This window comes from Sarcophilus harrisii, chromosome 5 (assembly GCF_902635505.1).
Source record: "Sarcophilus harrisii chromosome 5, mSarHar1.11, whole genome shotgun sequence".
Taxonomy (NCBI): Eukaryota; Metazoa; Chordata; class Mammalia; order Dasyuromorphia; family Dasyuridae; genus Sarcophilus; species Sarcophilus harrisii.
In genome coordinates this window covers 10,832,304-10,896,253 of record NC_045430.1, presented here as the reverse complement: position 1 = coordinate 10,896,253, position 63,950 = coordinate 10,832,304, and the positions used below count along the sequence as shown (strand labels likewise).

At 46.2% G+C, this 63,950-nt stretch overlaps 2 protein-coding genes across 6 annotated transcripts; one reads left to right on the top strand and one right to left on the bottom strand.

Moving 5' to 3' along the window:
* Window positions 1–5,381: 5,381 nt before the first annotated feature.
* ST13 (ST13 Hsp70 interacting protein) lies at window positions 5,382–30,895 on the bottom strand. The gene is made up of 12 exons (XM_031938855.1): window positions 30,332–30,895; window positions 21,347–21,404; window positions 18,600–18,675; window positions 18,428–18,498; window positions 16,728–16,794; window positions 15,984–16,068; window positions 15,645–15,755; window positions 12,975–13,077; window positions 12,003–12,119; window positions 10,852–10,900; window positions 8,739–8,875; window positions 5,382–7,694 (listed from the first exon to the last, which is right to left on the bottom strand). Exons 1-12 carry the CDS (start codon window positions 30,811–30,813, stop codon window positions 7,566–7,568), a joined length of 1,485 nt encoding a protein of 494 aa, XP_031794715.1. The 5' UTR covers window positions 30,814–30,895; the 3' UTR covers window positions 5,382–7,565.
* On the top strand, window positions 29,629–61,834 carry XPNPEP3 (X-prolyl aminopeptidase 3). Of its 5 annotated transcripts, XM_031938854.1 has the most exons (11): window positions 31,193–31,457; window positions 32,341–32,457; window positions 40,237–40,469; window positions 42,574–42,981; window positions 44,301–44,503; window positions 46,440–46,502; window positions 47,537–47,650; window positions 48,977–49,062; window positions 49,837–50,017; window positions 54,380–54,500; window positions 58,627–61,834. In XM_031938854.1, exons 4-11 carry the CDS (start codon window positions 42,630–42,632, stop codon window positions 58,791–58,793), a joined length of 1,287 nt encoding a protein of 428 aa, XP_031794714.1. In that variant the 5' UTR covers window positions 31,193–31,457; window positions 32,341–32,457; window positions 40,237–40,469; window positions 42,574–42,629; the 3' UTR covers window positions 58,794–61,834. The 5 variants fall into 5 exon arrangements, with proteins under 5 accessions (XP_031794710.1, XP_031794711.1, XP_031794712.1 ...); XM_031938850.1 differs by lacking the exons at window positions 31,193–31,457; window positions 40,237–40,469 and adding an exon at window positions 29,629–29,959; XM_031938852.1 differs by lacking the exons at window positions 31,193–31,457; window positions 40,237–40,469 and adding an exon at window positions 30,975–31,164.
* The last annotated feature ends 2,116 nt before the right edge of the window (window positions 61,835–63,950 follow it).

The window sequence follows — 63,950 nt, the reverse complement described above, 5'->3', positions numbered from 1 at the left end:
AGAAACCTCCACTTAACTAGTGCTTTGTTATCTGTGGACCTCCGGTAGAGGAACTAATCAGAATCCTCTGAGGGAGAATCCTCTTAGGAGACTCCTGAGTTTGGGATAAGCAGGAACCATCCCCATATGTGGATTCCCTCCTCCTGAAGGCCCAACAAGAGCATCATGAGGACAGCTACATCAATGGATAAAGCAATGGGTCCTGGAGCCAGGAGGACCCAAGTTCAAATCCAACCTCAGACACTTGACATTTATTAGCTGTGTGACTTTCCCACAAGTCATCTAATCCTGACTACCTTGACAAAAACAAAAAACTCCAAAACCCTCAGGATCCTAATATCCTTTTCTATCCCTTATAACAGGAAGGGAAGGAGATTGTAGTCTTTGAAAACTCTCTTTGCTTCTCTCCTTCCCGCCCCAACAGCTTATTCTCTTGGATGACCTTAAGGAAACCATATGTCCTTTCCTTAAAAGAATTAAAAAAGAAGCTATTTGCTCTCAGCATTGACCTGACCTGCTTCTCTGATTTTTATGCAAAACCTCTACAAAAAGTCAGAAATAAAGCTTACATCAGTGTTTTACACCATACTCAATACATTTAAAATGGATACATGACCCGCATATTACAGGTCATAGTATAGGAAGATTAAAAAAGAGAAGTCATAATAATCTACTTATCTTTCACAGTTATGGAAAGGATAACCAAAGGATAGAGGCAATTACAAAAGATTAAATTTGAAATTTTGATTATATGAAAGAAATAGTTATTTAGTGAAAATAATACAGCTAGGATAAGAGGTAGCAGACAAGCAAAAAAAAAAAAAAGTTATCAAATATCTGACATTATTTAGACAGGAGAAATTAAAAAAAGAAAAAAGACCGAAGGTTATTCCTCAGTAAGTTTGGATAAGGGACAGGAAATTTTCAAAAGAATTGCAAATTGTTAGCAATTGCTCCAAACCATGGAAAAATGTAAATCAAGGCAACCTTGAGGTTGCACCCCAGATGGGCTCATGAACCAGGATGCTGGAAAATGGGAGTCAGTCAATGATAAGGAATTTGAAAAGACAGGCTTGAAGCCATTCTGAGTAGCCTATCATACCATCCCTTTTAAGTTCCTACCCTCTCAACTCTTTATTAGCTCAAAAGTCTCCTGCCTCAGTCTCCCATCCATATTTTTGTAACCTAGGTTCAAACTTCATGGCTCAACTGAAACCACTCTCCCGATATCAGTAATCTATGAGCAAATCCATTATCTAAATGGCACAATGGGTAGTTGAGACTTCCCCAGATTGCAAGGATAAAATCAAGGTATTTATAAAGCACTGTGCAGACTTTAACTTGGGTTCTCTATAAATTCAGTCTCACGCCACGAAATGGCCATTGGACATTTCAAACAAGATGTCCCAGAGACATCTCAAATTGATCTCATCTTTTCCCCTGCATCCCCCAAACTTTTCTGGCCTGCCACCAATGCTCACGCCAACTTAATTTGGGATTTAACTTTGTCTCCGATTAGTACTTGTCTCCTAGACTGAGTATCTAGTCCTTGAGAGGAGGAATTGCTTTATTCTTTGAAGCTAAATTCCCGTTGCCTATAGGAAGCCTGGCCCACAGCACACATTTAATAGCTAATTACCCATTCTGAAGCTAGGTAGATTATAACTCAAGGGGGATCTTTGATAAAAATGAAAATCCCAGGTACATATAAATATTTATAAACTGCAATTCTGGTGGAAGCAAAGAACTGGATTAAAAAATTATGTCCATCCATTGGGAAATGGATGGATATCAGGGTGCATAAGTGTCATGTTATACTATTAATGATGCACAATCTGATATAAAGCAAACAGAATCAGGAAACATCCACAACAATGACAATATAAAAGAACAGAAAATAGTATAAACTCTTCATATTCTGAGTATACCAAAGGGTGGAGGAAAAGTCTCTCCTAACCTCAGAGTAATGTTACATGGTTACCTGCCAAAAAGAATTTATAGAACTCAAAAAAGATTTTAGAAATCAAATGACATGGAGGAAAAGCTTTAAAAAAAGAAAAAACAAGACCATGAAAACAAAATCAACCAATAGGAAAAAGAACTACAGAAATGAATCTTTGAAATATTAGAATTGAGCAAGGGGAAGTCAATGAAGTTATAAAAGATCAAGAAAGAATGAAACAATATAAAGAATAAAAAAATTAAAAGAGAATGTGAGACCATCTCATAAGAAAAACAAAATATCTGGAAAACAGATCAAGAAGAGGAAACATAAGAAAAATTAGACTATCTGAAAGTTGTGACCAAAAAAGAATTGTGACAAAAAAAGAAATACTCAAAGTTGTCCTGAAGTGATAGAACAAGAAGGGAAACTCTTATACAACAAAAAGACAAAACAATTCAAATATGATGGAATTACAATTCACACAGACCACTACAAGTCACACAGGACGACAATCCTGTCTAGGTCTCTAGACTGTTATATGTTTTATTACAATCAAAAAGAACCAGTTGTGGCTAAAAACATTATGTCTAGCAAAATTAAATATAACATTGAATGAAGTCAGGTTTCACAATTTTGTTGCAAACAAACCTGAATTCGATAGAAAATGACATATAAGAGGCATCAAAAAATTAATTTCAAGGGACTCACTAGAGACAAAATGTGTTTTCTATGTGTTGATGTAAGCCATATCTCTAAGATAAGTCATTAGTAATTAGATAGGCCAAAAGACTGGGTATGATGTGATTATAAAAATCAAAACTGTAGGAAAAGGTAAATGGTAATTATGCTATAGAAATGAGATGTGAGAACAAGACCCGACAAGAGAAAATAGATGAGGGAAAGAAGGACCAGTAGTTCTGAAATCCTACTCACTTCAGGAGCAGGTTAAAGAGGGAACAATATATACATTAAGCATTCTTGGGAGGGGAGGTTAAGTAACAGCAAGGCAAATTAGCAGTTAAAAGTCAAATAGAAGAGTTAGTAGGGATAAACAAGAGGTAATGAGCATATGCATGCATTTATGGGTCTATATGTAAGGTGAATATATATATAAATGTATGCAAACATAAATATATCTGAACTTAACCATATCCTGCATGGGGAGGAAAAGAAAGGGGATGAAGTAAAAAGTGCACAGCAGAGAACAAAAGAAAACCTACAAGGAAGCAAAGATGGGCAGTTCTGAAAACAATATTTTATTATATATACTTTTTTGAAATAGAAATTTGTCACATATTTTGAATCCTCTAGTATGATCTGTTGTGCACATGACAGTGTTGTTTTTGTTTCTATTTTCAGTTTTAAATAATAAAAAAAACACCACGATGGCAATAGAAGGAATTCCTCCCCCCTGTCCCTTTGCAAGGTGGAGGGTGGAGCAGGTCACATTTGTTTGGTGCTTTGGGTCACTTGGCAGAACTGCTGGCTCTGGAAAGGGCAAGGGACAAAAGGGGATGTAAGAAGCATCCAAGGGCTGCCAGCGGCCCTTCCTGACTGTGCGTCCTCTGGTTTCCTTCCGTGCTGCCCACTGTGATCCTAGCCGTTCAGTCACCCACATCTCTGCCACAGGCTCCCAACCTTGCCTCCAGGCACCCGAGTCTCCTGGGGTGGGCAAAGGTAGGTGGCCCAGAGGCAAGTAAAAGAGCTTAGGAAAAATGCCACAGGAGCCGGGCTCTCTTTGACTGTTTATTTCCTGGTCTTAAACTGCGCTCACAGGTCCTTGTCTTATTTCCTGGTCTTAAACTGTGCTCTCACAGGTCCTTGCCACTGAGCCTTTTGGTGATTTCATCTTCATCTTCACTGCTTGCCCCGTCCAGTTCCTCAATCCTCACTTTCTTACGGCCCCAGCGCTTCACCTCTCCAGCTTTGTACTGCCTCAAGACGATGCTCATGTCCTTAGGGACAAAAGTGCCAGGAATAGGCTTCGGAGTCGTGATCCACTGCTCGTCCTCAGTCGAGGCGTCCATCAACTCTAAGCTATCTTCACTGTACATTTCGTCACTCGTCCTCTCCAGACTGAGCTGATCTAGCTCCTCACTAGGCTCCCGCTCCTCCTTGGACACCTCACCGACTCCTGGTAGGGTAAAATGCTCACCACATTAATGACTACATTGATCATCGCTTATGCTACTTAGATAAGCTCCTGGGTTGCCCCTCCTTGGGGCCCATAATTCAGTCCTCTGCCCCTACAGATTTTGTTAGTGGGGGGCAGTTTTAAAATTTTTCAAGGGAAAAACTATTAACCCTTTGGGCACCAGGAGATAAAAATTTAAATAAACTAAGTGATCATAAATTGCAGGTACTTAACACTTTAAACTTATCTCCAATTTCCCCCAGCCCCATGTCATTCATCCTCTTCCCAAGAGGGAGAGGAGCAGCATTTACTTCAATTTTGAAAATCTGGGGAAAGGCTATTCCCTCCAGGAGATGGAGGTTGGGCCATCACCGCACAATGTATTGAACCCAAATTGTAGTCTATTGGATAATGAAAATATGCCCAATCTGTATTACTGACAAAGAAATCTACTGGTACTTGTTTTTCCTTAGAAAAAAGGAAGATATTTTAATCATGTTCTAAAATTTAAAAATACATTTTTTATAATTTGGCCCATCTGTTACTTAAAATCTTTTTATAGCAATGTTGCCTTTTCAATGTTTAAATATTTTGCAAGCATAGACCAACAAACTAGAAACTGTTTCTAACCTTGTACAAGGTTTATCAGTTACCCAGTCACTAAATTCCTAAGTCTATAAGCAATTTTAAGACTCAAAACTTTGGAGACATGGGTAACGCCACACCCAGCTGTCTGTACTGTTTTCCCAAATAAAATCGTCCAATACTCTGCAGACAGCTTTTTTCTTACTTTGAGATTTCCTTCCTCCCTAAGAGGTAATTATTACAGGGCTCCCTGGACTTTCCCCCAAAGAGAATATTCACAACCTATGGTTTCATCCTTTCATTTCCTCTAGTCCCTGACTAGCCCAATTCACCCAGCAGGCAACTTTGAGACTGACCCCAGTAACATTTATTTCACACCTTTCATCACCTTCTTGTCCTCAAGCACTTGTTCTCAAATCCAAATTCTCAAATTGTACCTGTACTCGTCACACTCGTATGGCTGAGAAAGCTGCCTCAAACCCGAGGGAGTCTGAATGCAATGGTAGGTGAGCTACTGGCAATGCCCACAGAGACCTCCTCTGAGACTGACAAGCTTTAAAAAAGCTGTCTATCTCTAACTCGGTAGGGTTTTCTTCTTCACATTCCCAGAGACACAGCCCCTTGCCATCAGTGGTCCCCCTGAGCTAGGTAAAAAGATGTGGAGCATCCCTTATCTTTTCCCCCAGTTTGGCTGGTCAATTGAGACAACACAAAAGCTTCTGGTTTGAAAACCACACTTTATTTGTGAAGGCGACTAGAAATATCCAATAACTTCTATTTTAAGCAAAAACAAAAAACAAACAAAAAACCTCCTTTCACATTTTTCTTTCTTGTAGAGTTGTTAGTACAAGAAAAAAAATCACAGACTTGGCTATTTATGTTGCATTCCTAGACAAATGGAGAATAAGCTTTATATCTGCAAACCAATCAGGCCCAACACACTCTGAACACAAACTTTTCCTAAGATTGAGATGACTTATCCAGACTCAACTGGGACAAACTTTTTGCACTGCTTAAATGTAGGAAGGTTTAATAAACAAAATGGAAAGGCTAGGATTTCTGGGAAGGTTGGTGATGTCACACTGAGGGCTACGAGAAGGCAGAGCACACCATCAGGAAAAGCCCAGGTCTCTGCCTGAGCAAGGGTATTCATCACCGCACCAGCTGTGCTGCCTCAGCACCATGAGCTCCATCCTGCCTGCTGGAGGGGGAAGGGGGCGGGAAAGTGTCATCGGGTTTACCGATAACGTATTTTAGGGATGTTGCATTCATTCACTCTACTGCCTCAGCTACTCCTGTCCTTAAATCACAGGCTGTGTCTGAGTAACATGCTGCCCTTCAGAATGTCTTTAGATGGAGGGCCTTGTCCATGCAGGCAAAGCCAGAGCCGTTTTCTGGATGGTGTCTAGCTTACTGTTATTTAAAAGTCACTTGAGGAAAAGGAGAGCAGAGGTAGCAGCTGTAGCAACAGCTAGCATCTACCGAGAGGGACAGTTCCCTATTGGAAAGCAGCGATGAGATGTGTTATAAAATAAACAGTCCTACAATGCAGAAAGAATCACAAATCTAATCTATTTATAAATCACATATTTAATATTGGATCATATAGCCATGTTCACCTACACGTTTATGTACCCACTAATCCAATGCTCACACCCTCCTTCCCCAAAATGGAAAGATTAATGCAAACGTAATTTCCAAGGGACATTTCCCAAGTAACAGAAAGAAAACCAAGAACTTCTTCTGTGTTTAATATAGATATATGTGGGGTCCTCAGGGTTCCACTGAGTAATAATGAAATTTCTTGTCCAAATGAGAAATTAAGGGTATTAGCCTATATATATATATATATATATATATATATATATATATATATATATATAAACAGTGTTGCATTTTACATTAAATCAAACATTCGGCAATGCTTGCATAATTACGTATATTTTGAATGATATTCTTTATAAATATGGACTATATGAGAACTATTTTTAGCCTAATAAAATGGGGGGAAATAAGACTGTGGGAACAACTGAAAACACACACCCAAAAGAGGGCCAAGTGTCTTGTTGAGAAAAAGAAATCAATTCACATCCAAGAAAGTAAAGGACCTCCTCCTTCCTTTCCCTACACAAAGATACAAACGATGACAGTGACAGAGGAGCCGAGATTACAAGGTGGTGAACCAGTTTCACCGAAACATGCCTTCATCACAATGCAGGATCTAATTATTTAATTCCTCCCCACAATGCTATGGGAGAGATTATCTGGTAACACTGCTAGAGGCAGCTCCCATCCATCTCTGCTCACATACTTACTACATCATTGGTGGTCCCACAGTTGGTTTTGCCATCAAAATTAGCATTTTTTAAAAAGCACAGAATTTAAAAAAACAAAAAGATCAAAAAACCCGAATAGGCATGAACTTTTTCAAATTTTACATAATTATATGAGGAATATTCACCTCCGATTAAACCAATTTCCCACCATGATTGGATAAGAAATCTTTAAAGTAAGTCTCTTTTTCCTCACCCTGAAGTCTAGTCAAATCCACGGGAAAGTCAAAATGATTCGTAAAGAAACTAATTTTTTGCACTATCTTTCCTTTCTTCTTTATGTAAGTTTTGGAAAATGCTTTTATGTTTAAGTTTGTGATTCAGAGTAGGACAACATTATCTGATATGATTAATGGCCAACCAATCACTACAAAATGTTCCTGTTGCATTGGGGGTGGGGGAGGGAGAAAGGGGGAGGGGAATATCTTCCAAGAACCCCAATTTTCTTCACCAGAAGGTCAGAGGTACATTTGGTTTGTATTATTGCGAGGTCCATTAAGTGATCTGGGTTGTTTTTGTTTTTGTTTTTTTTTTCCGTCAGTAAGGGCTTTATTTGTTAAAAGGGCATTTATGCTTGACCTCCAAATTTGGCTGACAATTTGCTGATGAGATTCATAACCTTTGGGTTGCTCTGATATTTGGACATGTTCGCAGGGTTCTGTGCCACATCCTGGAACGCCACCATCACCTCTGGGTCCTGCAAACAAAGTTACAACCCCATTAGATAAACTATCCTGGAGGAAGACAGCCCTAATGAACTCATCTATCAGCCTAAATCATACTGCCCCTTCATCTAGACTCTAGTCTTGTCGGGGTCAATCTGTCAGCCTCACCACTATGCTTTCTGGCCCATTCACAATCCTTGGTTTCTCCTAAAAGAACAAATAATCCTACAGGAAGTGGGCCTGTATCATCAGTAAGTATAACAGTTGGCTGGATCCATTCCCCTCCTCCCTTCCCACCTCCCCCAAGGCGCTCACTTGCTGGCCTCTTTTCTGTGTGGTTTCCTATCAATCCATCTAGTAGACTTTTGGTCATAGCTGGAATCGAGATCTACTTTCTCTCCATCATGACATGCTATGAGAGCAATGTGGTAACATAGGGCAATTTTCCCTTGTGTGAGCTAAGGTATTTACACTCGTTCTATTACCCGCCATTTCCAAAGTTTCTTAGATAATTGTAGAACACATTAAAATCATAAAAAGAAACACACAGAGTTGACAAAGGCATTTTACAACAAGACTCGTGACTGCGCCCAAGGACAGATCTAGGTACAACCCCCTTTCCCAGGAGGGTCATTCCCTGTTCCCTGCCCTGAGTCAGTTCCTCCACCCCTTTATGGTGGCTGCCCTCTCAGAGCTGAGCCCCCTTGGCCAGAATCTGGAGTCACCACATTGACCACAAGGAGGTGGTAAAGGATAGCTTTAGGACCACACTGTGTGCCCACCCTTGTGGGCAAGTCTTAGGTGGGGAGGAATCTGAAATCACAGTCAAGAAGGAACACGGGAGGAGGGGAGTTTGCAGGAAAAAAACAGCTGTTTTGTTTCATAAAGCCTTTCCCCACAAACTGCTCCCCATGAAGAATGGGTGCTTCTTGAGTTCCCCAAATGACCCGTCAGTCACTCAACAGGAAAAGCATGATTCCTAAAATGGATTCCTGTCACTACAAATAGAACCGCTTCTACCTCCGCCTAGTATGGCAAGAATCAGCAGCCGATGGGTCGGTTTTTACAAGGCTTACCTGCATGGCGGCAAGTACTTCCGGGTCACTAAGAATCTCATTGAGCCCGGGCATTCCTGCCATCCCTGCCATCCCGGGCATGGCTCCTCCCATGCCTGGCATGCCTCCAAAGTTCCCAGGCATACCTCCAGGAAAACCTGCAACATGGGAATGAAACAAAACAAAAATCACATGATGGTGGTCACACTTTTAACAATATGACTTCTAACAACTGAATCATTTGCTAGCTCCTCCCCCAGCATGCCAAGGCTGCCATTAAGTGACAATTCTGGATCGGTCTCATCTTAATTGCTGGCTTTTATCTTGAGACCTTTTGACCATAGCCTAGGCCTGGGATACATAATAGCAACTGAAATGGGGCCACTAAACCATACATCAGGATTTTTAATTGTAATTAAATCACAGTTACATTTTAAAATTATTATTATTTATTATTTTTTTTTTTTTGGCAAGGCAATTGGGATTAAGGAACTTGGTCAGGAGTGTTAAGTGTCTGAGGCTGGATTTGAACTCAGGTCCTCCTGACTCCAAAGCTGGTGGTCTAGCCACTGTATCAATCAGCCACCTATTCCCAATTCCATTTTAATTTGGCTCAGGCCACACTCGGGAGAGTGGTTCAGGCCAAGCGTATTCCCTCAGGCCTGACCTACTGGCCTAGACAATCAGAATGAGAGCCTTTGACTTTCCAAGTCTGTGCATCGAATCAGTATGTTTTGGACAAAATTTTCTCTGCTCAAGTTTCTACAACAGAACATTCACCTTCCATCTTATAATCCAGCCAATCACAACAGACACACAGACAAGTCGTCGGAAGCCTCATGGTTCCTATTAACCTAGATGATGGGTGATCAGAGAAGCCCAAGGGACAAGTCCTCACTGTCCACGATTCACCTCTTCTTCATACTCTGATCTCTGAAGTTCACCCGGCTGGTTGATGGTTCCCACAACAGGGCACAACTTCCACTAATATTGGATTATTAATTCACATTTTAGATATTCTATTATTCCATTAAAGCCCACTTCATTACTGCCAGTCCAAGTTGCAGAGAGCCAGAGCAATGTCACAAGAACTCAATGAGTGGTGCACTTTAATGCTTCCTTTCAGGTGTGGAGATCACTTGGCAGCAAGCAAACATCATGGGATTTACAGGAACCCTAGGTTTTCAGACTCTCTGGAGGTGCCTTCTTTGGGACTCAGTTCTTTTTCTATACATGAGGGCTCCAAGGGGTTACATGATCTAAAAGCCCGTGCCAGCTGACAGGATGTACAGAAGTTGTCTCCCAGTGACACAAGAGAGGCTCCATTGATGAGCTCTTGATGTCACTGTCACACCCCACATATACACACCGTGCGCTAGCCACAAGGGAAGGAGAGGGTGAAAGGCAGAGGACCAGTGCTTTCATTGTCTCTTCGGTCCAATCCACTTGGGCTTCTTGTCCCTGCCTGTCCTCCACGTCTCTGCCTCTTTGGCCCAATTTCAGCAAGTTCATTTAAAGATACAGAAAAAATTAACTTGGCTACTAAGTATTTAAGCTTTCTGGACATCCCTTCTCTCCATTCAAACTGGGTTTCATGCCTCCTCTTTCCCCATCCTGTTTTCCTGAGATGGAAGATTACATTGTTGATACATAAAAACTATCTTTCCTAGATAATGTAACTATGTACTTTGACAATATACACAGAACACAATTCCATTGCATGTTTCTTAGAGCTCAGAAAAAAATTTTTTTTTTTAAACTGGCATTTTCATAATGTCTACTCATCGATCCCAGACCCAGACATAAGAATTCAGTACTGGGAATCTCTCTCATTCCTGCCATGAGTTGTGTTGACTTCTGATTTCAAATTTACACTTCTGTGGGCACCTTCCTTGTCTGTCACATAAAAGGGTCAGATGAAGTGATCTATGGACCTCAGAATTCAAAAATTCTGACACTTCTACAGAATTAAAAAATATGAGAGATAGAAAGGACAAGTAGTAAGTGAGTAATAGTAAGTGAGATCTCCTAGAAAGAAATATTGATGATCACTAACTATTCAAGAGTGGCTAAAAAGCAAAATCGACTTCCTTAATTCAAAACACTGACAGTTTGTTATTTTGATAAGTAGTACCTGGAAAAGAGCCAAATTGGGCTCCTGAAGTTCGCCGGGCTTCTTCCTCCTTTGAAAAGACAGAAAAAAGAGAATCCATCATTCCAGAAGGAGATTCTCAATTGCTTTCTTACTTGCTTGACTCAAATCACAAATATCTGAGAGCTCAGGATCACTTGTGTAAAAGCTGGCTCTGAGTTCACTTAAAAACTACCTTGTATCAAAACATTTTGTATTTATTCTTTATAGAATTTGAGGTGTTAACTGTCTCTCCCAGAAGAATGTAAACTTCTTAACACCTGCAGCTTTTTGGTTTTTGTATAGCACAGTTCTTGGCCCACAGTAGTTACTAAATAATTACTTGTTTACTCATTTTAAAATGTCTCCAAAAAGTAAAATAAAATAACCTTGCATCAAAGATAACAGAATTTCTAATAGGTCTATACAAGGACCAGAAAAATACACAAAGCAAAACCAATCAATAAACAAATGGCATTGTTGCTATTCCACTGTATTTTAAACAAACCAGGCCAACATTCAGTAAATCCGATCTGATTATGCTTCTAAGAGACCCAAGTTGCTTTAATTTGTCAGCAGGATAGTGACCCCATCATGGTCACAGGATTCCTGTGACCAGGATCTCCATGGCCCCAGCTCTCCAGGACTGTGGGCTCCTTAAAAGAAATTCAGGAAGAAGTACTTAGGTAGGAACTAACAGTGCAACTGTCAGTCTTTCTAATGGCCAGAGATAAATGAGGGGAAACAATAACACTTTCTGGGATGAAAATTTTCAACTTGGTGATCAGTGAGTTTTGAAATTTTCTGCTGAATTAAAATTATAATCCTATACTACCACCCAAAACAGAGAACTGATGGATCAGTGGGCAGAAAAAGACTAAGCCAAAGAGAACACCACTTAGTGATGGGCAGAAATCCCACTATAGTAGAAAGGTACAAAACAAGCTGCCTCAGATGGGAACAGGCTGATCCAGCTTCCTTTTCCTCTGTGGGAGGAAGCTCACTGAAGAGGTCCTGGGAATATAAACTATGCCCACACAGGTTAATGTCTCATCAGCTAGGTGCTCTCTCACCACTATAAACCTGCACAAGTGTATGGTGTGTGGACATCAAGATCAGGGCCTGATCTCTCATCTCTGGCTCAAAGACTTTACCCTTTGGGCTCGCTCATGTTCTTCCCGAGCCTTCTTCACCCTTTCAAGCCTTTCTTTGACCTCTCGCTCCTCACGTTTTCTTTCATATTTCCGCCGATGTTCAGCAATCTTCTGGGCCTGGTAAAATGAACAGAAAGAGAAATATATTTTTCTCTAAAGTATAAACAAAGGAAAAAAAATAAAAACAAGTGGGTAGCCATTACCCTGCCTATCCCTTCATCCCCATAGAAAATATAAGACTATTCCTGACTAAATACCCTAAAAAATTTGGGATGGCAATTAAATGACAAATTTAACAGAGCAAGGCAACCCATTACAATGAGACAGTAAGGAAGGACTGACGGGAAGAGACCCACCTACTTAATTTATAAGCTGTTTTTGAGAACACTACTGCAGTGGCGAAAATGTAGTCAAGAGTTCAAGGCCAACTCAGAACGTGAGAAGGGTTTGTGCGCCCTCTTGTGGTCAGCGACCCCTCTACACCCTGACCAGCCTTCTGAGAAGGGAAGTTTAAGTTTAGTCTGCTAGCCCGATTTGAAGGACCTTTGCATTAGGAGAGTCACATACCTCCTGGCCTCCCTAAAGCAAAGATCCAGTATCTAACCTGGTTTTGAGGTACACGCTAACATGCTCTCACAGCATACCCACCTGTCCCAGGGATGGATATCACAGCTGCGTTGCCCGTCACTCAACTCTTGGATCATTTCTACAAAAGCATGTATCCAACCCTCCACGCCCTTCTATAGCACACAGCTTCTTAAAACTGAGATTCGATGGATTTGCAAATTTATAATTTATTATCAGTGAATATTTGATTTATACACTTATATATAACTTGGGTTGTATAAAAATTTCCTGAGTGGAAAAAGTTTAAGGAGTCCTGACCTAGACTATCTGGACCAGTCTCATTGGGCAGCTTCCAGCAACGTGACGCTGTGAGACTACTTCCCAACCACCTGTGGCTTCACTTACTCTTGGCTGGACTTCCTTCAGCATAGCACTGGCATCTTCATCATAATCCAGCTTGCAAGCCATGGCAAGATCACGAGCAGAGTCCTCCCAGTGGCCAAGGAGTCTACAATGGATTTAAATTTAATAATTAATTGATAAAGTCTTCCCATCTCTCTGCAATCTCTTCCTCTTTCCCCTACCAGAGTGCCACAACACCTAGTTTTCATTCCAAAGCAAACCAAGAGGATCATTTCTAAAGATCTAAACGAGACAGGTAAGAATCAAAAGCACAGCTCAATTGTGACTTGATTCACACTTTATTTCTCTCACATCAACTACATGTAACTGGTGTCATTTCTGATCTCAGCAGTATGAGCAGCTGTCTCAAAGAAAAAAATATTACTATTTCAGGTTTTCATAAAAAACAAGTCATTCCTCCTTGAAGAGATACAAATCCAGAAAAGGGAGGGATTCAGATGCTTTGGGGAAGATAATGAATCCTTCCCCTCAGAATAAATTTCAGGGGACTGATAACAAAAATTGTTTTGGATCAGGATCAGTTTGTTGATCACAAGCTCATCATTATCAGACTCTTAATCTACATTAAAGAGCACTGGTTCTATATGATGGGTCACAGCAGATAGAATCATTCTAGTTACTAAGAAACAGGAATGTTGTATTTCAGGTCTACAAAGTGACCTGGGTTCAGGTACCCAATGATTCATAATTCATTTCTGGCACAGCTCAATAAAAATGGTGTAAGTGAAATCATACACAGGGACACTTTTTTTAAACCAGGCCTGGAGACAGGAAGATTCATCTTACCAAGTTCAAATCCAGCCCCTGACACTGTTTTGGGAACAACTCACTTTATCCTGTTTGCCTCAGTGTCCCCATCTGCAAAATGAATTAGGGAAGGAAAGGGCAAACTCTTCCAGTGACTGGCAAGAAAGCCCCAAAAGGGATCCATGAGAGTTGTAGCCCAGAGGCCAACAGTGTCTTCCTGTAAAGTCCAGGGGGATGCCACCCTCAGCCCCCACATCCCCTGGTTGCCAAGTCCTGAGGAACCTCCCTTTATAACATGTGCTCCGTGCTTCCCTTCTCTTATTCTTACTCACCTGCCACCCCCCCCCCCCCCCCCCCCCCCCCCCCTTCCAGGGCCCCTTCCTGGCTTCCCCAAACTCTCCCTCCACATAGTCCTTTCCTTGCTTACCACAAGACAGTCCAATGACAGTGTCTGAGCCTGTTATCCCTTATCAGAAGGCCGCTCTGCTCCCCAACTGCCTCAAACTAGCTCCAGACTCCCTTTCCAGGTAAATCTCCATTCCTGCCCCCACACCCAATGCTCTTGCTCATCAAGCTTCTTCTACTTTCACTGATGGAGAGAAAAGAGCGTTTTAAGACTGACCTTGAGGGGGAAAAGGACAACCTCTATCTTATCGATAAACAGGGTCTACATCATCACAATGGGATCAATCTTTCTCAGAGCTCATCAGTCTTCAATTCACCAATCATTTCATTCTGTGCCTTCTTTCTGATCGATAGCACAAGGCACACAAACTACGCCATCCTTGCCTTGAAAGAGATGACATTCTCTTAAGGGAGGAAATCTAAGCTCATTATGCCTTGAAGTGTCTCTCTCTTCCCTCCTGCTGATGGCTTCCAAACACCTAATGCAGATTCCACTCCCAAACACTTGCCTTCTCAATAGCAATGGCTCAGCCTGCACTTAAAGGCCCTGTCCTCAGCACCTGACAGTGTCATACCTCTCCCTGGATCCCAACAGCAGCCTTGCAGATGTCCCTGCCTTGCAGATGAGAAACAGGCAATCATGGAGCATCTGAGACCAGATCTGAAACCAGTCTCCCAGACTCCAGGCAGCCCAACTCCCCTCTGCCAGCCAGGGCATTTCAGTGAAGCTCCCTTTCCTCTCTGCTCTGCCTTCCCTGACCTCCCCTGCTTGTCTTCCTCTCAAGGCTATAAGGACCCCCTTCTCTTTTCTCTACCTCCCCTCCCAAAGAGAGCAAGATTTCCTACCTCATCATCTCCCAGAGGGGCATTTGGCAGGACTGGATGGTCAGTCCTGGATTCTAGCTCTTTTTGGAAACTAAGCGGCCTCTGCTTTCTGGCTTCCTTTTCTTGGTTCATATTCCTAATACTGGCAAGGAAGATGGTTTTTTCATTCCCATCTAACTTTTCAACATAAATCAATCCAAAGGAAATATGCTTTCTCTAAGCACACAAAAATGCATTTCAGTATTTTTTCCATAGGAATGATGGAATCTCAGGAGTAGAAGATTCACAAAACTGGTAAGACTTTTGGCCTTGTAAAGTTCTATTCCTGAGAATAAGCCCCAATATACAAATCCAAAGAAATAGACCTCAGACCCAGCTGGGGGCTAGATTCTGCACCATCAAGGAAATATCCTCAACATATACACTTGTAGGTACAGAGTGTATAGAGGCTGGACTAAATGGATGTGGCTAGTTTGCAGAAAAAGCTTCCAGCATCAATGTACCAGAAGGGGTGTAACCAGGAGGTGAATGAGATGAAAGGTCCTGGATAGATTGGCAGCTGTGGGCAGCCTCTTGTTCTTCTCCCTCCCAAGGGGAGGAAGGGGAAAGGAAGGGAAGGGAAAAGAAGGGGAAGGAAAGGGAGCCCTGTTCCACCCAAAAGTTCCTCTCTCTCACCTGTGGGCTTTCCCTCGCCATTTGTAGGGCTGTGCGGAGTCCGGGTTTATTTCAATCGCTCTATCACAATCTCTAATAGCAGCATTGGGTTTTTGCAGTTTTATAAAGATACTAAAAAGAGAGATGTGACATTATTAAGCACTTTCAAAAGCAATTTCACAAAAGGTTGACATAACAGTCCCCATGAGAAGAGAAAAAGCTAACATTGAAAAGTGCCATTTGGAACCTTCTCTCCTCCCCTTCCTTCTTCCTGATCCAATGACCCACAAACTAGGGGGGAAAAAAAGTGGGGAAGGGAGGGGGAGCCTGCACGTTACTTCACTTCCCAGGGCTCCTTACCTGGCTCTCTTAGCATATAAAATAGCCAAACGGGGATTGAGTTTGATGGCCTCTGTGAGTAACTGAATGGCGGCATTAAGGTCACCTAAAGTAATAACCAAGAGGAAAAATGAAAAACAGACACAAAACCACTTTAATGTTTTTGTAATATTCATTTACCCCATATTTCCCAAATAACACAGCAAAAGACCAGTAGTTACTTAGGTCAGTGTGTAAAACGAGATATTGGAACGTCTCTGCTTCAGGGTCTCCTGAACTGCATATTTCCCAGGAAAGAAATGCACTGTTAAATCTGAAGCCCCCAGGGGACCAATATGTGCTACTTTCTCAGTGTGATGTCCTCCCTAACCAAAAAGGCTGCTGGATATCAGTCAGAGATCGCACTAAGGGAATCTAGCCCAAGTCCGGGGTAACTACAACCACTCCCATCTGGGTGAGCACAGCACAGCAGGAGTAAAGATGGAAGAGGCTTGGATGAGAGCAGCGCTGCCCGAAGAGCGTTTGAGGCCGGGACAGGCAGGGTGGGGATCGGGGATGCTTGTGGGTCCTTGGCAGAGAAGCCTCATCATCACTTTCTTGAAAAAAGACATTTTCCTACTGTTCGCTTTCCCTGTGGTAGCTTCTAGGGATTCATTCATACACCTAGCTGCCAGATCTTTCCCAAAGGGACACTCTTCTATTGGTGCAGCTGCATAAGCACAGGGCAGGCACCTCCAGGAAGGTCAAAGAAGCCCCTCTACTCACCCCCATTGAGGGCGTCAATGGCCGCCACTTTCTTTTCATTAGCCTGATCCATCATCTCATCTGTTATCTAGAGAAAGATTAAAGAGAAGAGGCTGGATTATATATGGGGTGGAGGAGGGAAGGGGAAAGAGGGGCACAGAGGCAAGCTGCTACCATAGAAGCCCACAGGCTCCATGCTGGCCCCCGCACCCCCCTGCCCCATGCTTCAGGCTGACCTCTCCGTCCAGAGACTTCAAGCCCTGAGCTGTCCCCACTTCTACTTTCATTTGAGCCAGACTCACAGAACAATACTGCTCCAAGTTTTTAAGTGAGTAAATGGGAAAGGTCCTTCTGCAAAGGGAAGGCAGGCAACTCATTGGCTGAATTGAAGTAAGAAAACCAAAACTTAAATGAGCACACTCTAATCATTTCTGCCCATGAAAAGTCACAAATGTGTGACAAAGGGGACCCCTCTGAGTATAAATGTTTCTTGGCAGTAGAAAATAAAATTTCAGTATCATTTTTACCAAGATTAGCTTTATACTCAGTGCTTCATTTTCCCTATCTGGATTTTTTTTTTTTTAAATGTACTTAATTAGCATTCAAGTCTTTTTTCTTATCACATCTAAAAGAACAAAACCTATGAAAACTGCTTTCTACAACAGCCTTTTCTCTTTTTACTATATTTGTGTTCGTATATTTAATTCATCTCATGCTATAAAAAATTCTCTCCAGTTTCCCCGGTTGTTTTATCCCCCATATTTCTACTTGGGACAGGCGCGCCACTCTCTGACTTCCAGGACCACATTGCTGGCAGCCCCTGAATATTTTAGAACTAGCGTGCCCCAAAGCATCGTATAACGCCAGCATGTACAAAACAGCTCCAAAGGGATTTCCTCTCCACGCTTGCTTTATAGCAGCACAGTACTCCTATTCGTAACCACAGCATGATTTCCCACTCATTCTTCTGCACCTAACACAGCCCAAACTGGGCTACCGAATATTGTCTAATTTTCTATCTCCATAACACCCCATGAATCTCTATCCCCAAGGCCACCATCTCAGCGCAGAGTCATTGGCATCCCCATCTCACCTGGATTGCTACCAAGAACTCCTAACTGGGTTCTCCTGCTTTTTTTCGAAGTAATCAGGATTAAGTGACTTGCCCAGGGTCACACAACTTTAAGTGTCAAGTATCTGAGGACAGATTTGAATTTAGGTCCTCCTGATGCTCTATCCACCATCCACTAGCTGGCATCTCTCCCTATTTGAGTCCAGCCAACACAGCTGGCAAAAAGATTTCCCTCAAGAAGTTGATGTGACCATGTCACTCTGGAGCTCCCAGGGATCCCAATCACCTCAAGACTAAAACCACAAATACCTTCATCTAACTGTCACAAGTCCTTCCCGGTCTTGTCCCCAACGTTGTACCCGGGTGCACATCTGGCTGTCCCAAAGCCCTGGGGACCCTTCCCATCCCTCCCGAACCCCAAGAGCTCCACACCATCCCCACACCACCCCTCCTGCCCTCACCCAGCACGACAAGCTCATCCCCAGGTCCAAGATACAACAGGCATCTGTGTACCTGTGGACCCCAGCAGTCCAGCCCAGCCCCCGGACACAACCAGCAATTATACACCCTCCTTCCAGCTTTCACTGGAAGTGAAACTACTACTACTAGCAATTCTTAGGGCAAAAGACAAGGAGGGTCTTGAACTTACCTCTTTAGTCTCATCTCCCATTTCCTGAGGGGAGTCTGTATCTGCTTCAATCACACCTTCATTATCAATTTCTGCAGGGGGCAAAACACATGTCATTAGCAATCTGGGGGAGGCCTGAGAAGGATGTCTTTCCCCCATCCCATATCAATCATATATGCCCAGCTCCTCTCACCAACATCGCTTTCCTCGCTCTCTAGCTCTTCTAGTTTGGGGGCTTCCTCTGCTTTTTTAGTTTCCGTCTTTTCTTCCTAAGAAAACAAGAGCCAACCAAGTCAGCCCCATATTCGCCATCCCTTCAATCAATCAGAACATGCAATGGCAGCAGACACTGGGAAGTTTTATACTGAGAAGAACCTTGGGTGTTCACTTGCAAGAATAATAAGCATTAACAAGTTACTGGAGCAGAAAATGAGTTCAATCCTCTCTTTGCAGACTGCCCTTCCTTAAGTCCAAAGTGTTCAATGGTTTTGGTTTAACAAGCCCAGGACTGAACTAAGCTCCACCATCCACATGTTCTGAAGCTGTCCTGCAATATCTCATCAAGTGAGAGATATGTAAAGCACTCAGCCAGAGCCTGTGCAGGAACTATGTTATAAATGTTGATTTTCTCAGAATGTTCTTAATAACATGGTTTTTTCTTATCTTGAAAAATTGATAGAAGTCTTAACTCATTACAATGCCCCGTATACTTTAAGAATTTAAGGAGAGGAGAAATATATCCAGAAGAAACCTCAACAGAGAATGGAGCAGAAGTAAACTGAGTTTCTGTGCCCACACTTCCTCCAAACCAAGCTAGAAAATGGACCAGAACGAATGTTAATGAAGCAATCCAGAGAAAATCCTTGTGAGTCATTTGTATGGCCCAGGCTGACATGGAAAGGTTTTAAGACCAGGATAGTCTGGTACACAGAAAGAGATTATGTATCAGACTTGGGCACCCTTAGACTCATGCAGGCTACTCTTAACAGGTGCAGGTACCAACTGGCATCTCTGCTCCCCAGTCTCAGGGAGGAGTGAGGTCAGTGTCCCTGCTGGCTAAGGAGGCCCCAGCCAATGCAGAAGTGGGCATGGATGTAGCTTAGACCACAAGTTCAGATCAGGGTCTCACTTCCAAGCTCTAGTCAAGTTGTAGGGGAATGAGCAAGAACCCACAATTCTGCTCTGAACCCCCCAGGGTTTCCCTACTAGCTAACAGAGCCTAAGACCAACAGCAGCTGCTCTGCAGAACAAACAGAACACTCTAGAAGCCCTGACACTTATGGGTCCCCAGCCTGAGCTGTCTCTGAGACGCTGAAACACGACATCTATTATCCCCAAAAAACAACAAGAGGAGCAGGCCAGAAGTGTGCTGAGCCCGTCAATGCTCTAGTCAGAAGGAAGCTGGGAGGACAGACAAATAAGAAGACTCCCACCCTAATGAGCCTTCATAACAGTGCAGTAAAGCTCAAGACACAAGCCCAGAAAGAATGAGTCCACAACATATATGAGCAAAGCCTTAAAGAAACACACAGACTGGGCACAAACTCAACCATAATTCCTGGAAGAGATAAAGGAGAAAGAAGTTTTTAAAAATTATGTTTTTATAACTACAATGAGAGCACTTGAGAAAGAAACTGGAAAAGAAATGAGAGTTGTGGAACAAAGAAATGGAACCGTAATTAAGACAACTTGGCACAAGAGGTAGAAGCTTTTATCCAAGCAACAAACTCCCTGAAAATGAGAATGGGCCAAATAGAAGCCAAAGACACAATAAGAAATAGAAACACAAAGACAAAAAGATAAATAAATAAAAGCCCTTATAGTAAAAACCACCAAAAGACCTGGAATGTGACATTCCAAAGGGAAAAAAAAAAAAAAAGGGGGGGGGGGGGCCCCCGGCCCATACAGCTAAGTATAACTTCCCCAGCCAAATATAACAATATAATGTTACAAGGGAAAAAGCTGGACCCCTTAATAAAACAGACAGTTCCAAGTATTCCTGATGGAAAGACCGAAGCATCAGAGAAACTTGGGAGATTTAAATACAGGAGAGAAAAGAAACATAAAAAGGTAAACATAAATGAATTTAAAAGATAAAAAAAAGGATAAATAATTTCCATTCAAACATGGACCTGGGGGTCCTTGTGAAACCATTCATCATTATTAGGGTTCACAAAGGGGGCCGATGAACCAAGGTCTAGTCGTGATCTTAAGAATGGAAAGGGAGAAGACGAATATATTCTGGGGAAAAGGGAATTTAGGAAAAACTGTCACACAGCAAGGGTGCAAAAGTGACATCTATACAGACTAAGGAAGAGGGGAGAAGTGGGGGACACTAGACATGAACTTCATTCTTATGTGAACTATCTGAAAGAAAGACACTCATACACACACACAGAGAGATACATTTCATTCCACAGGGAAACAGAAGAAGAGAATTAAAGGGAAGGTATACTGAAAGAGGGAGGAATGAGTCTTGAGCAAAACAAACTCTAAGGATGTACAAAAATAGTAATAACTCTTATTGAAGGGGTGCCCATAAACTGGAGAACAGATAAACAAGTTATGGTCTTTGAGTACTTTAGAATAATTGCCATGCTGAACTCTTATCAGTGTAATGACTAACAGAGATTCCAGAGGACTAATGAGGAATAAATCTGCCTACTCTCCCTGACAGACATGAAGAAATGAGAACATGAAATGAGACAAATATTTTTTAGGATGTAGCCAATGTAGAAATTTGTTTTGATTGATGATACACGCATGCCATGAGTTTTGCTTTTTCTGTGTTCTCAATTTGGGAGGAGCGGCGGGGTGGGGAGGGGGTGAATGGTGGCAGATCTTGGCTGAATATAATAAAATTTTAAAAATCAACAACAAAAAACAAAGTCAACATTAGCTATACCCTCAATGATCAAATTAGAATTAATCTCTACTTACCTTGACTTTTTCTTCTGATTTTGCTTTATGTGGAATCGGTGGGATTTTACCACCCATACTGGAAAAAGAAAAAAAAAAATCAAATTTTAACAAAAATACGCATTAATTATCTTTAACACACAAACAGTTTTATTATGCTATTGTAGCTGACAACAAAAGAGCTGGATGCCTGCAAGGAATCACTGCCAGATGGGACAGCTCAGAAAGTCACGTGGTGAATGTTTGTATACTTGAAAAGCAAGCCATGCAAAAAGATCCCAACTTTCACATACAATCATCGTAGTCTATTCTACTATACATCCGGCAGTATCCATTTTAACTGGTATTTTGTTAATACCAGAAAAAACCTTTTATGATGGGGGCATCTCCAAAGCTAAATATCATCAGGTGGGGTTATCCTGGCAGAAATATATACAAGTAAAATCCAAATTAAATGGAACACTTATTTGTGTGTTATCTACATTTAGCTTTTTCCTAATTGACTCATAGTGAAGCAAAAAGCTACCACTATCTCCCCGACACCTTTTAGTTCTATTGCTGACACATATAAAACAGACTAATAACTTCTGGCAGGGCAGCTAAGCACCCCAAGTCAAAACCCCACCATACAACCAATGAAGTGTGTGAGGCTGGAAGTGTCTCAGACTCTTGGTCCAGCCTCCTGCACTGTGGCACCCCTAGCTGCTCCAAGGTCACTTCTACAAGGTTCCCCTATTGTCTCTCCAAGACCCTCCAAATGCTTCTTTCCCTTGACCTCTGTAGGATTCACAGTACTGGCCATTCCATTCCTTCTTCATCCTATTTCTTCCTATGCAAGCACATTCATGGCTCCCCTGCACCCTCTCCAACAAGAAATAAAACATACTAGAAAGAATACTGAATTTGGAGTCCATAGGCTCAGATTAGAGTTATATAAGATCACTGCTGTGTAAGTGGAGGGCAATCTTGGCCAATCCCCTTTAATTTACAAATGAGCCAATTGAGTTCTTGAGAGATTTCCTGAATCTGGGTCCTTGCCAAGTGGCTCTGGACTGCTGAGTCTTCCTCTTCATCTATAAAGTTGAGGGGAGGGTGGGGGCCAAAGTGTTGCATTATCTATACCTTTATTTTGGCTTTTTTTTTTTTTGAGAATTAAAGAAAATAAAACAAAATACCTTGTACATATTAAGTAATACATCAAAGGTCAGGTTTTCTATGTAAGAATGGAACAAAGGGAACCTTGTGTGCTTAAAATTGATGCCAATCTGGCCAAAACCCCAGCAAGGCCTATGAAGTCACTTCCTGAGCTGACACCCTTCCTGGGCTTATGAGCAACGCAGCCACCAGCACAAGGGACCGAGCCCTTCTGGCAGATTTCCCTCTCTCAGAACTTCCTGGACTTTCCTGGGCAAGGGCATCTATTTGGGATTAATCATTTATCTGTTTATCTTTTTTATTAAAGTTAAGTCCTTGGAGGGAAAAGACGGTTTTCATTCCCAACACTATTGTGAAGGGAAAAGGGTTTTGTCAACCTAAAGGAATTCTCTGCATTTCAGCCCCCTGAATTCCCAGCACCAAATGCAGGACCAGGCTATGGGCCACAGTAAGTGCCCAGTAAATTTTTGGGCCTCAAAAAAAAAAGAGGTTGGCACCATGGGCCCTGGACCATGGCACAGACTGCCAGGCGCCACTATTAGGTGTTCTGTTTGGATGGCATGTCCCTGTCACAGCCATCACCTCCACCTTTCCTTTGTATTCTTGGTTACAAAGGATGGCTCTCTGGGAAAATTTGAAAATAAAGGTGTCAGCAAAAATACTAACAAAAACTCAAAAATATGCGTCTGTTGAATTGTAGCATCCAGGAATCATCACTCAGGAAAGGTAGCAGGTCAGGGGTGGGCAGGATATCATCCACTTAACGATGGATGTGATCCATCATTGGAGTGAGCATCTTAGAGATGTAAAATGTGATTGCAGGCCAGTATCTTTCTGTCTGCAATAAAAGGGAATGACCTCTGGAGCTGGAGGAGGAGGGGGGGGGGGGGGGGGGGTTTGCATTATCAGTGACAAGTGACATCTTCTCATCACTTTCCAAGTCTGATCTGCTCAAAGCTAAACTTGGTCTTCTAGAAATCGGTGATGGTGCAGGCCCTCAAATCAGGAGGACCGAGTTCAAATCTGCCCTCAGATACTGAACACTGCCTAGCTGTGTGATTCTAAGCAAGTCACTTAACCCTAACTGCCTCAGCAAAAAACCACACACAAATAAAAGAAACAGGTAAATCACCTCCAGAAAATATCCCACTTTAACAATCCTTTCTCAAAGAGTAGATCCAGGACTGAATGCAGGATTTCATCTGTGATCTGACCCTAGCAATGGACAGTGGCCCCATCACTTCTGAGAGCACAGCTCCTTCAGAGTATTATTTGTTTTGTTATCATTAGGACCTAACACCAGGCCATGCACACAGCTGGTACTTTATAAATGTTTGTAAAAATGACAAAAAGAAAAGTAGAGGCAGGGAGTTAGCCAGATGTCTCCGGTGCTTCCATCTCAAGAACCCCACTGACCCGACTGTTCCAAGGTGTTGTCCCCCCGGTACCATCTTCTTCTGGGCCTTGTTGAGCCCACTGGGTTCAAAGCCAACATACAAGGCGAGTTGAATGGCCACCACCTTCCCTCTGCTCTGATGACAGTGAAAGCTCAGGGGCCTGAGCCACAGCACCCCACTTCCTGAAGCACCTCCTTCTAGTCCAGCGGCCCCTTCCCTTCCCTTCCCCTACTGCAGAGAAAGAAGGCACCTTCTTCACCAGCAGCCATCAATGTGAGGGGCTCAGGAGCTCTGCCCTCCCTCCAGTGATTACCTGTCCTGCTAATAAATAATATCTGAAGCTCCAGGCCAAGCACTGGGGATACAACCGAGGATAAAAGGCAACCCCTGCCCTCAATAGAACAACAAGCAAAAGCTATGCCCAGATGGGATAAACTGGAGAAAACCATCAGAAAGGGCCCTGGAATGAAGCAAAAAGGCAGAACCAAGAAGATAACTTTACGTTGATATGCTAATATTATGGCTGAGAAGTACAATCGAAGAAGAGTAGGGGTGGGGTAGGACCCATCATGGAGGTCTACACTAGCTCACAGACCAAGAGAATCAGTATTGGATTACTTCTACTGGCAACATTGTTTGTGGCACTCAAGGCCAGGTAACCTCAGGGTTTCTCAGACATTGAAACTTTATCACACCTCATCTTTTCCAGTGCCTAATAATGTGCACAGCGCCTGGCACATTATGAATGTTTAATATATTTTCTTTAACAGATGAAAAATTGTAACATTCAAGTACAGGAGAGTTTAGGAGATACAGTGTCAGAGGAAAAAGTGATGATAACCACAATTTAGGACCCCTTCAAAATGCTCATTCTAGAGGACTAGGCTAACATCAGCATTATTAGGCTGGGAGAAATGGATGGGCATTTACTTGGTTTCCACAGTAATGAAAATTAAATTGGCGAAATGAAACAGAAAAATGAAACTCACAAAGAAAGAATAATCAAGGAGGGAAGTTATCTTCCCCCTTCCAGAAGGTAAGCTCTTTGGGGGCAGGAACTGGCTATGTAATGAGAGTTGGAGATTCATGTGGTCTAACATGCAATGGGAATCGGGGGAGAATAAAGAAAATACTGCCTTTGGAATTTCAAAAGTGTCTGCTCACCTGGGCACCCATTCTTGCAAGAATGTAAAAGAAATCTTTCCTGTGTTCATTAGTGAGTCAGTGGTATCTTGGTAAGATATTTTGTTTCCTACAAGGCTTTATGTCATTCTCAGAGAAAACAATTACCCAGAGGACACAGTGCTAACCTCAAGTGCCAATCTAACCAGGTCATGCCTGTGCTCAAATTCCCAATTACATCCCCCCCATCCCCCCGGGGCAATTGGGGTTTAGTGAACTGCCCAAGGTCACACAGCCAGGAAGTATTAAGTGACTGAGGTCAAATTTGAACTCAGGTCCTCCTGACTTCAGGGCTGGTGCTCTATCTACTGCGCCACCTAGCTGCCCCACTCCCAATTACTTTTAAAGGATCCACATTAACTCTTCCTAGAGGCAACAATGATATATTGAGAGGGGGGATGAGGAGAGAGCCAGAAGTACTTGGGGTCCAGTACCCCATCTCCCAAGACCCTATACAACTGTAAGCTACAGAGATACTCACCTGCACTGAGAGGAAGTTTTCTCATTTGAGGATTTCCTTTATCAATGCAATCAAATATCCAGTCCCTATCTTCCTCTGATTATCCAGTGTATAGAAAATATTTGGGGGTTTGGGTTTGGTTTTTTTAAATGAGCCAGATCCCTTGAAATAATTGAGGCCGCCTCCTCTTCTTCCTCCTCCCCAAGGTCCATTGTTTCTAGGCTGGGGACCAGTGACAAACTGCTATTTGCACTGTACTTGTGCCTGACAAGTCAATGTCCACTTGGATTCCTCACCTAGTAGCTATCCTTACATTCACTGCACATTCCAACCCACTGGCAAATCTGCTCTTATCTCACACACACACATGCCCTGCCTAATAACCCTCTTCTCCCCACCCAAAGCCTCCTCACACCCTTAGTTCCATCCTCGAGGCTGAATTGCGGCAATGGCCAGCCCATCAACTGCCAAAGGAATTTTCCTAAAGCTCAAGTATGATCAAATATGCTTCCTATTCAACAAACAAGATTTTTTCTCAACCTAGTGCCCGGCACTTAATTGCTTAACAAATGCTTGCTGACTACTAGAAATTAAGCCACAGTCTACAGGTACTGCTTGGAGAAATCCATCCAAAAGCAACAGAAATGTTTCACAGGGCATTTGCTGGTTTCACACAATGCGGCACTGACAATAGATGTCTGCAAAATGGTCACCAAGACAATCAGCGCAGCTTATTGCCAACTTCAGCTTGCTGAAGATGAAAGGGTAGAATAGTTTTAACACTTCAGGACTTCAATCCATAAAGGGGGAAAGGTAAGGATCAGAAGGATATAGAAAAGTATGATTTAGAAGGAAGAAATAAGAGATAACCCAACCTATATAATTTGCATAACTTGTACAGAAGAAGCATCACTCTTCACTACCTTGGAAACTATTCAAAACAAGAATTGGGCCCAGAAAAATCCCCAAGACTAAACTGACATTTTAATAGATAAGATCATTAAGAGGGTTATCTCATATCTCTGGAAAGTTGAGCCATTTACTCATTAGAATTAAAATCAGACTTTACAATATAGTGATGAGAAAAAAAAAAAAAGCAGAATCTATAGTTAAAATGAAACATTTCAATAATGAAAATCAAAGTCAAGGGATAATAGAATTGACACCAAAAATTACTATTTCATCCAGAAATTACAATAATGTAAATTAGTTGCTACAACTGGACCATTAATTAATTAAGGTCCATTAATTAGCAGTAATATAGCTCGCCCCCCCCCAAAAGGCTGTAACACTGGATTTGAATATAACTCATTGGTAAAATCTTACAAAGAATGGCAGGTTATTATGAGCTCATAGAAGAGTTTACCCTATTTATCCACACAGGAAAAGATCTGGATCTGACAAGTCTATTGCCCAGATTCAGCTTGCCTCTGATCTCTAAATCTGGGACAGACATTCAAGATGGATCATCAACGAGCTGACCCAAAGTGAAAAGGAAGAGTGGTCTGATTTATTCCAAGTTAAAGCCCATCTTTAAAAATAATCACTAAAACAGTGTTGCTTCACTAAAACTTCCACTGGTCACCACTGCCCTTGACAAAGGAACGATTAACATGCTACAGTAGGGAGAGCAATGGATACTTGTGGGTGTGAGCAGGTACCTTACACCCACCTAGGAACTCCATAAAACTTCTGACTGACCTCAAAAAAGGTGCTTCCCCCTCGAGGTCTGTTTCGTCTTCCACAAGAAGAGGCTGGACACACAAGTCCATTTTCATGAGGTGCAGAATGGTTGTGGACAGAGAGAATACTAAAGAATTGATCCCTAAGGCAAATAGGCAGAAAGCTCTGATAGAGATCAGTTTAGCTGCGTGGACCCACCCTCTGGGAAGGGCCTCCAAATCTGAAATCCAACTTATCTGTGGGGGTCTCCAACAACCTCACCTTGCCAAGTCATGTCAGAAATCCCAATCACGCCCATGAGGTTAAATTTTCCCTATAAAATCTTTAGGGATTTAGGTGGGCCATCCCATGGCTGCTGCCCTCCTTTGGGTCAGTCTGCCATGGCATTGCCTTTCTTTATAATCTCTCCTACCTTTCCCCTGCCCCCCACCACATGCTATCTTCCCTAACTCCATTATGCTTCCCAACCTCACTTTTCCTCCTTACAGCTAACTAACTTTTAGAGTGCTAAGTCCTTTTCAGGATTTAAAGCCTACTAGCTAAGGATATGCCCCCAAGCTCATGGGGAGCTCCCTTTCTACTGGAGTTCCACTGAGGAACTTGTCTTTCATAGGCTCTACCGCTTTATTTCATATTCACCATTCCCAGTGTCCACTGTATCCCTTCATTTTGTCTGTAACCTCTTCCCTAAACACATCTACCTTTTGCCAAAGAGAACAGTCATTGTGAATTTTTCATGTGACTGAACCTGAACTTTTGGTGCCTACCACCATCCAGTATCTATATTACCCACATCATGTCGGTCCTCTAACCACATCACATTTCAGTTCTAGAGGTATTGTTGGAAACAAGAGTTTTCAAGCCAATACAGACACGTGAAACTTGAGGAAATCGCTTGAAGGCACATATTGGGAGCCATTTCCCATTTCCCTTAAAACCCAATATGTCACTCCTTAATTGATAAAATGGTCAAAGGATATGAATTTCATATCCTTATTATAGGTTATATGATATTATATTATTACATGTTCATATAAGAAATAAAAAACATTTATAGTCATATAAAAATGCTCTAAATCACTCCAAAGTAAAACAACTCTGAGGTTCCACCTCACACCTATCAGATGGGCTAAAATGACAGGAAAAGATGATGAATGTTGAAAGTGATATGGGAAACACTAAAGCATTGTTGGTGGATTTGTGAACTGATCCAACCATTCTGGAGATCGATTTGGAACTATGCCCAAAGGACTATCATACTGTGCATACTCTTTGATCCAGCAGGGTGTCTACTGGGGTCTATGCCCCAGAGATCATAAAAGAGGGAAAATGATACACATGTGCAAAAAATGTTTGTAAGCAGCCCTTTTTGTAGTGGCATGGAACTGGAAACTGAGTGGATGCCCATCAATTGGCAAATGGCTGAATAAGTTGTGGGATATGAATGTAATAGAATATAACTGTACTATAAAAATGATGAACAAGCTGATTTTAGAGAAGCCTGCTAAGACTTATTTTTATGAAATAATGCTGAGTGAAGCAAGCAGAGCCAGAAAAATTTGTACACAGCAACAATATTGTGTGATGATCAACTGTGATAACCTGGTTCTTCTCAGCAATTCAGTGAACTCACAATTCCAATAAACTGGAAGGAAAACACCATTTGCATACAGAAATAACTATGAAGACTGAACGGAATGTAGATCAACACACACTATTTTCTCTTTGCCTTTTCCCCCTTTTGTTTGTGACATACATAAAAACCGAATGAAATCTTTTTTTGCACTGAAGATGCTACAGTTTGTGCCAAAAGCCAAAATTTGATTTAAGAGTAGCTGCCTTTCAGTAAGTAACTTCCTTTTGGGTTCATCCTGAGTTCATTTTCCTCTTCATAAATAGCAAAAATCTTGCCATCACCGTGTAGACAGTCCCCACGCCTTTCTTTGCAGAATCAGAGGATCCATCAATGGATTAAAAGACTCTGCCTGAACTTTCTAGGAAAAACCCCAAGGCATAATGAGAATAACTAAAATTAGGATAACTAACAGGTGCAAATGGTCAACAAGGGTGAACCAATTTTGTTTTCAACGATCACCAAAAATGCAGGCCACCCATGGGCTACCACAACTTCCCTCCCAAAGCAAGTTCTCCGAAGCGGGTGAGCCGAGATCCCCAAAGCTCAAGCGGAAGAGTGGGACAGAGCCTTGCATGGTGTGTAGGCACTAGAGGGAAGAGCAGATGATGGAAATAAGGCCCAAGGCAGCCAAACTCGGCTCCTCTGCGGTGACCAACCCAGGTCCCGCTCCCACAAAACCTTGCTGCTCCTTGCCAACGGGTTTAACGTCACAAACTACTATACTTTTATAAGCGCAAAAGCCCAGGAGAGGCTTTGCCATCTGAGAATGGGGCTCCGGGACCTCGGGGTCCAAACCTAACGCGTGGCCAGGGAGGCCGCGGACCGGATCCGTGACCACCCGGGTGACCTTGCTCAGAACCGCCCACCCTCACCGATTTCCTTCCTCGAAAAATGAGCAGACCGCCCCTGAATGGTGACCTCTAAATGCCATTCTAGCCCCACCTCGGCCTGGACTGGCAGGTCTGCAGGGGCCCCTGCCCCGCCCACCTCCACCACGGACACGCCCCTCCCGCCCAATCCAGAAGGGCAGCGGACCCCGGCCTTCCAGGGGGGGCCCAGAACACAACGGTGCGCGGAAATAACCCAATCAGAGCAGGAAGAGGCCTCACGGGGAAAACAAGGTGGGCGCCCCTGTCCCTCCCCCTTGCGCGGCCCAGGCACACGAGCCTCTAGGCTTCCCCTCGTCCGGGCCCGCTCCAGACAAGCGCCCCGCGCCCAGCTCGGGTACACGCGCCCCTCCCCCTGCGCAATTCGGGCACGCGCGCCCCTCCCCCCTGGCGTACTCAGAACTTTGCCCCTCCCCCTAGCGTGCCCAGAACCTTTCCCCTCCGAAGCCCGGGCACGCGCTCCCTTCCCCCTCCCCGCGCGCATCCCGGGCACGCGCGCCCCTTCGCCACGGGAGCGGGGGGGGGGGGGTCATGTCTGCAGGTCGGGGCAGAGCGGTCGTTTGCGTCTCGCGCTCCCCCAACGGTCCCGCCCCGACCAGGCCTCACCTCTCCACCCATTCCCGGAGGAACCGCAGCTCTTCGGTGTGCAGAAGGCTCGGGTCCTGCTGGCAGAGCCTGATGAAGGCCTGGAGCTCGCTAAGCTTGCGGCTGTCCATGATGGGTAGCGCCGGAGCTGGGGCTGAAGCCGGGACTGGGGCCGAGGCCGGGTCGCCGGGGGCCGGAGCGGCGGGCGCTGGAGCGGCGGCGGGCGACTGCTGGCGCGTGACGAAGCGGGCGCTGGCCGAGACGGAGGAGACGGAGGCGGTGGGCAGGCGGACGCGCGACGTGGGAGCGGACTGGGTCCGGAACGGCAGATAGCTCCGCCTCCCGGCCAGTCTCGCGGGGCCTTGGGGCCTCGGCGGCAGCTCCTCCCCCGCGCCCCGCCCCATCGCACCTGCGCACGAACCTTCTAGAAGCCCCGCGGGCGAGCTCGTCGCCTGCCCGAACGCGCAGCCGTGCTTGGCGCACACGCCCCCACTGCCCCCCATGCTGCTGCTGGCTCCCGCGACTGGTGGATGCCGGTGGGCTGGCGGCGGGCAGCGGCTTGGATAGGCTGGACTCAGGCGCTCTCGGAAGGCAGCCTTAGAGTGGCGCCAGGCGGGGCCGCGCCCCCGGACGCCACAGGGCCCGATGCCTGTGACGCCATCGCCGCGCGCCGCGCGCGCTTCAGGCCCGGGCTCCCCGCGGCCCTGCACGACTGCGCGGCCGGAAGCGCCTCGGTCTCCCGGCGACGCGGCGCTCGCCCGTGCTAGCGGCTGCGCTCCGGCTGGCGGCCATGCCCTGGCTGCTCTCGGGCCCCCGGCTCGGGCCCGCCACCAGGAGCGCCCGCCGCCTCGCAGGTTAGAGCCGAGGCTCGCGCGGGGTGGGGGGCGAGCCGGCCTCCGGCTCCCCGCGAGTGCGGAGAGGAAGCGAAGCCGCCGCGGGCCCGCTGGGCTCCGCAGCGGGAGGGGCGGGAAAATCACGGAACCAGTGCCTTCAGTCCTCGAAGTTGTGCGGCCCCGGCCCGCTAAGAACGAGGCCGGGGCGCCAAGGGGGCCGGACGGGGGGCGGGGCCCGGGGCCACGCAGCCTCCCCTCTGCGGACGCTTAACGAGGCAACGGAAAGCGGGGGCTGGCCCGGCTCGGGCTCGGAGGTAACCGGAGGCCCCCAGGGTGGCTCTCGCGCCCGTGGCACCGGCGAAAAAGTCGCCGCCTTGCCAGGGAGACTGGAGCTGGAGCGATCGAGCTGCCGCCAGAGAAGTAGAGAGCGAGGGGCCGCTGGCAAAAATAGAAACTAGCGGCGGCCGAGGGACAAGCGCTGCTGGGCCGGCGTTAAGCAGGGGGAGGAACCCCTTCCTCCCCGCCCTATTTTCCCCATCCCCTTCCTCGTGCGTCCCCCGAGAAAGCCACATAGCTACTTTTTCTGCACCAGAAGACCAGGGTGGGGCGTAGTTCCTCCCTTGTAGCTTAAATTGTAGTCTTTACTTTGCAAACTCTGCCCCACCTGGTGCCACCTTCATTGGACTTTTTTGGCCCGGGGATTAGAGGAAGCCAGGTCTTGAGTTGACCCATATGAGTAGCAGTAAACAACTCCTTTCTGTGACACTTTAAGAATGAAAAAAAACCATCCTTAGCTGTTTCATCTTACAGGAAGTCTCCTGGCCCTTAGCCTTGGGCCACCAAAACCCCACAGTTCTTCGACTTGTCAGCAGGTGCAGAGAGGCTGTGGCAGAATGGTGCCATCGTGGTGCTGAGCCAGTTCTGGGCCACTGGCGTTGTCATCCATCTGTTTGTTTTCATGATAAATGTAATGGAGAAATTCTTGGTCTGAGAGTGGGGGAAGAGGGGGCGCAAGACAGCGGAAAAACTTTCCCTTATGATAAAGCACTTTGACTGCTTGGAGTGTAAATGGATAGGACTTAATCAAGCTTAAGAGTAGAGAAGTTTTGGACAATCAATAAATGCGCATTGATTAACTGTGTTATCCATTCTTGTGATATATTTATTTTTCTTCATCCTCTCTTACTCTTTCCTTAGGATGCACACCCTCTTCACAGAGGAGGTTCTCCCTCCAACTTATTCCCGAGAGAAAGATTCCCAGCCGCTATCTAGGCCAACCCAGCCCCTTTACACACCCACACCTTCTCAGGCCAGGTAAGGATGCCTCCTCTTCCAAGGAATAATTTCCCCAAATGGGTATTTGCTCTACAACCCAAAAAGTAAAACCCCATGAATTCATACTAATTGGAGGTGGGGGTAAGTTTATTTGAAAAGTATAAAACACATTGGTAGCTTGAGCAGCTAAGCTTTTCAGTGGAAGCCTTTCTTGTGGGATGGCTTTACTGAATGTATGAAGGTTCCCAAAAGCCTTTTGAGAGAGAGGATGGGGAGGGGTGGACCCCAGAGCAAGATGGACAGACAGACATAAAGGGTTCCTTGGAGCTTGTTCCTCAGCTTTCTCCTGTGGTACAGCGTATTTGTCCAGCATTCTAGGCTCTGGATATCGAGTCAAAGCTGAAACAATTGGGCCTCAAGGGGAAGGCCCTAACTAAGGCCTCCATAGATAGGAGGCCCCAAGCTGAACCTGAAAAGGAAGAAGCTTTCCCCACACACATATACCCAGGTTTGGGGGGCGGGGATGATTCCAGGCCTTGGGACAAAGGAACAGCGTGAGAAAGGAGCTTAATGAGCAGTGGAAGACAGCCTAAGATCCGATTGTGGCCCCCTCTGTGTCACGTCATGTCATTTGATGTTGAGATGGATGTGTTGGGCCTACAGGAAGCAAGAGTACCTGCTTGCAAGGAGCTCCGATTTTGGCGGAGAGGAGGCCTGGCATATCCCATGTCCTTGTCAGGGCTGCGCCAGCCTTCTGTAAAGCTTTCCTGAAGAGAAGCTCTCAGGAGCTGGGGAAAGGCTGGGCTCTACTCCAGCTGGAACATTGGATATACAACCAGTGAGACTGGGAAGAGAGTTGTGTGGTCTTACCCCAAAGGGCCTTTCCAGTAAGAACGTTCTAAAGCGTTTTCTTGGTTAGTGTTTGTTTTGTTTTTGTATTACAATTAACGTCATCCATTGGCACAGAAACAGCACATTTTTTTTATGTTTGTTGACTCCCCCTTTAGGACTTGAGCTTCTTGAGGCCAGGGAATATTTTCTGCCTTTCTTGGTATTCTCCACACAGTATCCAGCATACCATAAGTGCTTAATAAATGCTTGTCGATTGGTGTTAGACCCAGCTTTGTTACTCCTTTAAGTCTCCTCTTTACCATCTGTGCACAATAAGCATCTGGCCTGAGTGTCCCAAATGCTGATCACTTCTTGGGGCCCTGGAAGGCCTCCCTTTGCTGTTGCTGCCTCTGGCCTCCCCTCAATTGTTGTACATTGCAAGCGTTGGGTACATAGCTTCCCGACTGGTAGGCTGCCCCCCTGCTAGGATGGATTTCACACTTACTCTTGAGCAGATGTATGACCAGATGAGTGAAGTCAGCTGCCTCTGGAACCTTGTTTTGACTGCTTCCGCTCAGCAAATGGCACCAGGTGTATCAGAGAAGGCTGGCCCTTTGCTGATTATCACTTCATCGGACTGGAACTCTTTCTGGGAAGTCTTCTGAGACTCAGAAATTACAGCTCAAGAAAGAGGTTGTCAGAGTCGAAAGGTGGGGTAAATGGTTGTTGAGCTGCTATCAAGTGAATTCTTCCCCTCCGCCCCCCACACACACACACAAAAAAAAGAATGGAGATGCTTTGATTTCTTGTGGCAAATGACTTTCAGATGGTGAACTGTATTTCCTGGACCCTTCATTTAATAATCAGTCATGTTGGCGAGGTGACACGTGTGGATTACTTTTTCATGAGTCCATTGGGCCTGCTGCTGCCCTCTGCTGGAAGGAAGGGATAGCATGATGTGCTTCAGGGACAGCGCAGGCCCAGAGCAGATGGGAGCCTGGGAAAATCATCTAGCTGAGGGTATTTCAGAGGCACCGTAGCCCCAACCCCCTCTTTCCTCCTATTGACTTGTCTTCTGCCGTACTTAAGAAGTACAGTATCTGGAAACTTTGAATCTCTTGGCAGTGAAGAAAAATGAAAGTGTAACAGGTTTAGTGTTCCTTCCAGATCTAAAATCACGTTATTAGTTTCCATAGAGTGGTTGGGGATGGGATGGTAACAAATATAGCTACTTCTCTGTGTATATCCTTAGTTAGCTCTAATGGCTGAACATAAGGTCCTGTTTGGCTTATAAAGCCCTTTGTGACCTGGTTGCCCCTTCCCACCCTTCCATTCTTCTTACTCTTTATCTGAGATCCAGACACTGTGATCCAGGGACCTAGTCTCCTTGTTTTATCCCTTAAGGTGACACTCAACCTCCAGACTTTTTTTTTTTTTTGGCTGTCCCTTGTGATTGGAACTCTGTCCTTCCTCATCTCAGCTTTTCTGATTTTTCCAGCTTCCTTCAAGTCTCACCTTCAATTAGAAACCTCTCCTGAACTCTACTCCCACCCTCAAGCCTGTATCCTATTGCTGATTTTCTCTATGTATTCTATACATATTGTTTGTACCTTTTCACTCCCATTAAATTGTAAGTTTCTAGAGAACAGGGACTGGCATTGGCCTGGTTTTGTTTTCCCCGTGCTTAGCACAGCGCCTGGACCATAGGAGATACATAATGGACAGTAACTGACTGACATTCTTTGTTACTAGATCATATTATCTTGGCAAGTCTGAAAAAATCAGTAGAAGTAGTCACTGAAAGGCAATGCTGGCGCTCATCTCCGAGGTGGTCCGTGTGCTGCTTACCTGGCCCCATTTGGATGGGCACACAGCCGAGGGTTGGCCCTTTCTGAGAGGTTCCACCCACTGTGCTCATTAGGGATCTAAACTGTGTGAAAGAGGGGAGCCAAGGAGGATTCAAGAGAGGTTCCCTGAACCATTAGCTGAGACAGACTTTGCTTTTCTGCAAATGGTAAACGGAATTGGAGCCAGCCTAGGAATCAACAGTAACAAGGAAAACAAGGCGTTTCCCTTTTTAGGGGTCCACATTTATTTTTTGTTTTATTTTTCTGACGAGGTGATAGAGGTCATTCTTTGCCTTAGTTGCTACCTAGCCTTAATCACTGAGTGGGTATTACTTCAATCAAACTGAGCTTAAAAGGCCCTGGTCTTCCATTGCATTTGAGGCCATCACCAGTAGTCCTGATCTATGTCTGGCCATTAGACCCAGCTGGCTCTGGGAGGTAGGGAGGGTGGAGTGAGGCAGGTGACCTTGCACAGTCCTGCCTCCCACATCCAATTCCCCTTCCAAGGCATGGCATCCCCTCCCTGATATACTGGTCCTCTTCCGGACCAACAACAATCAAGTTTATCCACATCTCAAAAGTGCACATGCAAGGTTAGGGGGAGGCGCCCAGCTAAGGTCCAGCTCTTTAACAGCCCTTGGGTTGTGTGACATGGACCGCAATCCCAAGATTGTATCTGATCATAGCATCGGACAGCATAGAGAGACCAGAGGCCTCACATGATGCTTATTAGAAAGTCCCTGTTGGCTGATTCGTGGTCATGGAAACTAGAGGTTTCATTTTGGCAGAGATGAGAAGGGAAACTAGGGACTCTTACTTGACCAAACCCTTCCCTTGGGTCTCTTAAATGGAGGAATTTTAAAATTACATGGTTGCCCTTCACCTCTCTCCCCCTCACTTGTGTTGATAGATCAAAACTCCCCGAAGAGGCATGATAAGAATCAGATTCTGAATTTTTAGGGTTCTCAGGGGCTCTCTACAGGTCATGAATAATAAAAAATAAAGGCTTATGTCTCCTGAAAAAGCCTTTCAGTTGTCAGAAAGGGGAAAATGGAATCAACAGCAGGCTATAGATCTGTTGGCCACCAGGGGTCAGCGTGGAGTCAGGAGGGTCCATGTCATGCTCTTGGGACTGGGAGCAAACTACTTCCACCTCAATTTTTTCATCTACAAAATGGGGCATGCTCTTTTTCCTGGGGAAGTCATGCTTCTTTCCTGCTCTCCTGATCTTAAACGGCCATCTTCAAGCATGGATAGTCATTCTCTAGGTACCTGCCATTCCTTCTCTAAAAGAAGTGGAAATCTTTTCTACCAGATTTTTCCCTGACAGATTTCCCTCTGTTTAAGTCTTAACTGAAAAGTGGTTATTTTCATGTTTATCAAGAATTGGATTCTTGAAAATGAACGGTAATACTGAGGAGACACATATAGCTCAAATGCAGTCTGATTTTTTTCAAATGTGGACTACGTTTCAGTTACTACATTTTCAAATGGCTGTTTCAGTATTACATTTTCAAATGGCTCATGGTTCTGTTGGTGGAAGAAACTTTGATAGTTTTTTGGCTCCTCTCTCCTGTGGTAGTTTTCTGATAAATTAAGCACATTATAACTACTTCAAAAGCAGATACAGAAAAAGGTTGACTATGCAAAATGATTAGAGGAAAAAAAATTTAAAATCACCCAGTACCATTTAAAGTCTCCCTGGTTCAGGCTCAGAATGTGTTTAATAAAACTTGACCCACCTTACTTCAGGATACACGAGCAGGAAGCAGTTGTTCGGAGAGGCTCATACCTTTCTCTGGATCATCATTCCTCAGACAAAATCAGAAGTGACTTTCTTGCTCCCGTGCCTTTGGGATTCCTGGAGAGCTGCCTGGCTTGGGAGCTCTCCCCTTCTGCTGAGGAGGTTTCTGAATAGAGCACCTAGATTGGCTAAACAAGGTCATAGTCTGCATCACCTGGTGGCCCCTACTTGCTTCCCTGACTTTGGTTTCTTTATACTTTAGAGCCCATTTATGATTTGATAAGGGGAGATAATGCCTACGCGGCTTCGGTCTTATCAGCTGGACTTCATCCAACAGCAGCGTTGGGACTTTGTCTGTCCATTGTGCTCAGTGTAAAAATGGCCACATTTGCCTCAAAGGTTCACATTTCTTATCTCTCATCAGCCCTTTTTCTCCTTTTTTTCCTAAACTTCATCATTTTTATTTTTATGTTTTTAAATGGGAAGGGCACAGTTAATAATTCCTTTGGACCATAGCCACCTATTTCAGTATAGGCCTGTGCTAAAATATTGAACTATGCTAGAGGATTTTAGTGGGGCTCTGCTCTGCCTCTGATCACTCTGATCAGCTTGAGTGGGTAACTTTCACAGCCTCAGTTTCTCGTTCTGTATAATAAAATAGATGATCCTTTAGGTTCCTTCTAGTTCTGATGTTTGAGAATCCTTTCCAGACATAAATATGTGCTTAAAGTAAACATAAAGATATTAAAAATGTATCTCTAATCCTTTCTTAAATTTGATACTCCAGTTTTTTACCCCTTGCCTTTTCTTTCCCCAGCACTTAGTAGATGAACATATTAAGTGCCCATATCAATGCTTTGCTGCTTATATGATCAGTTCTGTTACTAATGACAGTCATAGGATAAGGGAAATTCACATATAGCCCAGAAGCCTCTGTATTCTTCAAGGTGACTCATCTGTTAGAAGTGGGTGGTTCTCTCCAGATCATAGAATAGAAAAGCTTAATGGAATGACCAGGAGGCAAAGAGGGATGAAAGAAAAGGGGAAAAACTTGAGTATCTGGACAAATCCTGAAGTGCAGAGCCACCATTTGCAGGGCCAGTTTGAAGCCCTGCATTCTGTGGTGCAAAGTCCCTGTAGTGACAAAGTTCATCCTTTGGAACCAGACATAGCGATTAGGTGGTAAGGGCAGGGAGACAATCTCTTTTCTTCAGGTTCCTGGCAGAGCCTAAGATCTCTGGGTGAACCCCTAACTAAGGAAGCCCATGGGGGAGGGGAGAAGACCTGACTCCTCCTAACTCCTGCTGTTAAGCGGGCTTGGCCCTTGAGGCACATTATCCAGTTGCCTGAACTTCACTTTTCCCCAATTTCCAACAATCTCCTCTGGTGTGAACAAGCAGACATGTTTTCTTCTACTGGGGGCTTGCTTGTCCCCATCTCTATGACAACACATCTCTGTTTTCCATCTCAGGAGACATTTATTGGGGGAAAGTGACATTTTTTTGAGCCATCAGCATGTTTCTAACATAGGAGAAATGAAAATGGAAAAATGAAATGGTTCTGAGCATCATAAAGCCCCCCCTTTTGCAGCTGAGGAAATGGGGCCAGAGACAAAGGGACTGCCCCAGAATCCCCCAGTAAGATTGGGGAGAGGATTTGAAGCCCCTTGTCCTGGGCCCCATCCCCGATCCCATGATGTCTTAAAGCATGTCTGATCTACACTACGTTCCTTCTCTGATGACAACAATAACTCGCATTTCTCTCATGCTTTCCTTAGGATGACAAGGAAATATGTTCTGGCTCATGACCCTGCATCTTCTTGATCTCCCCCACCCCCACCCTCCCACCAGGTCACTTTAAATTGCACTGTCTTGCTGTTGGGTGACCCTAGGCCAGCTACTTTACTTCTTTCTGCCTCAGTCTTCTCATCTGTAAAATAGGGGTAATAGCCACATCCGCCTCTTGGGGCTGCTGTGAGGGTCAGGTGAAATGATCAGTAAAGGACTTTCCTGGCTGTTGTGCCTGCTTCTGGTGAGGAAGCCCCTTGTCTCTTATCGGATGGCCCACTGAGCCTAGGTGGAGCTCCAGGACGACACATTCCAGGTGCCATTGCTGGGAATCTGTGGGGAGAAGGGGCTGCTGCCAGCCGAAGGGCATGACATCCCTGGTTATGCTCCTGTGAGGTTATGGTGGCCAAGAGGGACAAGAAATGACCCCTGAAGCCCAGGGTAGAGACATGATGATGTTGCCTTCAAAGAGAGGAGAGTGTGAGCAGGCCAGAGGGCAACTTCCTGTGAGATTTTGTGATTGGTTGTCCTTTCTTCTTGAAGAGACCCAAGATGGCAGGGGCATGATGCCATGACATGCCAGTGAGTTGGATTTAGGTGAGGGAGGGCTGTGTGAGGGCACTTGCCTCATTTTCCTCTCCAGAGCCCTCTGGGTCTAGTGGCAGGATAGAGATCAGGATTGGAGATGGCCATGGATGCAGTGGGAAACCTTGGCCTTTTTAAGCCTAGGGCCTTTAGCAGGTCTCAGTTTGACTGGGGTCGTACCCATTCAGTGATTAGGGTTTGGAAGCAACCAAATGCTGTAGGGCATTTAGTAGGTCTCTGATGGTCAAGGGCCCTGCAGGAGCATGGAGAAGGCTCTGCTGATTCCATCAGTAACTGTTTGTTTAGCAAGACATTGTGCCCAGATGTGCAGAGGTGGGGGCACAACAGGTGGACACAGTGGAGAAGTCTAAGGAAAATCTAAAAAGATGACTTAAGCTGGGAAAGGCCCCAATGAAATCAGGCTTTAAAGATAGGTAGACATTGAGCCAGCCTGGGGAGAAAGGCCAGCCATGTGGTGGCAGGCAAGTGCCTTAAAGTAGCTCTGTTCACACACACACACACACACACACACACACACAGCCCTTTATTGAGAGGAGGGAATTTGGTCTGAGAGAGGTTAGGGGAGCATGAGTAGGAAGCAGCTGGGCTAGGAAGACCCAAGGACAGTGACTGATAGAGCTGATGACCTGACAGGCTCCTCCAGCTTATGCTTTCTGATGGCCTTGGGAAGGGAGGCATGTGGGAAAGTCGGAGATAACACTTGTCATGGCGGGTGGCGGTGGTGCTGATGGAGAGAGGGGTATCAGAAGGGGATGCAGTGTAGGGGAATGAAAGTATGGTCCACCCTGGGACCAGACCCCTGTAGGAGACAGCCTGAAGCCAGAGAGCTTGGATTCAGATTCCACCTGTGATACGTCAGGGCAAACCTCCCGGGGACTGTCATGTCTCCTGGAAAGGAAGAGGTCAGTGGCTTCTGATAGCCCTCGCACCAAGGCCCATGCTCCTTGGATGCTGCTCCCTGTGGCTCTGGTGGCTGATGGGCGACCCTTTGTCCTCTGGGCAGGTGCAGTCTCAGGCCTCCATTCCTTGTCTCTGAAGTGATAGGGCCGGACTCCTTCCCTGGCTCGTGCCCTTCTTCTGTGACTTCTGGAGGAAACAGTGTGGATGCATGGAGTCCTCAGCGGAGAGAGGAGGAGGAAGAATTCTGACCGCAAGCCCTCAGCACTCTGTATAGCTTGGCCCACTTGAGAGAGAGAAGTGAGGAAATTGACTCCTGGATTAAGGTCCTGGGAGGAGGTACGGTGGGTTTGATGCCCCATGGAGCAGTGGTTAGAGTGCTGGACTTGAATCCTTTCCTAGACCTGCTCTGTGCCTGGTTCTTGGTAGAATAGAAATGTTAGGGTTAATGGCTTCAATCGTGTGTTACTGAGAGGGACAGAGAAAATGTGATTAGTCTTGAGGAAATGTGGGGCGTCTTTTCCTTTGTGACTGGAGTAGAGAATGGAGGGAGAGACCGGCCAGCGCTCCTGAGTTACAGTGAGTTCTCTGGAAGATGGCCTTATCATGGTTGGTGAAGTCAGAGACTTGGTCAGGTCTGATAAATAGTAAGGAGATGGAAGAGATTTGAATTTTGACTGGGAAGAAGGAAGCCAGGGATCAGCCCCTAAAACATTCATTAAGCTGTTGACAGCCGGTTCCGTCTGCTGCTCCCAAGCTGTAAGAGAAATCAGGAGCTCAGAAGCAGGGCTTGATGCCCCCATTTTGTTTCTGGCTTTCGCCTTCATTGTCACTGTCTTGAGCCAGATTCAAAAGTTTTAGCCCAGTTTGTTTGGTTTGGCCCAGCTCTGAGGCGCTCCAGAACCTAATTCTTCTATCCTTACTTCTTTCTCAGATCTCTTTCCCTGGGATTTTTTATCTTTACTTTACTTTACCCACCTCCTTCCCCCAAGACTCTGGCCAAGAGTCTGGGTGTCTATGGCCCTTGCAGCCAAAAGTTTTCCCAAATTGATCAGTGCCTCACTGCCCTTGGTATCGGACAAAGCATTCTTGGATGCCCTCTTTTCTTTGGCCTTTCCTTTCTTTTCTAGTGGTTAGTCTTTTCCACTATTTGCCATAGCCCAGGACTTTGTAACTTTTCACCAGAGTAAGTGTTACATACTCCCTGGTATATAGTATATGAAATAGATATAAAAACTAAGCATTTACTGGTAATCATAATTTCACGACCCCCATGTTCATTTAGGAGTCCCCATATGGGGTTGCGGCCCAGTAAGAAGCTGGGCCCTAGATTACTCTCCTCCAGAGGCTATGAAGTGCACAGAATGTCCCATCATGGTCCCTTCTCTTAAGCTTCGTTCAGCGCCTGGTAGTCCTCGGCTTCTCTCAAATTCCCGCTCTCGATCCGTGAGCCGAGGGCATAGAGAAGATGCACCCTGGTGACAACCAAGGACATTTCCTGTCCCCTTCCTCTGTATCTTCTTTCCCCAGAGAATGGGTCACTAAGGTCCAGGGATCAGCATTTTTAAAGAAGCTTCCTAAAGGTGGTTCCCATGCAGGTGGGGGGGGGGGGGAGATGCTAAGGAGACTGCTCAGTACTGACTTGGAGGCACCTTGGGAAATAGTCAGATGGTAAGCTAGGTGATGTCATCCACTGATAGAGAAAGCTAAGCTGAGCACTTGGGTCAAAAATGAGCAGGTGGAGGCCTTTCCACAAATGGACTGCAGGGGGAGTTTGTGCCCTTCCTGGACTGTAACCAGCCAGCCATTAATTTAAAATGTAAAGGAAGCCTTCCTGGATATCCCCATTGTTAGTCTGTAATCATTTCCCCGTCCCCATCCCCATGTCTCTATCATAGCTCCCCAATAGCTTGGGAGCCAGATGTTGGGGGCCACATGATTGTACAAACCATGTTGGTGATTCTGGGGGAGGGTTGAGTGCGCTAACCTAGGCAGGCAGCCTCAGGGAACTTGGGAGGCTCCCCACGGTATCTAGGCCATGTCGAGCCCTTCTTTAGGAAGCCCCTTCAGTCGTGCTCCAAGCTAGCAAACCTGCTCCCAGAACGTAAGCCTCTTCTCAACCAATTTTGGAATTTAGAGGGAAGTTGGACTCTTGGTAAACCATGCATTTTGGAATGATATTGGGAGCCTGCCTGGTACTTTGGGCTGGGGAAGGGCCATTGCCCATCCTCTTGCTTTTCACAGATGTCTTGGATCCACCTTCATCCTCGAGGATGGAGAAGGGCTGGCCCAAAGATGGAAAACCTAGGCGCTCTCCCCAGCCTCTGAGGCGTTAGCAGTCCCATGGAACACACTGGGGGGCTTGCGTGTCCTTAGCCTCGGGTCGCCTCATCTGTAAAATAACTCTGCATAAACACACAATCTTGTCGTTTGTCATCCTTAGGCGAGGTGACTCCAGGACTGTCCCAAGTGGAATATGCTCTCCGGAGACACAAACTGATGACTTTGATCCAGAAAGAAGCCCGAGATCAGAGTGGGACAGACCAAGCGGTGGTCTTGCTCTCTAATCCCACCTTCTACATGAGCAATGACATCCCCTACGTCTTCCACCAAGACAATAATTTCCTGTACCTCTGTGGATTCCAGGAGCCCGACAGTATTCTGGTCCTTCAGAGCCTCCCTGGCAAGGAGCTGCCCGCTCACAAAGCCATGCTCTTTGTTCCCCGGCGGGATCCTAGCCGAGAGCTCTGGGATGGGCCACGGTCGGGGGCTGACGGAGCCGTGGCTCTCACTGGTGTGGACGAAGCTTTCCCTCTGGAGGAGTTCAAGCATCTGGTCCCCAAACTGAAAGGTACCAACAGGGGCCTTTAGGGATGTTGGTGCTAGAGCCCCTCTTACCACTAGGTCACCATTTTCTTTGAGGATCCCACTGGATCCCTTGGCACCTTTACCACCAAGTCGCCATTTTCTTTGGGGATCCCACTGGATCCCTCGCCACCTTTACCACCAAGTCAACCATTTTCCTTTGGGATCCCACTGGATCCCTCACCATCTTTACCACCAAGTCACCATTTTCCTTGGGGATCCCACTGGATCCCTTGCCACCTAAAATCAAGTTTCTAGTAATTCTTCTGTGGTCCAAAGGACTAAGCCTGTCCTTTCCTAAGCTGGAAACTTAGTGGATGGTGTTTATTCTCCTCCAGAGGCACCTGTGAGGTCCTTAGCCCTTCCAAATGGAAGACACAAAAGGTCAGGATTTCACCCTTTTTTCCCCCTTGCAAGTGGGGAAGTGATTGGCCTAATTTTTTGACAGGGCTAGTAAACAAAATGCAAGGTGGATAGAACAGAGCTTACTTGTTGTCTGGTACCTGAGGGCTCTAAAGGCTGTCTTAATTAGACATTTCTTAGTTAGGCAGTGAGTTTGTACCCTGAGCCAGAGAGGGCCAGGCTTCCTGTGCTTTGGGTGCAAACCTGGAGAACCTGCTCCCTCACGACACCCTTATCTGTTAGGTGGCTGTGCATTACAGCACTTGCTCACAGTTGGCATGGACGCCCCACCAGCCTCCCATAGATCTGCCAGTCAGGTGCCCGCTGGGCAGGGCTGGAATGGGGAAAGGGTCCTCAGTTTCATGCAGGGGAAACCTGGTCACAATCCCTCAGAAAAACTATTGGAAAAGCTGACCCTGTCCCTGCCCCTTATCCCAGAAACCTAACTTTCCCCCCAGAAGGGGCCACTTGGCGGGGGCAGCCGGTGCACTCTCCTCCAAGGCCTCGGCCCCTCTCTCTGGGTTTGCTCTGGACAGCGTCTGAGTCCTCTGGGATAGGCTGCTAGGGGAGGAGCGGCTTGTGTGATGGCCCCCCGCTGTGCAGCCCGCCGCCATGGTTTGGGAGAAGTATTTCTCCCAGGATGACAAAAGGCTCTTCCCTGGAGCCTGGACAGAGCTGTGGCCGCAACGGCACCCAGCCTGGCCACCCCCCTCCCCCTTCCCTGCTCCTTCATGCCTCCTGCCCCCTTCACAGAAGCTCTGATGGGGAGTGGGTGTTTGTGTGTAGTGTAGGGCCCTGCCCCATCCCAGGCCCAGGGATCTTGTGTTATTTGACCCTGTGTAATCCTGCCATCTTTCTGCGACTCTTCTCTCTGCCTTCGGTTTTCTCGGGTCTCCTCGGAAGCGGAGACAAGTACAGTTTGGTACGACTGGTCCAAGCCCTCGCACGCCCAGCTGCATTTGGATTTCATGAAACCTGTGACTGAGGCCAAAGCCGGGAGCAGGAACAGGGTGCGAGCTGTCCGGCAGCTGATCCAGCGCCTCCGGCTCATCAAATCCCCCTCCGAGATAGCACTCATGCAGGCCGCCGGGCGGCTGACATCACAGGTACGCGGCGGGCCCAGCCGCCAGCTCTGCCCAGGGGTATCTTTGATATGGGTGAGCCAGGGTCTCCCACAAGAACTTCTGGAGCTCCTGCTCGGGAGGCCCCGAGCCCTGGGGGGACAGCCTGGGTGCACCCAGTCTCTTAGCATCAGCTGAAATCTGCCTCCTTCGAGGGTGTGCCCACAGAGGTAACCCAAGTGGTTGTGCCCTTTTCCTGTGCCACATCTCCCCATCTCCAAAGAGAGTTTAGACTCACAGAATGGCAGAGTGGGGAGAGAAACCCTTCTGATAGCAGGAACCCTGATCCCACCTTCACTTGTGGGACCTCCACTTCAGGACTGAGAGACGGGAGCAGGAGGCTTAGAGCTAAGCTGCTGCTGCCCCATCCCCACATCTTACAAACAAGGAAACCGAGGAAGCTTTTAGGAAACGAGAGCTAGGGAAGGAATCATTCCACATGATCCACACCGCAAGGCCTCCGGCGAATGCTTGAGGAGAACCTGAGGTGTGATTGAAAAATCACATTGGAGACATAGCCAGCCCTTCATCAGGGACCGGGGGCAGTGGGAGAGACATGGCCAGCTGTGTTATTCACAGATAAGAGACACATGCTGCTTTAAACTAACAAAATGGAGGGCATTCTGCTGGACGACCTCGGGGGGCTCACCTCCCACCACATCAGCTGTAGCTTCAGGGCTGCTACTATCTAGCTTGTTTTGGCCCACAGAGCAGCCCCCAGCCCCCCAGAGAGGGACCCACGAGCTACCCCCATTGACTTCACTCTCCGGCCTCCATTTTGGCCCTAGCCGTGGCCGCTGTAGTGTGAGTCACTTTCTCTGCAAAGAGATAAGATGGAGTCCCTAGCCGAGTTCATAAACTCTGTCCTTTTGCTGCCTCATTACCTCTGGGCAGACCGCTGTGGGGTCCATCTCTTGTGAAGTCTTGGGAATTATGGGACCATTAGGAGAAGCCAGGGGGTCTGTTCTGGAGCACAGTGTTCTTAAAGACACCCACCCAGCCTCACCTGGCTTCCTCCTTTGATGATTCTGTATACATTAACAGAGAGTCAGCCCTCCCCCAGAAAGCTTCAGTGATTCCTATCTGGCGATCTCTGTGAACCAGGGTAACCTTTGAGGAGCTGTGGTAACATCCAAGGCCTTCCCCATGCCAAGCCCAGCCTTATTTCTGATCTGATTTCTCTTTGTTCCCTGGGCTCCAGCCCCACAGGACGGCCTGTTCCCTGAACTTGGTGTGTTCTTCCCCATATCTGACTGTGCTAAGCCAGCCTCCTTACTCTTCAAGGCCCCGTTCAGGCTGTGCCCCCATGAAGCTGCCTCCTTTTTGGATGCTCCTTTTGCTGGTGCCCTCCAGAGATCTGTCTCCATCTCTCCTTTGGTCTCCTCATGTCCCGCTACTGTGACCGAGGTGTGGGGCAGGAACGGTGTTTCCTTGGTGTCCCCATCACCCAGCATATTGCCTGAAACATGGTGGCTGCTTGTGAAATCCTGGTTCAGTTGTGCAGTGGGTGGACATGAATCCCTTAGCTCATTTGATCCCCACCATGAGGAAGGAGATAAGGTCATTGATACAACCAGCACTTTTTAAAAGTGTGATGCTATTCCCCCTTTACAGATAAAGAAACTGAGGTTTATAGACTTATTTTAAACCACTCAGCAGTTAATTGTTAAAAGTAAGAGCAGAGCCAGGTTTCTGACCCCAGGCTTGCTGCTTTTTCTATCCTACAGTGTGGGGTGCACAAGGCACCTCTGGAAGAGAACGGTTCTGCCTTCTCAACTCTGGCTTAGCAACCCATGCTTGACTCCCAATGTCCCTTTTGGGCCTGAGAAAATGGGAGGACCGGTTCTTTGTATTCCAGATGGTCTAGGTCAGGAAGTGTGGATTGGATAAAAGAAAACTCTGTCCCTTTTTCCTTTGGCAGGCTTTTGTAGAGACCATGTTTGCTAGCAAAGCCCCAGTGGATGAAGCGTTTCTTTATGCAAAGGTGGGTATTTTATTGAAATAAAGGATTGTTGAAGAAGAAAAGCTTTTTTAAGAAGTTAGCAGATAATCTTGAGCTGGTGGGGAGTGCCTGTGAGCTTCATTGAGTCTTAGAGCTGGAGGCAGTCCTTGAAACAGGAAATATTGGAGAGAGAGAGAGAGAGAAAGATCTTGGAACCAAGAAAATCAGAGCTGGGAGGGGCCTTAGAACAGGGTTTATCCTCCTTTTGCAGGTAAGGAGGTAACACCTCTAAGCTTAGAGCCAGCAGCTGCATGGATGTCCCCATAAGTGGCCAGTTGTATATTTGGGCAAGAAGAAAACATGTTGTTCTGACAATGAAGGCCCGGGGGCGCCCGCCTAAGTGGGCACGCTGCCCCAGCGTCCTGGGGGCTACTAGAATGCAGTTCATGATGTGATGACTCATTTGCCCACAGCTCTCACTCCCCCATAAGAGTAGGCTGGTGGACATTTGAAAGGCTGAAAAGGTCACAAGGCGTGTGTGCGTCAGCAGGCCCGGTGCACCGCTGTTTAAGAAATAAGCCGGCGTGGTGCTGCGGTACCTGAATGGAGTCCGGCCTCTCTCCCCCAAGGTCCATAATTGCCCTCATTATGCCCCTCGATAGAGTTGGAGCCACTTGTGGCCTTCCCAGAATGCAGCCCATAGAAAAGGAGGCCCGGAGGGCTGATTATAGGTCTGGTAAAAGGGCCATTAAGAGTCCAAGTTCTGCGGCTTAGAGAATAGAACGCCGGGAAGTAAGCAGCTAACGAGCTCTTAAGGAAGGAGCTGGCACTGAGAAAGCTGGAACTGGGCAAATGACCAGGCAACAAAAATGGCCTGAAATTGGAGGGGAAGCAGGTGAGGCTGCAAAGCACAGGCCACAGCCCCTCTCCTACGGCCCCCCTCAGGGCAGGGGCCTGGCCCAGCTCCTCCATGGGATTGTGCATGTTGTAGTGGTGGTAAATAGTGGAACAAAGGCCCGCCTTCAGGCATGGAGGACCCCAAGGCTGGGTCCTCATTCTGTCTCTGTCTTTTACAGTTTGAATTCGAGTGCCGGGCTCGAGGTGCAGACATCTTAGCCTACCCCCCTGTGGTTGCGGGGGGGAACCGGTCTAATACTTTGCACTATGTGAAGAACAACCAAATTATTAAGGTAAGTGGGAACCTCCCCCCTCCCCCACACACACTGGATGGCCTGCCAGTCTGAGAGGACTGTGGTATGGAGACCCAAGCCCAGCAGAGCACTTCACTCGCAGCGCTGAGCGAGCAAGGGGAAGCTGTAGTTTGAGTGCTGCTCCCATTTTGTAGGTGCCCCCGGCACCTGGGGCTCCAAGTCCTCGATGGTCGGCTCAGATGGTTCTCATTCCCCAGAACTGAGCCCAGAGGATCCCTCGACCCCCTCCTGGCATGTGCTGATCCGCCTCCATTTTTCACTGTGTTAGGCAACCCTTGTCCTGTTGGCACATGCGGCACTCTCACCTCGCAGGCAGCTTCCACCGATGCTCCTGCTGCTGGGCAAAGGTCACCTCGCCCCTCCCTCTGGCTACCCCCCCTCCATCTTGTCTACACCGGGGTAGAGCTGAGATGCTGTTCTCTGGAAGCTTTGGTTTTATTCTTTAGAGTGGCTTAAACACGCAGTGCCATGGAGCCAGCCGCCCCACTGCTCATGGGGGCACTGAGGGTCCAGGATGGGGTGGCAGAAGTGGCTGGTCACTCCCTTTGAGGACAGCACGGGATGTAAGGAGACAGCTGCTCAGACCCATGAGCTGAGGGGGCAGTCGCTCATCCTTGCAGACAGGGTGGGTCAAATCCACTGCTCACTTCAGAGTTAGGGACACCAAGGACACCTCTCAGGGTTTTCTCTCATTTTTTTTTTTCCTGGGGTTAAGTGACTTGCCCCAGGGTCACACAGCTAGTTAAGTGTCAGACCACATTTGAACTCAGGTTCTCCTGACTTCAGGGCTAGGGCTCTATTCACTGTGCCACCTAGCCACCCCTCGGGGTTTTCTCAAGGGCCGCTGGCACCAAACAGCCCCAATGCCCAGGTCACCAAGAGGAAAAGACTTCATCTTTGAGCCGGGCCCATGGGAGCCCAGAGTCAAGTTCTGCCTCTGGTCTGTCGGTCTCCTCTCCCCCTTGCTTAGGTGAGGAAAAGAAAACCAGAAATACAAAATGTAGGTAGGAAGGCAAAGACAGCCTATGTAGATGATGGAGCACGGGGGCCTGTGGACCAGGCCCCAAGTGAGCCACATGACCCCTTAGGGAAGCGAAAGGGCCCAGAGAAGGCCTGGAGCCCCACTTGTGTGGGCGGGAGAGAAGTAGCAGAAAACTCCACAGAATGTGTCTGGTTTTGGCCGGGCCCAGGAAAGATTTCTCCTTCCTTTAAATCAGGCCCATCAAAAGGGAGAAGCAGCACAAACTAAGTGCAGAGCACTGTTCTGGTCTCCCCCCCACTCTGCTTGTCTCTCCACCCCTGCAGGATGGGGAGCTGGTGCTGCTGGACGGAGGCTGTGAAACTTCTGGCTACGTGAGCGACATTACCCGGACCTGGCCTGTCAATGGGAGGTAGGCCCCAGGACCCGGATGGTGCCAGCAGGAAGGCTCCTTGGAGGTGCTCCCCTACAGAGGGTGGCTTGCAGTCCTGGGGTGGGCCAGTGGATGGGGACAGAGCAAAGTTATTGTCACCAGGCTGGACAGAAAAAGTCAGAGACCTAACCCCAAAGGCCTTGCCCCTGTCCCGGGAGGGGGGCCCCATTGGCCCCATTCAGCCCCATTCACAAGCCTTTTGGGACGTGGACTCACATGTCACTTGGGGAGGCTCACTCCCATTCATAGGAAGCATATTGCAGCTTGTCCTCAGGGACGTGGAGCACAGGGAGACTTCCCCTCTGTTGTCACCCATAGACGTTGATGGCGACGCTCACCTTTGGAGGCGCTGAAAGGAGACCACTGGTGTGACGCTTGGTCATAGGATCTCAGCACCTGCTGGGTGCCAGGGGCTACAGGTTCAGAGACATGCGTGTCCTCCTGCCCTCGAGAAGCTCCCTATATCTGGACCTGGATCTGGGTCAGGGAAGGACCTTAGGGGCATCCAGTTGGACTTCCTGCTTTTGCGGATGAGGCAGTTGAGGCCCAGGGCTTTGCCTGCAGTCACATCAGTGGCGCCCCACAGTGAGAGGCCCAGGTTTCTGGCCTTGCCTAAACGCCCCATCGCCCACCAGCCATCACTGCTATGATGGCGTCCCCGCCCCTCTTCAGGCTTTAATCATTTCTGGTGTCCTCTGTTTTCCTCCATTCCCTTTGGCGATGGTAAAGTGAGCCTCCCTCCCTTCTCTGCAGGTTCTCCGCAGCCCAGGCAGAGCTCTATGAAGCTGTGCTGGACGTCCAGAAGGCATGCCTGGCTCTGTGTCGCCCCGGCAAGAGTCTGGAGGACATCTACAACCACATGCTGGCCCTGATCGGGCAGAAGCTGCAGGAGCTCCGGGCACTGAGCAGCCACCGGGCCAACGGCACCATCAAGGTACGTGCGCTCACACAGGGCAACACCTCGGGAGACTGCAGACGATGGGAGGGCCCATTAAGGACCAGGGAAAGGCTCCTTCTCTGGGAGCCCATGGAGAGACTATTACCTGGCGCTGCCAGCAGGGGGCAGCCCCATCTGCCACAAGCCCTTCATCCCTTACCAACATGGTGGTTTGTGGGCACCTAGCAGAGGGCCAGGAAAGGGCCGAGCACAGGTTGTACAGATTTCTTTGCAGTGAAACCGGTTAGGGGACCTTACTAGTTAATATTCTGCTAGAGAGAGAGAGAGCTCACAAGCTTGTGCATTTATTAAGCACCTTTTGTGTCCTACCCAATGTGCTGAAGGCCACCAGAATTAATATTGTTCCCTTTTTGGAAGATTTTGTCCAGATCTCACACAAATGGAATTTATTGTAAATGAAAAGGCTCTACTTGGGAGAAAGTTGAAGGTTTTATCAACGAAATGTTACAGATGGAAGATCTCCCTCTTCTCTGGAGTTTCCCTGAACCGTTTTTATCTGAAGACAAAAGTCTCAAATTCCTCCCAGTTTAGGCAACTTAGTAAACAGCCAGTTCTTTGCTGTCCATGGAAGAATCTTTGTCTTAGCTATTAGCAAATGCTTAACATGAGAACCAAAGGGAGTGATTTGAATTAGAATAACAACCTCCATCATAAAAGGAAAAGGAGCCACATGTTCAAATGTTTGTGGCAGCTCTTTTTGTGATGGTAAAGAATTGGAAATGAGTAGATGCCCATCAGTTGGGGAATGGTATGGCACATGGGAGTAATGGAATATTATTGTTTTATAAGAAACGATCAGTAGACTGATTTCAGAAAGGCCGGGAGAGACTTATGTGAACTGATGCTGAGTGAAGTGTGTAGAACCAGGAGAACAATATACACAGCATTAAGATTATGTGACAGTCAACTGTGATGGACTCTTTTCTTTTTTTTTTTTTTTTTTTTTTTTTTTATTTAATAGCCTTTTATTTACAGGATATATACATGGGTAACTTTACAGCATTAACATGCCAAACCTCTTGTTCCAATTTTTCACCTCTAACCCCCCCACCCCCTCCCCTAGATGGCAGGATGACTAGTAGATGTTAAATATATTAAAATATAAATTAGATACACAATAAGTATACCTGACCAAAACGTTATTTTGCTGTAGAAAAAGAATCAGACTCTGAAATATTGTACAATTAGCTTGTGAAGGAAATCAAAAATGCAGGTGTGCATAAATATAGGGATTGGGAATTCAATGTAATGGTTTTTAGTCATCTCCCAGAGTTCTTTTTCTGGGCATAGCTAGTTCAGTTCATTACTGCTCCATTAGAAATGATTTGGTTGATCTCGTTGCTGAGGATGGCCTGATCCATCAGAACTGGTCATCATATAGTATTGTTGTTGAAGTATATAATGATCTCCTGGTCCTGCTCATTTCACTCAGCATCAGTTCATGTAAGTCTCTCCAGGCCTTTCTGAAATTTGTGATGGACTCTTTTCAACAGTGAGGTGTGATTCAAGGTTATTCCAGTAGACTTGGGATGGAAAATGCCATCTGCATCCAGAGAGAGAACTATGGAGACTGAATATAGATCAAAGCAGAGTATTTTCACCTTTTTTTGTTTTGTCTTTTCTTTCTTGTGATTTTTTCCCCTTTTGGTCTGATTTTTCTTGCACAAATTGACAGATATATACTTAAAAGGATTGTATAAACTCTTATCAGATTGCTTTGCCTTCTTGAGGAAGGAACAGGTAAAGGAGAAGCGAGAAAAAATTTGGAATATAAAATCTTACAAAAATGAATGCTGAAAAACTATCTTTACATGGAATTAGAAAAATCAAGTACTATTGAGAAAAAATTAAAACCAACTCCCTCCTCAGACTTGAAGGTTTGCAGGTTTGAAATAACTTTCATTTCCTAGTGAGTAGAAAGAATCGGCATTCACTGTAGTTTTTGTGAGCCGGAAAGACTCAAAAGCAGAGGACAATCAGATGTAGATTTCTGCCAAGAGGACAGATCTGGCTTCTGAGCCTGAACAGAGAGCTGGGACTCACTGAGTGGCCCAGGGGAGCGTGGGTGTGAGTGGGTGGGTGTCCTGGAGGAATCAGTTTCATCTGGGTTTCAGATGAGCTAGGACTTCTTGTCAGGAATGCTAAAAGTGGGGAAGTGTTTGGACCTAAGACGACAGTTACAACTAAATGTTGTGCAGGGGCTCACAGTAAAGGTTGGAGCCTTGTGGCAACTCAGGATCACAACAGGGCCTTCTAAAGAGAGAGAAAGGGAGACAGGGAGGGTGGGGGAGAGAGAGAGCGAGAGCGAGCATGCACTCTGGAGGGTTGTGGGCATAAGGGCTAATTCTCCAGAGGACAACAGTGGTCACCTGGGGAAACTGGGCATTTTGACTTTGCTGTTTTTTTTTTTTTTTTTCTATTAGCTTAAAATATCTGGTCCTTTGTCAGGGAGAGAAAGGGCAGGGAGTGTGATTTTTTAATTTGGGGAGAGGTGTTGATATTAATTTTTAATTTTTCAAAATTTTTGTTTAGTTCCAAATTTTCTTCTTCCAATCAATTCCAAGTCTCCTCCACTTGCCCACCTGGTGATCAGCAGTAATAGATACCATTGTACATGTGAAATCATGCAAAACATATTGGTCGTGTTAGGAAAATTTTTTAAAAGGAAAACCAGTTAGTTAATCAAAAGATTGCTTCAGTCTGCACTTAAGAGTTTATCAATTCTGTGTCTCTGTAGGAGTAGCGTTGGATCATGGATCCTTTGGACCAAATTATCTTGAGTCATTACTGATCCAAATAGCTAAGTGAGTCGTAGTTGATCATACAGTATTGCTGTTAACAGTGTCCACTGTCTCCTGGTTCTGCTTACTTCAGCTTGCTTTGGTTTATAGAAGTCTTTCTAGGATTTTCTGAAAATATCCTGCTATATTTCTTTTCTTTTCTTTTCTTTCTTTTTTTTTTTTTTTTTTTGGCTGAGGCAATTGGGGTTAAGTGATTTATGCAGGGGGTCACAGCTAAGAACTGTTAAGTGGCTGAGGACTGAGGCCAGATTTTAATTCAGGTCTTCCTGACTTCAGGACTGGTGCTCTATCCACTGCACCACCTAGCTGCCCCTTGTCATTTCTTACTGTACAGTGAACGGTATTCCATCACAATTATATGCCACAACTTATTCGGCCATTCCCCAGCTGATGGACATTTTCTCAATTTCCAACTCTCCTGCTGTTATATTTTTGCAGATGTGGATCCTTTTCCTTTTTTTTTTTTTCTTTTTTTGATCTCTTTAGGATACAGACCTAGTAGTTTCTGGGTCAAAGGATTTGCACAGTTTCCTAGCCCTTTGGGCATAGTTCCAGATTGTACTCCATAATATTTGCATCAGTTGACAACTCTACCAGCAGTGCATTTGTGTCCTAATTTTCCCACCTCTCTTCCAGTATTTATCATTTCCTTTTCCTGTCATCTTAGCCATTCTGAAAGGTGAGAGATGATATGTTGGAGTTGTTATAATTTTCATTTCTCCAATCAATAGCGATTTAGAGGTGGTTTTTATATTGATGGCTTTGATTACTTCTTCTAAAAACTATTCATATTCTTTTGTTATTTATTGATTGGAAAATGTTTTATTTTTCTTTACTTGTTACCACAGTTCCTAAGGAAGACCTTTTTTAAAAAAAAAATCCTAGTATCTTCATTGGATAAATGAAAATTTGCTTTGCTGCCTTTTAGAGTAGCGTGTTACATTGGGGTTGTTTTAATTTTCATTTCTCCAATCTAGCAATTTAAAGATGTTTTTTATATTGATGGCTTTGATTACTTCTTCTGAAAGCTGTTTATGTTCTTTAGTTACTTATTGATTGGAAAATGGCTTCTTTTTATTTACTCTTTGCCATAGTTCCTAAAGAAGACCTTTCTTTCTTTTTTTTTTTTTTTTTTTTTGAAGACCTTTCTTTAAAAAAAAAGAAATCTTATAGTATCTTCATTGAATAAATGAAAATTTGCTTTCTTTGCTATCTTTTAGAGTAGCAGGGAGTGTGTTCCTCAGGTGGAATTAAGCTAGAAACACTTTCCTTGGGAATGGGACAGAAAGCTGACTGTGGCAGCCCAGAATCTCCCTTCCCAGGGAGTCCTGAATGGAGAGGTGGGCAGTAAATTACATCTGGTGGGAGCCCTTGGATTCTCTCCCAGCAAGCTTAGAGTTTCCCTCAGAGTCAGCTCATGTAACAGGACCCATCCTGTGAATCCTAGGTATAAGCATCAGTCTCTGCAGGGGGGACAGTTCCCCCTTCACTGGCCTAGTCGTTTCTGTGATGATGACCCAGGGCTTTGCTCTTCTAGGCAGCTCGGAAGTACTGCCCCCATCACGTCGGCCATTACCTTGGTATGGATGTCCATGACACGCCGGACATATCCCGCTCGCTGCCCCTCCAGCCCGGCATGGTGGTTACCATCGAGCCAGGTGAGAGCAGTTTCATTACGCTTGGAACTTGAGCAGACTTGGAGCAGAAAGTGCTTGGAGAGCATGATGAAGTGTCCCTCCTTCCCAAAGTAGTCATCCCCCTGTTTGCTTTAGGCCAGGTCTGTTCCCAAGGAGCAGAACCTCTGAGATGGCATCTGGAATTCCTGTGTTGCTGGTGCCATGAACCTTGCCTGGGTCGGCAGTCCTGGGATGGAAAGCCAGCTCTCGGGCCGGTATTCATTACACACAGCCAGGGGATGTCTGTGCCCATCAGGATGTCCCTGGGGTGGAGGGCATCCAAGGCCATTTGCTCCCAAGTCTCTCCTAACTGGCACCTTACATTGGGGAGCTGGAACAGCTCCCTGCATTCTCTCCTTGTCGCAGAGTCTTCACCAGGCCCCCCACTCCCTCACCTGCCACCTTTGAGCTCAGAGGGGGAATCGATGACCAGGAAAAGTAGCCCCTTGCCAATGGGCATATGAGGTCTGAGGATCAGTTACACTGCAGAGGGCAGAGGGCATCAATGGGAGGTGGCCAGTAGAACAAAAGTCTTTGGCTTGCAGGCCATTGCTCATTGGCCCTTGCCATTCAGTGGGGGACCCCCTCCTTCCCTCTGTACACCCATCCCTTGCCTGAAGCTCAAAGACCCCACCAAACCTTCCCCCAGACCTAAGGAAAAGTGCTGGGGACACTCATTAGCAGCTCTTGTCTCTGGAGCAGCCCAGGAAGGATTCTGCCCATGCTCAGGAGCTGGAAGTCTCTCCTTTGTGGGGCCGAGCCCCTTCTACACTTGTTCTCTTTGTCCATCAGAGCTGTCCTTGGTATTAGATCTTTTGTGGGCCGCCACCATGGACATTTTTTTTTTTTTTTTTTTTTTTTTTTTTTTTTTTTGTTGGTGTTTGGATCCATCAGCATGTCTAGCTGGTGAATAATAGTCCTTAATGCTACCTTGCTTTTCCATCTTAGTTCTGCTAATAAAGAAATATTCAGGGACATCTGTATACATACAGGTTTCTGGAAATCTCCATAGACAGACCCAACATACCCACCAGAAAACTTCTTAAAGCTTCATTTGCTTCAGGAAAGGTCCTTCAGAAGTTGTATCAGCCATATTGTAATTGAATTAACTTCCTCTGGGCTAACTTGTGCCTTCCCCTCATCTAGGTTTTCTTTCCTTCTGCCTCTGGCTCTGTGAGCTATTGGGTTTCTCCCTCTTTGGGGAGGGGGGGGGGGGGAGGCACAAGCTGAAATGTTGGTACTTGGTTTCTCTATCACCTTTATGGCAAATTACACCACTGCTCATGCTTTTGGGAGGAGGATGCTGTGGATTTAATGCAAGAATTTAATGGATTTAATCTGCCTTCATCCAAAAATTCTGGAGATCTGTCATTGACCATATTGGACTTTGCTGCCAACTTTTGTGGCTAAAAACATAAATCCACCATCTTGATCCAAGCATTCTTTCTGATTCGTGGAGGTTTTCCTCCAAATTTGACACCCACCCACCCTCATCACCACAGCAAGTCAATCCAGCATTAATCTCTGCTTAGCCCCCCAAAACCGAGGCTCATGTGCTTCCCACGCTAGCCCACTAGGCCCTTCCCCTGGAGAGAAGCCACTTTCTAAATGAAATGCTGAGAGCTTTGCTGTCCAGGAAGAACATCAGCCAGGAGACAGAAGCAATACATCCCTACAAAAAGAAATGTGATTTCTAAGTGGGCTTCTTGGCCTCTTGAAAAGCAAAGTACCTCATGGATAACCTCCTAAATGCTGAAGCCCATGAGCCTGCAGTCCTGGGCACACAGATTAGCTGTTTGACACTTGGTAAATAGTATATCACTTGATATCCTCTAAATAGCTCTAGGAGTAAATGCTGTTTTTATCCCACCCCCTGTTTTACAGTTGAAGAAACTAAGGCAGACACTTAAAGTGACTTGTTCAGAGTCACCCAGCTAGGAGTTGTCTGAGGCTGGACTCAAACTCAGGTCTTTCTGGTACCAAGCCTAATGCTTTTACCCACTGTGCTACCCCGCTGAAGAAAGGGGCCCGGTTTGGCCACCACCCTTATATTCTTTCATTAACATCATAGGATCTTTGCTTGACTTCTTCCTTCACTGTTCAACCTTTAGTATCTACAAATGCTTCTTTTGTTGTGATTTTTGTTTAGTCATTTTCAGTCGTGTCCGGCTCTTCCTGACCCCATTTGGGGTTTTCTTGGCAGAAATAATGGAGAGGATGGCCATTCCTTCTCCAGCTCATTTTATAGATGAAGAAACTGAGGCAGAGACGATGGGGTGACTTGTGCAGAGTCACACAGCTAGGATCAAAGATCAGATTGAACTTGGATATTCATGTAAGGGGCTCTATTCATTGTGCCACCCATCTGCCTTTTATTGTACTAGATTCTGCTGGGAAGCAGAAAACCTTATTGAAATCTTCCATTTGATGTAAATTTCAGTCAATGTTATTAGGCTTAGATGGTGAGAGATTTTGCCAGCCTAGCAGGTGAGAAATACCCTTGCCCTCCCTGTGGAAAAGTTGGGGGAGGAGCTTGTTGGGCACCTCCTGTGGCACTGCCCAGCTCTGCTGCCACACATCTCTGTGCTTTCTCAGATGCTTCAGAGAGAGGTGTGACTGTCTTCTGGGTCACCTGATGTGGGCATGTAGGGAGTAAAATCTGGGGCACTGCCACGGCTGCAGCTGCTGTCAGGAGCTCGTGGGCCAGTGACCTCCACCTCCAGCCAGTTATGAAATCGTGGGTTGGAGCTGGAAAGGCTGGTGAGCTCAGTGCATCCAGCCTTGTGCCATCCTCTCAGCCTTGAAGCTCTTGTGCCAGCCTCATTGGTGGCATGTCAGAAGCCAAGCTCCTCCCACATTGCCTGACCTGGCCTTTGGTTTGCCCCATGTTGGGCAGACAAGGACCTTCCAGGGAGGGGCTCTGTTGAATTTGCTTTTGCTTCCTTTTGGTCTTTTGGTCTGATTGTCCCACTGAGGATATCCTCTGGAGGCCATGGAAGGAAAAATTTTAAAGCTGTCTGATGGAAATTTTTCCATGGCATGGTGGAGCTCAGGCCCTTGAATTCAGACCCTGTGCTAGAGCTTTCCTATCACTCTTCCCTCATAGTCCAGCCCATTGAGACATTCTTTCAGAAGTAAAGTTCTAGGTCCCCAATAGTGCCATCACCCACAGATTCTCTGCCTCAGTGACATCCTCACAAAGGCCCACTGGTCAGAATCTGGGGGGCTTGTTTACGGGGCAATGGTAAGGAGCACAGTCAAGAAGGGAAAGGCGGGAAGTAGGACTGTCCCCTGGACTATTGGGAACATGCCATGATACTTCCAGGGCCAGAAGAGAAACATCCCTAAGCTGCGCCCCTGGGCGTCATTTGTTCTAGGGCAAGGTGGGGGCAACATTGGTAATCTCAAAAGTTTTCTTTTGTTCCCCCTCCCCTGTGGAAAGAGAAGAAACCAGCCCTTGGAACGAGTAAACACAGGCCACCCAAACTGTCTTTGTTAGCTGTTTCCATCTTGGGTTCCATCAGTTCTGTTAGAGGGTCGTGTTTGAACAGGAAATCCCCAGAGTCATGGCAGGAGTGTGTCAAGTTCCTTCTAAGTGGTTCATTTTTATAAAGTACCATTAAAACGTGACTTCTGGTTCTGTTCACCACACTCTGCATCAATTTGTGCAAATCTTCCCATTGAAATGCAGTACTGCTCCCAGCCAGCCACTAGTTGGTGAGCCCTCCCCTGGCTTCCATTTCATTAATCTCATGTGGTCCACTTTAATTTTATAGAGAGAGGATTTTTTTTCCTCTTTGTTTAAACACTTTGGAATGGACCCAACAGTGATGTGCTGAGCCAGAGGCTATCCCCAGTTTAGAAACTCTGGGGGCCCAGTTGTAAATTGCTTCCTGGAGCAGCTCCACCACTGTGCCCTTAATGTGTGTGCATTGAGGGGCACCTCAGAGCCATTTAGATTTGCATTTCTCTTTGCTTTTTGTGATTTTGGAGTGTTTAAGTAGCTTGGATTTTTTCCAGCTTAAGACCCTTTGAAAAGCTACCCTGGCCTGTCTTCTCTTTCCTTAGGTGATTTCCCTTTTTTCCATCCCCTTTCTTCCCTTCCCAGGCATCTATGTTCCTGAAGGTGACTGTGATGTCTCTGAGAGATTCCGGGGTCTCGGTGTGCGCATTGAGGACGACGTGGTGGTGACCGAGGGCTCGCCCCTCATCCTGTCTGCAGATTGCCCTAAAGAGATGCACCATGTGGAGCGGATCTGTGACCGGGGCTCTTGACCCGAAGCTCAGGCTCCTGGGCAGACCCATACACTCACCCCTTGAGGAGCTTCCACGGATGTGCACACGCATATATTCTTGAGTATATGTTTGTGCATATATGTGTATATATACATATATACATATATTCATGTATATATGTATATATGTTTGTATGTATTCCCTTCCTTGGGAGTTGGGGGGAGTCTTTATGCGGACATTTTCCTTTTATACTTGGGAAGCCTAAAGAGGGAATTCTTCAGCTCTGGAGAGGGGGGGGGGGCTGTTTATACTGCAGCAGTGACTTAGGCCTGCTCAAGGTTTAAAGGTAAAGGGGTAGGTGAGGTCTGCATTTCCTCTGGTCTTTAATTAGTAAATCTTTCATTGACAAAGGCAGGAAAAAGATGCCCCTCTCCCACCCTCCCAATCTAGCTGTTCCTGCTTCCAGGGACTCCATGGTTGGTTTCCATGGGAGGGGTTTGAGTGTTCACCCCCTGGACCTGCCTTAGAGGCCTGGAAACAAGGCACAAAGCTCTCAGCTTCTCCTCTTCCTCTCTCCCATGGGGGACCACACTCCACACCCAGAAGCCCTTAGCTGACCACGTTGTCTCCACAACTTGGGTTGGCTGGCTGCTGAGGCTACACCCTCAGTGAGGTGATGGCTCGGAGTCCATCCCTTGTGGCAGGCTGGGAAAGGGCTTTGAGGGCAGAAGAGGAGCTTGGTTCTGGACCGACCTTTCCTCTCCTTTTCCCAGCTTCCTGGAGCTTATCCTGCCCTAGTGCAGTGACCCATTCCCTGGTCAGGTGGGCCCAGCTCGGCAGCCTCTCCAAGGCTGAAGCTCAGTCTGAGCAAGGGAGACTTGCTGTCTCTCCCGCCATTTGCTTCAGGCAGTGCTAATGCTAGTAAAGCTGCTGATGAGCCTTCAGCTGTCCTTTGAAATCCTGGTGTCCTGGCTGGGCTCGGGGCACACCCAGCCCTGGCCTTGGTGCTGGGGCCTCGCTAGGGAGGGACTCTTAGGAAAGGGTTAAGAGTCAGTGCCAAAATCAAAGCCCAACTTCACAAAGTGCCAGTAAAAGGACCACAGATTGTTTAATAAACACGTCAGGGAAACGAGCTTGAGAAATGACACCCTTCATGGAGTGCTGGAAGTGTGCCTATCTGATAGGAAAACTGGAGAGAGATACAGAGGAAGCCAAGGGCGGGCAGCTGGGCGCTCCTTCGGGAGGCAAGGATAATGTTACAAAGCCAAAGTGTTACAAATTATATCCGGGCTGCCCTTCCCCTCCCTTCCCTGCTGAAAAGAGGCCCGTGATGGCTGGACAGCTGGAGCAGGTGTCCACGAGGAGGCCCAGTGTTCCAGAGAGCCGAGATGTCCCTTTACATACAGCCTTGACCCCTGCACACACACATACACATATACACTTTCTCCATCTCTCTCTCTCTCTCTTGCCCAGGCCCCAACTTCAGCCTGCCATTTGCCACTTAAGTGAAAAAAATGAGACAAGCAAGGTAGGAAGGCTTTTTTAAACTTGGAAAACCCTAGAATAAAAGCTTGACCTTTCTATATGGCATTCCTTGTGAAAACACAGTAACAAGTTTGCAACTTTCTAGCTGAGAAACTGGCCAAACTTGGGCAGAACACTTTCTTGTATTTGATACTTACCTCCTCCTCCCCCCTTCAAAAAGAAACTTTCAGGTCACTGGGAAGGTCCTAGGCCCTAGAGCCCTAAGTGTGCCTTTGAGTAGAATTGTGGAGCTGCTGTGGCCACTGTAAAGTCCCTCCATCAAGGTCTCTTGTCACCCAAGTCCCAGCATCTTAACAGGACCCTCCTGGATACTTGAACAACTGATGCTCCTGAGGTCAAAATCCCCTCCCCCCTCCCCCCCAGCACCGTCACCCTGAAGACAGTATTTTATGAGGTGTCTGGCTTTGCTAGGTTTGGGAATTGGAGAGCAGACAGTCGTTCCACCCAGGGTGCATCCTTGGTGTTTAGCATTAAGATTGGTTCGCCAGCCAAAAAAGTATTAGATCCTTTCAACATCCATCCACACCTCCAAGTGAACGCTTTTATTGGGCAGTGATTGGGGAAAAAAAATGCAAGGATATTCTTTTTCTTCCCTAAGAGGGACTCGAGGAAACAATAACAACGGCGAAGTTATTTCAAGGTGGTTCTCATTGGCTCCCAAAACTATTTGCATTTATGTTTGTTGATATCAAAAATGTTTCTTCCTTGGTTTCTGGGTGAAGAGAAAGCAGCAGCCCCATTGCTGAGGGGTCACTGTTGGGTGACCCTTTGTGATGTGTCTGATCTCAGAGTGTTCTCATTTATTCTAGAAAGGGCTAAAAGGGAAGACCTCCATCTCACACAGCTCCCCTCTTCTTGAGAGCAAGGGTCATTGTGAGACAAATCAATTTGTCCTCAATTAAGTGTATCCTCAGGGAGTTAGGGCCTCTGCAAATCTGACCACACTGTGGACTCTGCTTCCCATGGTGGCATTAGGAAGGTCCGATAATAACAAAAGAGATTTTACTCTTGAAGAGGAGGAGGGAGGGTTGGGTTTGGGGGCGCTTTTTTATTTGGTATCCATTCTTGCCACTTAGTGAAACAGTGTTAAAGCCAGACGGGGCCAACAAAGCCGTTGTCTTGAGAGGTGTCCCTTTAAGCTGCTGAGTTTGCTCAGGTGCCGGGCTAGGCTGGACTTTAACTGCAACAGGAGAGAAGGGTTGGATCACCAAATACCTCATGGAACCCTTGGGAGATGAGACTCTTCCCTTATACCAGGGCCCTTCCCAAGTTCACAGAGCAGCTGAATCTTTCTGACTGCCCTCTCCTTCCTGCACCCACGGGAAAATCATGGCAGATTCACAGAGGGGAATGGTCTCCTCGTGGGGTAGCTGATCTCAACCAGCATTCTGACAGTTTTATGAACTTTCTGTGAATATCGAGTTGGACAAAATGCTGTTACTTTGTAAAGACTCGCCCACCGAGATATCAGGTATTTCCCAACAAGGGAAAAATTTTGTTACCAGTGTTTAAAAATAAACTAATACTGTACGTTGCTTTTGGCCTTGTCATGTTTCGGAAGCTAAAGGTTTCTTCTGGGGTTAAAGGTATGACTTTTTCACAAGCACTCAGGTCAAGGCTCTCTTGGGCAGCAAACAAACCATTTAACTTCTGCTCTTGCTCACTGATATGTTCTAGACATAATAAGGACCCCAACCTCAAGCTGAGAGGAGGAAATGTAACTGACTGATCGAAGGGTGGCAGGGCCAGAGCCATTTGCAGACAGTACTTACACTGTAAATTAGGCCAGGGCTGGGCTTGGTCCAGGCCCTGTCCTTTACCTGGGTGACCCAACACAAGCTGCTGCACATTCCTAGGCTTCAGAAGGCCCCTCTACAAAATCTGAGGTTTGGATGAGATGATCTCGAGAGATTCCTTCCATCCCTGAACCTGTGGGCCTACTCTGGCCATAGGGAAGAGCATTTTCCCTCAATAGGGTAGGGTCAGAGGAGGTTCTGACTTAGGTACTGAAGGAGGATGGAAGGCTGAAGGCTCACTCTTTCCAGACCTGAGAGAGGGAGTTTGCAAATACATGGCAGCAGGAAGCAGTGGGCAGACAAGGATTCCCATTTGGCTGGAAGAGAGAGGAAAAGCCTTGAGGCAATAGCAAGATTTCAGTGCTAACGACTGACAAGAGGCACCTTGCTATAGCAGATTGCAAGCCAGTCTTTGAAGCAGGAGACATGTGGCTTCAGACCTCTTCCCCCCCACACACACACCCCTTTTCACCCAGTATATGACTAGGCAAATCTCAGTAACCAAGGCAGTGATGGATGATGGATGTTATGTAATAGACATAAATCACAGAGAACCAAAACTGCTGAGGCTTCCTATCGAGAGGCTCCCCAATTTTCATTCTTATTTATAAAGACCACTTAAAACATGGAAAGTATGAAATTCTCAGGTGCAGCTATTTCCAGTCATTCTCTAAGGTGTTTCTGAAAGGATGATATAGAGTGGAAAGTTCTCTAGGCTTTGGGTTTGGAATCAGGAGACCTGGATTTTAGGCTGGACTTGGTTAATCTCAGGCTCATGTGACTGAGAAAGTCAAATTTTTTAAAGTAATTCGTTTGCTGGAACCACGTGCCCTTCTGCAAAATGAGGGCATTGGACAAAGAAATCTCTGAGGCTCCTTCCCATCCTGACATTCCTTGATAATACAAAATCCCACTTCTTTTTTTTGCTAAAACCCCACAAAGGGAATCAGAAGCAGAGTGTGGCTGCTAGCCTCTGAATCACCTCCAGAAAAGCCCCATTCTACATATGTTCCCATCCAGTCTTTGTCAGAAGCCTTCCAAAGGGAAAGAACTCCTTACTGCCCGACGCAGCCCCCTCTGCTCTTGCCATGCTTGCATCAGGGTTTCCCTTGATACAGAGCCAGAATTTGCCTCTGTAACAACTCCCCAGAGCCCGCACTGCTTGTCGTGGACTCTCTGGGGCCAAGTAGAACAAACTTAATCCTCCTTCCCAAGTCAACTCTTCAAATACTTGAAGACCAGGGGCATTTATTTATCTTCTCCAGTCCAAACATGGCCACTTCATTCGGTGATGTTCAAATTGGGCACCCTCAACCCATCCTAAAAAGTGGCCCCATTCCCACCCTGCCTTCCCTTAAATGTTCATAGGGACTCTGTGTCCGACCTGTGGCAGAGCACGTCGAGCTCATATTGGTCTGATCAGTCACACTGTAACTTGACCCCAACAGTGATGTCATTTTGGTCCTTTTCAAGAACGAGGACAACCAATCCTCCCACTGAACACGATCATCCAGATAGGGCCTGACCAAGGCAGTTATGGGGAGACCCTCAGCTTCTCTCCTTCTGTCCTCTGACTCTTAATTCATCTTACGAAGAAATAAACTTTTGGGGCTGTGATTTTAGCCCCTACTTGGATAAGAAATATTTATCTTAAAAACTGGACCAACAAAAGCTCAGTGGATCAGTACCAGCATATGCATTACAAGTTCAGTAACTACAAGATTGGGCTCGAGCAATGATAATGTCTTTTTTTGTCAAATGTTGGCACCAGGGCAATGAGTAAGACAAGGAAATGAGTGGCAGGTAGCCTCTCAGGGAGTAGCCACTTCAAGGCTTTCAGTTGGTCTACACTACT

Coding starts and splice junctions, on each gene's coding strand:
- XPNPEP3 (XM_031938850.1), top strand. CDS start 29,749: ATGGTGACCTCTAAATGCCATTCTAGCCCCACCTCGGCCTGGACTGGC. Junction 42,982..44,300: donor TCTGGTCCCCAAACTGAAAG/GTACCAACAGGG, acceptor TCTCCTCGGAAG/CGGAGACAAGTACAGTTTGG. Junction 46,503..47,536: donor AAGCGTTTCTTTATGCAAAG/GTGGGTATTTTA, acceptor TGTCTTTTACAG/TTTGAATTCGAGTGCCGGGC.
- ST13 (XM_031938855.1), bottom strand. CDS start 30,813: ATGGGGGGCAGTGGGGGCGTGTGCGCCAAGCACGGCTGCGCGTTCGGG. Junction 18,676..21,346: donor AATCAGAAGAAAAAGTCAAG/GTAAGTAGAGAT, acceptor TTGTTTTCTTAG/GAAGAAAAGACGGAAACTAA. Junction 8,876..10,851: donor CCAATTTGGCTCTTTTCCAG/GTACTACTTATC, acceptor CCCATGTTGCAG/GTTTTCCTGGAGGTATGCCT.